Genomic DNA, 72,089 nt, shown 5'->3' on the forward strand with positions numbered 1-72,089 from the left:
CCTTATTGAACAAAACTCAAATAAAAGTTGGGTACGATTTAGGAAGCGAAAAAGCTATATATTTCTGACCACAAAATGCTGATTTTTACTTTTCTAACAGCTTTTGTTGATATAATTATCATATTCATCTGATTTTTAGATTACTCACAACAATTTTATAAGCGAAGCATCTCTATATTCAAATGTATGTTCTTCAACAGTATTTACGTAATTTCGCAACTTTATGTACAATTTTGTTTAATAACTACAAATTAATTGCCTGCTTATAAAGTTCTCACATTCTACTTTTGCACGCATCTGGGCCCTATTTTTTCATTTGCAAATTGAATACATGTTTGCGGGAGATAATTTAAATTTCGTCTTGGTTACCGCAAAATAATGCGGCACTGCTTTGACTGTAATAAAAAAACTCCAATGCTAATTGCCTAATAACACGTTTTTTATAGTATTATTTCTTATAAAATCAAATACGAACGCTAATGCATTAAAAATCTGTTATAAATTACAACAAATTAATATTATTATTTTTTTATCACTGGGAGTTATTTATATGAACATTTATGTTATGTTGTGAACATTTTAGCAGACAATTATTTATTTTAAATTTATAAAGGTAAAATTTTCAGGGATATAAAAAAAAGTTTAGAATTTTTTCATTTTAAAAGATAATTTAATTAATTGTCAATAATCGTATTTCAATATAATATATTTTTGATAGGCAATATATTAGTCCTAAAAATTGAAAGTCGTCGTACTGATTTTAATGATAAGGTTTTTAATTTTAAAAAAAGACTTAAATATCTCTGAAGAAGGGGAAAGAAGGATTTAACTGTAAATGAAAACATGAAATATAGGCCTTAATTTTATCGCCACACTTTGCGGATTCTTGCGGAGAGGTGTGGATAGTATAATTCGCCTCTGACTCGATGTGCTAATTTAACCTAAATTAAGCATAAAAAACTCGTTTATGGTCCAAATGCATTGTAAGTGAAACCGCATTGTTCTTTATTATTATAATGTTTATTAATTAATTGATATTATGATATGTCGCAAATTTGTCAGCCATCACCACTTTTATCTAAAACAATGTATTCGACAAAAAAAAATTTACCATGAGTATCCATTTAACCATTAAACGCCAATTAGAGTGAAGGATGGGTTAGAGGGTAGAGCAGATTTTAATTGACTATGTAATCATATAAAAACTTAATTTTACGCCCGTTTGCTCCTACAGATTTTCATTTTATTTTGGTACATTTAAATTAATTAGCCCGGAAAAATGTGATTTTATCAGGTACCATTTGAGATAACCGCTGGATTTTTACCAAGATGGTAGGGTATCTAATAGCCTGAAGACACCAAAAGCTATTTATAAAGATTACCAGAAAAATACAACATGCATTTTACAAGGTCTTTAGATACAGACACAAAAAAAAACCTTATTACTTTAGTAAAATTAGAAGAATAGTTTAAAATTAAACTTTTAAACTCTAAATAAAACAGAGCTGGATCTTTAAATGTGTAACTGTAGTCGTAGCCGTGACCGTAACCGTGGCTGCAGCCGTTGCCGTAGTTGTAGTCGTAGTCGTAGCCGTAGCTGTATCTGTAGCCGTAGTCGTCGCCACAGTGCTGCTAATAAAACATGGATTTTTAAATGATTTTACAGAAGTGCAATGCCAGCTATCCTAGAATTATGGATATCTAAAATCTTTTATGGCCCACCTAAAAATAAATTATTTTCATCAAAGAAATGAAATTATAACGTCTAATTTTTGAAGTTTTTTTATACAAAATTACTATTTTAATAATAAACTTTAAATGTTTTGAGGTGTTTACGTTTTTATTATTTGTGGCTTTAGCAACGCTTTAGCCACACTAACGGACTGTGGTCACTTTTAGCATGGCCAACCACGCTACGCCTACGACTACGCGTTGCCAATATGATTTAAAGATCGCATTGTTTTTTTGTGGCAACGGCAACGCGTGGTTAAATGATTTAAAGATCGCTATTAGGTTGTTGGCTGTAACTCTGGCCACGACTACGACAACGGCTACGCATTTAAAGATCGAGCTCAGGTATCTATTAAACCCAGAAGCACTTAATTACAGGTTTTAAAATACCCCTTTCTCAAAAAGTGCATTTTAAGGTCAAAAAAGATAAAACTGTAAAGCAATATATCCCAAAACACTTATGACATATTCAGTAAATGTAAAGCAGATGTAAAGTTAAAAACATATTACTCTAATCAATTTTCAGTGTTATGTGTATGTTATATAGGCAGTTCTTCATTTAAGGGAAGCTTTATATAGGTACTTTGATAGTTTTAGTATATATCTTTATATTTATATCTTGGTAAGGTTTTAGGCTATTTGCCTCCACGGTTATATCTAAATAAATGAAGAAGGAAGTTCTGAATCTTGAAATTTCAAAAACTACTGAACAGTTTGAGTTCTTCATTTTAGGGAAACTTCACATAGGTCCAGTAGTTATTTTAGGCTGATTTCTTTTTTGATCTTTGGATGGTTTTCGGCTATTTTCTGCTCCCTCCATACCCCTTAAATAGAGAGCCCCTAGATGCTAGGGGCGAAGACCCAATTTTGATATATTCATGTTAAATTGTTGTCTTTGGATTGTTTTTATCCTTGCTCATTATAAAATATGTACAGTAGTTATGATTAATAGAAGAAGTTCAAATCATGATTACATAACTGAAAAAAAAACACTTTAAAAGGATAATTTTATACAAAAGCATCGAAGCCTAAAAAACTATAATCTAATTTTAAAATAATTTTAAACCATTGACAAAAACGTTGTTTGTTTGTATATCCGTCTGATACTAAATATATCTAAAACGGTTAGAACGCATAACTGGATAACTAGAGCTATAGAGCATTTACGCTCATAACAAAATTGCAAACAAATTAAAGCGATGAAAGTTTTGCAAATTTGTTGTTGTTTTAAAATTTATTTCAATGAAACAAATTAAACACATTTAATATTTGGTATAATTATCATGTTATGATAATACAATATTGTAAATTATAATATCTAACTAATGCGAAATAAGTGGACATTATTTTTACTGAGCATCAAATAATCAATAAATTTATCAATTAAGTTACTATTAATTCCAGTGTTATTGAGAATTTTAGAAGCAAATTGAGCAATAAACATTGTCTGAGCAAAACAATTAAAATCGCTGAATTTCAATATTTGTTCATCCTTGCTTATTTTTAATGATCTGTCTTTTGCTATAAGTGTTAAAATACTAATTTGAATATATTCATCATTTTGATATACAGGAAAATGTATATTGAACAGATAAAAGTTTTCTTTCAAAAAAATAAAATCTGGTTTACCATCATTGTAGTAATTATCAAGAAATAATGCGAGACAATGCGTAAAATAACTAGGGAAGTAGCATTCCATAATTGAATGATCAGTGTCTGCTTTTACGTTACATTTCAAGCAAAGATTATTATCCAATAATTTCATTTCATACAATTTGCTTCTACTTATAAGAGTACGGTTAAATTGTTCAAACAGAAAACTTTTATAGTATAAAACAATAGGAAGCGACAGAATTTTATTAAAGCTATTTTTGAAAACCTCAAATTCTGGATTGTATTTTTTATCCATTTTTCTAGTTTTAAATGAAGGGGGGACAAATTGATCTTGCAATAATTCTTTGTTTGTTTTTTTAAAATAAAAGGTATATATTCTGGGAGAGTTTTCAAAAAGCTTTATGATAGGCTTCAAAACAAACTTTTGTTTTGATTCAGTTAAACAGATTAAGTTATTAAATTCAAAACCACTACACATATTTTCCACCACTTTTTGTAGTTTTAATAAAACTGGTTTCTCAGTAAGATTTTCTTTAATGGCAGAATTTAACAATGGCCGATATAAAACTTTGTGCTGTATTTTGATGAAATCAAGAATTGATGCAATGGTGTTTAGTCCATGCTCGTTTAGTTCCATTATATCAACATTGTTAAATTTGACATTTTTTGCCCAAACAGATGAAGTAATATTTGAATGAAGAAAGGTTTCTCTATGCTTTTCTAAAAGTACTAAAAATCCTTTGGCTTTTCTAAACATTAGTCCACTTTCTAATGGATAAAAGGTTCTAAAATTTTTAATATAATTATGAAAGATTTCAGATCCAAGGTTATCAAAAATACTACTTATTGGTACATGTTTGTGAGACAAAAGTCTTGCAATATTTGAGTTTGGAAAAAGATGGGCGTGCTTGATTAAATTTAAAAAAGCATTAAACCAAATAATAAATGATTGTTGAGATGGTAGCAACATATTTAGCCCACCGTGAGAAAAATCCATCTCTATTCTATTTTTTGCAACCTTGTATCTATAAGAATTGTTGCCTTCATTGCTTTTTGAAGACCAAAGAAATTTTGCTGTTATTTTCCAAAGTTTTTTTATTTGCTTTTGATTAGGAGCATAAATTCTAAAAATATGAAAAGCCATGGTGTTCATTAAGGAGAAAGTAATATTTCTACGTTTGAAAACATTATCACTGCAAAAAAATGCAAATTTTTTAGATTTTGTGTTAAGTTTTTCAAATAACTGTTCATATGTATAATCTGCTGCTTGAGTCAAATTAAAAGATAAATATACCCCTAAATGTTTTACTATATCACATTTAGTCCCTAGAATTGATATGTTAAGAGGACACTCCCCATTTGTAAGAATTTTAGTTTTTTGAAAGTTGATTTTGATGTTTACTGTTGACTCTAATTTTTGAAGTGAGTTGGAAACCAATTGTATGTCTTCATTTGATTTTAATTGAAAGGCATTAAAGCCATCGTCAGCAAAAAAAATTGGATCAAATGGTTTTCCATCCAACTTCAAAGTTAGGTTTTTAATTTTAGGACTTGTTAAACAACAATAAAATATGTGGTTGTAAATATCAAATAAACTTCCACTTGAAGGTGCCCCTTGAGAGAAACCAATTTTATTTTTATATTTCTTAGATGAGTTTCCTTTTACAACAATTTTAAAGCTTCCGCCATTTGTAAGAGAGATCCAAGATTTTGCAAAATTGCCTTCTGGAAAAATATGTTTAATTATAGTATTTGATACACAATGTAATGCCTTATCATATGCACGTTGTAGATCAAAAAATATAAGTTGGCTATTGTAGTTGTGCGCTTTTATATGATTTATTATGCTTACAATAGAAATAGTGGCATTGGCCATATGACGCTTAGGTATAAATCCATATTGGTCAGAATGACAAATTTTAGAAAGTAAAGGAGTAACTTTTTTATTAATTGCTTTATCAAGAATTTTCAAAACATTTTCCATTTGTGCAATAGGGCGGCGGTTTCCAGGTATTGTTGGATCAAGTCCTGGTTTGGGAATATATGTAATATTTCTTTCCTTAACAAATGATAAACTAGAATTATCCAAATCAATATCATACATGTTGTTAAAAGCTTTAGTGGTGAATTTAGGTAAATTATCAAGCAAGAAAGCAAATAATTGTGTTGGTTGTGAAGTTGGACCAGGCATGCTATTTGACTTCATGCTCTTGATTACTTTTCTAAATTCACCTGTTGTTGAATATGGATTCGTTAAATGCTTAATTTTAGGATACATATTATCAAGCTTTAAATCAAAAAAATTAAGTAATTCATCTAAATTCGAATTAGGCATAACATTTGGGCACACTAGTTGTGCATGCAAATCACCAAAAATGTTGGCTATTTTCTTTGGACAATCAATCAATTCATTATCAACCAGCAAGTTTGAACATTGTTTTTTTGAGTTTCTAAAGTTTTTATAAGTAAAGTTGTTTGGTAAACCATCTAGTAAGAGGGCTCTCATTTGAAAAGTTTCAGAATTGGTTTGAACAAGCATTTTAAAATATTCTTGCTGTTGTTGTATAAGCCGATTGATTTCCTTACTAGCCTGGCCACAATTTATATTTGAATCAATCATATCATAAAGCAAATTAATTTGTTTGTCAAATTCTTTAGTCTTGTTATAAGATTTGAACTTTAATTTAGAAAAAAATCTATCATGCGCTTTTTTGAGATGATTTATTAAATCAAATAAAACTGTGCTATTTTGATGTTCTGAGCTTACATATGTAAAATCATTATCTATTAACCCAAAATTATTACTATAATTGTGACTGCTAATTTTAAAAGAAATAGGATCTGCATTTTCAATTAGAAATTTAGATGTTTCTTCTTTCATTAAATTAATAAAATCCTTATTATTAAATAGATACCCTTGCCATTTTGGTGCTGAATATTTAAATTTTTTCTTGTTTCCAATTCTCATTGATTTATGATCAGAGAAAGAATTGTAAGAAAATTCAATAAAGTTAAAAAAATCCATATTTGTATAAAAATGATCAATATATGAATAAGAATTAATTCTTTGCTTCGTACCCCTCCAGGTATAGCCTGGTTCAATATTTAGTTTATTTGCTAAATCATGCATATTATATTTTTCAAGAAAGGATTGAATAAGGATGTTCCTGTTATTATGTCGTTTTTGATTAAAATCACAATTGGTATCACCAAACATACTAAAATTTGTTATGTTGTTTCTGTCTAAAAATGAGCTAACTTTTTTTAATATTTTGTTGCACTCCTCCCTATTTGAGGGCAAGTAGACAGGGACTAGATTCAAATATTCATTCCCAATTTTTACCCTTACAAACATAGCATGTTTAGAGACAATAACTTTTACATCTCTTTTTCTGTCCTCAATTGAATAACAATTATCCATGAATCCAAAAATGCCTCCTTGCCCCGAATCACATGAAGTCTCCCCAATATATTTCATCCCCTTGGGTAATCGAATCCTTCTGTGAAAAGATTTAAGTTTAGTTTCAAGGCAAAAATAAATAGTTGGAATATGTCTGCAAGAAGAAACCATTTCCTTAATTTTATACGGGACACCATTTAATCTATATCTATTTTTCTTAAACTGTCCCAAACCTCTGACGTTTGTACATAGTATATTTACAGGGCTTTTAGGTAAACTATTCATTCCCTAAAAGTATTACACTATTGCTGTTGGTTAGCAAACCAATACAATCTAAGGTCTATTTATCAAATAAACCCCTTAAACCAATGTTCAAAATTGATGGGTTGGTTTTTTCCCTTGTAGAGTAATTATCAAAAGAAGCAGAAGAACTATTAATATCTTAAAATATAGAGGACTTTCCTAAATAAATTTTTTGAAACAGAATTATAATCTAGAAGTATTTTACCAGTCTAGTGTGTATGTGTGAAAATTTTTATTTTTGTATCTAAACTTTCCTCCCCCCCCCCCATCCCCCTCCATCTATACATTAAATTTCTTCCCCCCATCTCCTTATAGTAGACCCCCGCAGCTAGGAATAACATAAGTATTTTTCCCACGTATAAGTAAAGGGTTAACTTACCCCCTCCTCCCCCCCTCCTACAAAACTCCTTATATATTCATGTGAACTGTAAGAAATATATACTTATTATTGTAACGCAGCTACTCTATAATTATTTGTTATTGCATGCAATTTAGATAAAATAATACAGTTCAATTATAAAGGTTAATATAGGTACACTAATACTATTTAAATTATTCTATTGGCTATTATGAAATCCAATTAGCATATTAGCAAATGCATCAATGCTAGAATTTTGTTCTTGTTGATCCTGAAGTGAACTATTTTGGCTTACTGTTTGTGGTGGCATTGAATATATTTGAGTAGCTGGTGGGCTTGTATAAATTGGACAATTGTTAAATATACTTGGGCCAATTGCTTGATATGCAACGCTATAATGTTTTTGCTGCAAATATGGACCTTGCTTAAAAGTGGTTGTATATATGTTTTGATATTTTGGCTGTTGCGATAGCCTTAGGTCTGCCATAATTGCACTCATTGGTAGGTTGGGTTGTTGCATTGTTGCATGATTGGTTGATTGCTGAATAGGAGATAGCATTATATTCCTTGGGGAAATGCTATTCTTTTTTTCACTGTTAAGTGGCGTGCTATTGCATACTATTTCCCCAAAATATGAGGACTTAACATTTTCACTCATTTTAACTTTTTTACGCCCTTGATTATTAGACAATGGACTACTTTTAGCCCCACGCTTTCCTTGGCTATTTGGCCTGTCACTATTGCTGGCGGATGGTTGTTGCTTTGTTTTTCTAGCTGGTGTTTTAACCATGTCAACATATGATGGTTTGGTTGCTGCAGTCTTACCCTCCACATTCTGAGGTGTGGTGTTGCTCTGAGAGCGTGTGTTTCCAGGGGCTACAGGGATAGTGCCATCAATTTGTGTGCTCAATGATTTTTTCCCCTCCACATGTTTTCTAATAGCGTGCATGAGCATGTTGAACTCGTCAGATTCAAAGCTTTTGTCATCTAATGGAATAAAAACTTCATTGTGAAACATCTCATTTGTAGCACAGTCGCTGTAGCTTGTAGGTTCCTTCATCCCTGGTGTTCTGAAAACATACATTGGGGCCACTTTCTCCATTCCATTAATCGCCATAAGGTTGTTGGTAGCAAACCAAGTGATCTCCCCTTCTTTTTGTAGCTGTTTTAGAACAGAAGTGACAGCTCTCATATTGTGTTTTAACAGAGGAAATTTATTAACACAATAGTGCACAGGAAATATTTCCCCTTTCTCCTTACCCAACTTAGTCAAGGACTCTACTGCCATGTCCCTGGCAATCCTGCTGCTAAACTCAATGTTGATGGGATACCGTTTAACAGAGCCTACAGCAGGAAGTTGTCTAAACTCTTTCACATGGTCAATCCCTGCAGGCCCAACGCCTAACAAATCAGCAAATGCATGAAAATGTGAATACTGCTTACCCCATAAATGATAATTGACCTTCATGATACGCCTAGCATCAGGGATATGAAGAGATTGCTGTAGATAGCTTAACTCAGGAGGTAAAATATCACTATGCAAAGTGACTAAATTGTCAGGGCTGCCATAATCAAGCCCAAGCCTAGTTTTTAGAGATGAAAGTTCTCCTCTTATGTCATTTACTAGATCATACAGAGCAAGCATATGATTCGCATGCTCCTTATCTGTTTTGGATAAAGCTCCCAGCTCGCTCTCTATCTTTGATATTCTGCCATTAAAGTTTGACAGAGCTTTTCGTTTGTCAACATTCACTTTACTTTTTGCACCCGTCATGTTTATTGCAATATGTTATAAAATCAGCACAGTGTGCTCACGATGATAAAAAGTTGGATGCTATGGTTTAGATATTAACTGGTTTAAAATGTTAGTATTTCAATGATATTTTAACTTTAAGTTTATTTAAATAGATAAGTCACTCTTAAAATATTAAGACACCATTAGTATAACATAAACAAACATTGTGCTATATATAGACAAGCACACATGTTAATGTTATCACACTAGCGGTCAGATAACTACTGAGTTTTGCAAATTTAACAATTAAAATTTATCATCATTTTTTTGTACAATGCTCTTTGTACAATTTCATTAGCAAAGCTTTTCCATAATTAGGGTCGGTCAGTCCGTACGTCCGTCCGTCCGTCCGTAACGGATAGCTTTTTTCATTAATTTAGGCATGTTAGAATTGTCCTATCGATTTAAAATTTTGCATGGTGATTCCTTTAGTAGTTAGGTACGATTTAGAAAACGTAGCAACTCTATAATCATTACCAAAATGTCCGTACGTCCATTTTAAACATGTTGATTTTTTTTACTTTTTTAACAACAAATTTTTATGTGAACTAATCATCTGATTGATCTGATTTTTGGTAAATTGATTCCTGGGACAACAAAGTATAATGTAATAAGCGAAGCAACTCTGTAATCAAGTCCTAGAAATGTAAGTATGTCCATAAACATGACCCTTATACATTTATTTAATGATTATTCAGTTCTGACACTATACAAGCGTTAATGTCCGTTTGTCCTACCGTTTCAGTGCTTCGCTTTTATGGATGTTGTCATCCTTGTTCATTGCAACGTTTAATATCGTAGCTTCTCTACATTTTTTATATGTGTCAATGTAGGTTAGTCTCTTTCATTGTCAAATTTCTAGAGCTGTTCATGATATCTTAATTGACATGTATTGAAATAAAAAGGGTTAATTTCAGTGTTAGTTAATGTTCGTCATTTTTAAAAAGTTTTATCTGTTGCCATTAAGATCGCCAAGGTTCGTTTGAATTTTTGTATGCAGCATACAACTTGTACTTTAACTAGAACATTGATTTCTATTTATAGGCAAGGATCTAAAGGGATAAGACAATTGACGATAAATCGATGTACATGCCTAATGATGATAAACATAATTACCCCTTTAATAGATTACAATTAGTAGTTGAAACGTTTATACTCTAAAAAATTGAAATTGAATAAAAGTCACCAAAGTTGTTAAACCAACTAATACGTAAACATTATTGAAAAAAACTTTTGGGGACCAGCGGAATAAACAGCCCAATGTCCCCACCCTCTCTGATTTATATGAATTCTTGAAGACCTGTAGTCAATAATGCCCATTTACTTACTTTAAAAAACCAATTAAACAAATTTTCAAAGTGAACAAAAGTTCGAATAATATCTTGGCGACCGCCACAAAAAGGAAACATTATAAGTGGCCTTAGAAGAGGAGGGAGAGGGGGAGGTTAGTATGGTGTTATGCAAAGGGAAAAAAAAAGGTTGGTTTTAAAAAGGGAGTGGGAGAAGAACAAGAACATAATATTTCATACAGAGCTGCTAATTTTAATAACGAAAGATTAGTAAATCTTTCAAATTTTATAATCAGAAAATTATATATTAAGAAATTAGTTGAATCATACTTAACAATTTATTCTACTTGAGATATTATTGAGTTGCTTGAAGTATGGACACTCTTCGGCACAAACAAACAAATCAAGACAAAATAAAAAGTACACAAAGTTTTGTAGTTGACAAATCAGAAAACATTAAAAAGAACTTTGTATTTTCAGCCTATTGTCCCCCGCCTAATAACAAAATTTTAGATTTAATGCTACATATTTTTTTAGTAATATTGTAAGAAGCACTAATAATAAGAAGAACCCGAGCTAAATTTTAAAATTGTAACCACCTGTTCTTTATTCTCAGGACCAATATAGTGGATGTAATTGTACAATATTCGTGGATATAGGGAAAGAAAAAAAATTGTCGTCAATGGAACTCGTTTATTGGTCAGTTCGTTTATCTAGAAGGAGGGGGGGGGGGGGATAGGGTAAAGCGGGTGGATGGAGGAAATCGTTATTTTAAACCGCTTTCACTTTTAAGAGAAGAAGAAAATCTGGTGTAAGATCCAAGTAATAATATATCCATTGGATTGGACCAATAGTGGCCAACAGGGATACAGGGTTAGGCACATGGAGGATAAATAGTATATTCTACAAAATGTCATTCAATATTTGGGATTTATTCATGGATAAATGCATTAATAGTTATTTCTCGTATCGTAGTATAAACGGCTTTCCGCAGATATAGAATGTACAATTATAAGATTAAAACTAGTTTTTTTTAGCCCCGTGGTGCTGAAGGCACCGGCTAAAAAAACTAGTTTTAATCTTATGATTGTACATTTCTATATTCGTAGAAAACTGGATATAATACGATGCTAGACATAGTTTTTTCGTATGGATGAGAACCGGTTCCTATCCACCGGATTCGAATGAATACGAGAAAAACTATTAAATTGTTTTTATTTTTATACTTTTTAAAAGCGAAGCTTTTCTATAATTAGGGTATTAAAAGCGAAGCTTTTCTATAATTAGGGTAGGTCTGTCAGAGACAGATAGCTTTTTTCGTTAATTTAGGCATGTTAGAATTGTCCTATCGATTTCAAACTTTGAATGGTGATTCCTGTTGTAGTTAGATACGATTTAGTAAGCGTAGCAACTCTATAATCATTACCAGAATGTCCGAACTTCCTTTTTAAACATGTTGATTTTTTCCTTTTTAGCAAAAAAAATTTATGTGATCTAATTATCCGATTGTTCTGATTTTTGGTATACTGATTCCTGGGACAACAAAGTACAATATTATAAGCAAAGCAACTCTATAATCATGTCCTTAAAATGTATGTATGTCCATAATCATTATCCTGTATCAAGAAGTTTTTCAACAAATTTACTCATAATTTTGCTAGGACTCTTAATCATTTCTATTTTATAAGTGTTAATGTCCGTTTGTCCTATCGTTTCAGAGCTTCGCTTTTATGGATGTTGTCATCCTTGTTTACTTAAGATACAACGAAACTATTCTTTTTAATTTGAGAAGAATTATCACACACAAAAGATGGTTAATTCAAGGGATCTTAGAGATAAAATAATGGACGATAAGTTCCTATACATCCCAAGTGATGATAAACAAAATTTCCCCTTCTAAAGATAAAAAATATTTATTGAAAAGTTTTGACTTCTTTGTTTATCCGCTAAGATCTACTGAACTGATTAATTTATCAATTTTAGGGAACCTCAAATTTGTCCTGTGGTGGTTTTATGCTATTTTATTTTTGGATTTAAGTCTTGGGGTAGTTTTAGGCTATTTTAGTACCATCTCTCTTCAGATTAATCCCCCCCCGATTTCTTTAAACCGTCCTCCTTTAAGGTTTTATATGATTAAGTTCTCCTCTAGTGCTCCTACTGTTAATATATGTAATTCTATTCTATAACATAATGTTATTATTATATAACCTTTATAAAACTAACACCTGTAGTTAATTCACATTAAAACTTTATGTGAAAATAAACCATTGAATTATTGGAGATCTAAATGTAGTTTCAAAATATTGATTTTTAAGGTATATCTTATACTTATCATACTGTGTATGTTAACAGGCAGGGAAGGGACATTGGGCTGTTTATTACACTAGTCCCCAAAGTTTTATAACAACGTTTCCTTATTCGTCGGCTTAAAAACTTTGAGGAATTTCAATTGGTTTATTAAGATGAGTGTCCAAACTTTTCAATCACTAATTATAATCTACAGTAGGGGTATCTTTATGTATCACCATTGTGGATGTAGATCAATTTGTCTTATCCCTTAAGATCCCTGAATTGTAAGCTAACCAAATGTTATCATTTAAATTAAACCAATACAAAACATCGGGAAAACAATTTTGAAAAAAAGAATCTAATCTTACAGTTGAAAAATAAATTATAACTCCTACTTGTTTGCAGATAAAGGAACATGTATGATAAAAAAAAATAATTAAATAATTAAATCCGTAAAACAGATTTCTGGTAACACTTATAGAGTTGTTGCACTTTCTAAATCAGACCTAACTGTTCTGAGAATCATTATTCAAATTTTGAAATCGTAAGGACTAACATGTCTAAAATAACAAAAAGAGCTACGGACGAAGGCCGACCTCAATTTAATAAAAGCTGAGCTTTAAAAAGATGAAAAATTTATTCTTTGACTTCATAATCCCTTAAATTGCTATATTATGTTATATGTTGTTAGCTTGTTTTTGCTACTCTACATAATTGTCCTTGTTTTTCAGGTAACTTGTCCGCTATCCTAATTTTAATTCCTACTTGTGCTTGAGTATAAAGGAACCTGGATCGATAAAAGTAACTGATGATTGGACATTCACACAAAAAGGTAAATTACAAAACTAAGATTAAATTTCTATTTTTATTTTAATAATCGTGGAAAATTGTCTGTAAAACGATTCTATACATGATTTTTCAGTATCGGCTGAAAAACGAACACAGTAATAGTGTCTGACTGATTATGACGTAACAAAAAAAATTAGCCAATGAGAGGCCACTATAAATTTTACCATTGGTCAATAACGGCCTCTTATTGGCTAATTTTTTTTTGTTACGTCATAATCAGTCAGGGACTATTACTGTGTTCCTGAAAAACGGTTCTAATACAGCGGATATTAACCGATTATTATTTAATTATTGCTAAACTTAAAAAATTGCAGTATTGCATTCGATTTGATGATTTTATCCCCTCATATGACCTATTCTCTATCGGTACTACAGTAGGGTGGTAATCATAAATTTACCTCTCTTAAACTAAGAATTTCTCTGATGTTATAAAAATTGCTTGCAATAATATTAGGTTGATGTGCTAGGGATCTTAAAGAATAAGACAATAACCTTTAAATTTATGTACATTGTTGCATGATTTACTAGGAGATGTCGACGAACTGCAGAAATTAATTTTCATTAGATTTATGTATAAAAAATAATATAGTTTATTGCATTAAAATAGTTTATGATAAATTTCTATTGGTTTATAATTACAAAATGTATAAAATAGGCCAAAAAGAGGAGACTCGAATATGTACATTTTGGAAATTTATCGTCAGTCGTTGCTTAGATTCTGTGCTGTGTGGTGGCGTAGATTGTGTCAAAATTGGCATAGTACATATAAGAGAAAATGTACAGTCACAGTGAGGTAAATTATATTTTTGATTAATTAAAATGTAAATGTTATTGATATGCAATAAAATGTATCCAATATGAATTAATATAAATGCCTTGGAAAATGTTTTATTAAAGAAAAGTTTAAGCTGCTTTATTAATAAAGTTTATGGTAATCATATATATTGTTTTATCATGTTTTAAGCCAGTGTGGCTCAGTTACTTTGTTGATAAAGTCCATAGTAATTATATATAATGTTTAATCATGTTTTAGGCCGGTGTGGTCCACAGTGCATAGCTTGACTCCCTTGGATTAGTGATCGGGTAAGTCTTTAATTATTAGAATATACTATAAAATGTCCTTTAGCTTAAATTTAATAAACACCATAGAAAGATGAACTATTTGGACATTTATATATTTTAGATGTGTTCCATTGTGCACAATGTTATTAGCCTGGTCAGAATTATATAATTTGAAAGTCTTGGCCATAACAGACTTATTAATTGAAATAATAGACTTATTAGCATAGACTACCTTTATAATTGCACTGAAATAAAATTGTTATTATTTTAGGTGCAGCGCCTTGAATCTAGAGAAACTCCTAGATGCCAGCAGTAGAGGTTAACAAGCCAGGATGGCTGTTTCCAAGATTTGTGCTGCTGCTGACAATTGATTGCTGACCTACTCTAATCCCAGGCTTTATAAATACAAATAGTAAGAAAATACTAACAGTATAGTATAAATATACATAGTTTACATATTAGTAGTTTAGCTAGCTACTTGTTGTTATATTAGCTGATAGATTAGTACCTTTAGATATGTTACTTAGTAGGTACTAATAGCAGCTTGTATTTTACATATAACAGTACATAATACTTAATATATACCTAGTACACCCTAGTACTAAAATAGCTACCAAAAGGAGAAGCCCCCCTAGATGTTGTGGACGAAGCCTATCCCTGCAATTTAAGGTAGTTATATATTTTTTACTTTAATGCATTAAGTGTTTAGTTGTCTTAGCCCTAAACTTTATACTTATTTAGGCTAAATTGAAAGTAAAAGCAACCAGATGATAGCAAAGTCTGTCCTGCTTTGATTTAGTAAAAAGTTCATTAGATTTGTTTGCTCTATTCTACTTATTGAGCTAATCTAAACCTTTAGTTTTTATAGGTTTATATCAATAATTATTTATGAAATAATAATAATTTTATTTATTCTAGTTTCAACAAAGAGTCTCCAGTGCCCCAACTGTTCTGGTGTTGAAGCTATTGAAGAGATGCTCCGGTTCTAGTATGCAGTAAATAATCCTATCAGTCAAGAGTCTACTGATCATCATAGTAAGCTGGTAAAAATAAGACCAGATAGTATATTAGATCAATTCATCCATCATATCACTTGTTTAATGTTCCTAACTGTAAATATATGTTAAATTAATCTATAAATTATTGCATTATTTAGTTTGGTTGAAGCTACTCTGATTATTCTATAAAAATTCGTCCAATTAAACCTAGAATTACTGGATTCATCCAACATTGAAACTTAAAATTGTAAACCACTAGGCATAATATAGAATAAATTAGATATAATTTCATTAGCTCCCATTCGAACCTCATAGGAAGCTGAAACCTTTGACATTAGATAGAACAAAATTTGTTTATTTTGTTAACAAGTTATATGCAATAGTTTATTAATTGTTAGATATGGAACCCTTGAATAAAAATAGTAATATTCTCCTCAGTGAGTTTGAGGATGATGTGAAAACAATTGCATTAAGATTAGCACAGAGAATAGATAGAATAAAATCCTTCATCCTACCATGCCCCTTTAACAATGGTATGCTTGAAGAGCTTATAGAGTTAAGAAGATTGATAGTACCCAAAATAATTTATTTACAGAGAGCTGTCATGATTGATATTGAGTTGTTAGAATTCGAGCAACAATATAAAAAATTGCTATTGATGGCCCAACAAGCTTTATTTAATGCATCAAGATTTATATTATGTATTAATGATATGATTTGTAGAATAGAGTTTGGCCAAAGTGTGAATGATGTTCATAAACTTCATGGAAAGCAGTGTGACATCAAACACAAATTAAATTTCTTTTGTTTAGGTTGTCACAGTGAAATTGATGACACTAAAGAGTATACAAATATAGAAACTCAGGTTGAAGAATGTGATTTTGACTGCCCTGCTACAGCTTCAGGTGCAAATCATTTAATTGAAATACCCTCAAATGTTTCCCCTAGCTTTAGTATTAGCTCAGCTGAATTAGTTGATAATGCTGTTACTAATGAGAACACTGAGAATAGCAGTGATAATACTAAAATTGAAAAGGATCCTTTTGCTTCTAAAACAAAAATCAAAAGGCATAGAAAGAGGAGAAAATCCAAGACTGATAGTAATTGTTCTATAGGAAAACCAACTTTAAACAAGACCCAGTTGCCATTACATAGTTTTAGTGTACCACCACCCCATAGATCCAGTTTTGGTACAACACCAATGTATGGACAGCTACCACCACCCCAGTATAATAATTTGTTGCCAACACAGCAGTATAGTTCGTTGCCAACACAGCAGTATAGTTCGTTGTTAACACCCCAGTATAGTTTGTTGCCAACACCCCAGTATAGTTTGTTGCCAACACCCCAGTATAGTTCGTTGCCAACACCCCAGTATAGTTCATTGCCAACACCCCTGTATAGTTCGTTGCCAACACCCCAGTATAGTTCGTTGCCAACACCCCAGTATAGTTCGTTGCCGACACAGCAGTATAGTTCGTTGCCAACATCTCAGTATGGTTCATTGTTGCCAACATCTCAGTATTGTTCACTGTTGCCAACATCTCAGTATGGACAATTTAGACAAGTGCCTACTCATAGTTATTGCCTATTGCCTAAGCATGACAATCATCATATGTCATGCTTTACATTTAAACAGTTGCCACAATATGCAAATGAACACAATATTCAATTGCCGTTTAGATATCAAGTAAATGATTTATTAAACCTGATACAAAATAGAAATCTTGGTCCATGTCAACAATGTTGCTTAAGACTACAGTATAGTCAAATTATGGATCCAGATTACATGAGTTATGTATATTAGAATAGATTCAGGTGTACATCAACGCACCTAGACACCAGTGTGTGTCCCCACCCTTAGATACTTGGTGTAAGTCACCGCCCCAAAATACACGGTGTGAGTCACCACCCCCAAATACACGGTGTGAGTCACCACCCCCCAAATACACGGTGTGAGGCACCGCCCCCAAATACACGGTGTGAGGCACCGCCCCCAAATACACGGTGCGAGGCATCGCCCCCAAATACACGGTGTGAGGCACCGCCCCCAAATACACGGTGTGAGGCACCGCCCCCAAATACACGGTGTGAGGCACCGCCCCCAAATACACGGTGTGAGGCACCGCCCCCAAATACACGGTGTGAGGCACCGCCCCCAAATACACGGTGTGAGGCACCGCCCCCAAATACACGGTGTGAGGCACCGCCCCCAAATACACGGTGTGAGACACCGCCCCCAAATACACGGTGTGAGGCACCGCCCCCAAATACACGGTGTGAGGCACCGCCCCCAAATACACGGTGTGAGGCACCGCCCCCAAATACACGGTGTGAGGCACCGCCCCCAAATACACGGTGTGAGTCACCGCCCCCAAATATACAGTGTGTCACCACTTTAAATAGTAATTGTTATATATGTTAGATCAAATTGTTCTAAAAATAGTAAATAGCATTAATTTCTGCATCTCAAAGTGGCGCAGTGTTGCATGATTTACTAGGAGATGTCGACGAACTGCAGAAATTAATTTTCATTAGATTTATGTATAAAAAATAATATAGTTTATTGCATTAAAATAGTTTATGATAAATTTCTATTGGTTTATAATTACAAAATGTATAAAATAGGCCAAAAAGAGGAGACTCGAATATGTACATTTTGGAAATTTATCGTCAGTCGTTGCTTAGATTCTGTGCTGTGTGGTGGCGTAGATTGTGTCAAAATTGGCATAGTACATATAAGAGAAAATGTACAGTCACAGTGAGGTAAATTATATTTTTGATTAATTAAAATGTAAATGTTATTGATATGCAATAAAATGTATCCAATATGAATTAATATAAATGCCTTGGAAAATGTTTTATTAAAGAAAAGTTTAAGCTGCTTTATTAATAAAGTTTATGGTAATCATATATATTGTTTTATCATGTTTTAAGCCAGTGTGGCTCAGTTACTTTGTTGATAAAGTCCATAGTAATTATATATAATGTTTAATCATGTTTTAGGCCGGTGTGGTCCACAGTGCATAGCTTGACTCCCTTGGATTAGTGATCGGGTAAGTCTTTAATTATTAGAATATACTATAAAATGTCCTTTAGCTTAAATTTAATAAACACCATAGAAAGATGAACTATTTGGACATTTATATATTTTAGATGTGTTCCATTGTGCACAATGTTATTAGCCTGGTCAGAATTATATAATTTGAAAGTCTTGGCCATAACAGACTTATTAATTGAAATAATAGACTTATTAGCATAGACTACCTTTATAATTGCACTGAAATAAAATTGTTATTATTTTAGGTGCAGCGCCTTGAATCTAGAGAAACTCCTAGATGCCAGCAGTAGAGGTTAACAAGCCAGGATGGCTGTTTCCAAGATTTGTGCTGCTGCTGACAATTGATTGCTGACCTACTCTAATCCCAGGCTTTATAAATACAAATAGTAAGAAAATACTAACAGTATAGTATAAATATACATAGTTTACATATTAGTAGTTTAGCTAGCTACTTGTTGTTATATTAGCTGATAGATTAGTACCTTTAGATATGTTACTTAGTAGGTACTAATAGCAGCTTGTATTTTACATATAACAGTACATAATACTTAATATATACCTAGTACACCCTAGTACTAAAATAGCTACCAAAAGGAGAAGCCCCCCTAGATGTTGTGGACGAAGCCTATCCCTGCAATTTAAGGTAGTTATATATTTTTTACTTTAATGCATTAAGTGTTTAGTTGTCTTAGCCCTAAACTTTATACTTATTTAGGCTAAATTGAAAGTAAAAGCAACCAGATGATAGCAAAGTCTGTCCTGCTTTGATTTAGTAAAAAGTTCATTAGATTTGTTTGCTCTATTCTACTTATTGAGCTAATCTAAACCTTTAGTTTTTATAGGTTTATATCAATAATTATTTATGAAATAATAATAATTTTATTTATTCTAGTTTCAACAAAGAGTCTCCAGTGCCCCAACTGTTCTGGTGTTGAAGCTATTGAAGAGATGCTCCGGTTCTAGTATGCAGTAAATGATCCTATCAGTCAAGAGTCTACTGATCATCATAGTAAGCTGGTAAAAATAAGACCAGATAGTATATTAGATCAATTCATCCATCATATCACTTGTTTAATGTTCCTAACTGTAAATATATGTTAAATTAATCTATAAATTATTGCATTATTTAGTTTGGTTGAAGCTACTCTGATTATTCTATAAAAATTCGTCCAATTAAACCTAGAATTACTGGATTCATCCAACATACATTCCCTATGATGATACACAAAATTACCCTTTTGTAAATTATTTTTAGTGGTTAAACGTTTGGACATTCAACTTAATGAACTAATTAATCAAAATTCAATAAAAGTACCAGAAGATGTTGAGCAAACAAATAAGAAAATGCTTTTATAGAACATTGTGAACTAGTGTAATAAATGACACAATGTCCCCTACCTCCCTGTATATACCAACATTAAGCCTTCAGATTTTATTCTTAAAGATAGTATAAATATTCTCACCCGCCCCACAGTTTATATCTACTTATATGGGTTTTAGTTTGTGCCTATTATTTAACTATTATATAAACATCTAACGGAAACTCTCAGGGTCCTATATGGTTGCACGCACAAAGGGTTAAGCAAAACCAGTGATCTAAACGAATAAGACAATGGCTGATAAATTGATTTGCATCCCCAATGATGATACATAAAATTACCCTTTCTGTAGATTACAATGAGTGGTTGAAACGTCAATCAAAATTCATGAGAAGTCCTCAAAGTTGTTAAGCACAAGCATATGAAAATATTATTACAAACTTTGGGGGCTAGTATAATAACTGTCAATAAAGCTTAACATAGGTGTCGGGATGGTTTAAGGCTATTATCTATCTTAGCCTTGGGATGGTTTTGAGCTATATTTCTGCCCTCTTCGTACCAAACATGATTTCTTATTTTAATCATTGTTGTTTTTACAAAACTTTTGATTAAATCAAATTATTGATTGTTTTTATATGTTCTGGCTGCTGTCATCCTTGTCATGTTAAACAATAACCAGTAGTTTTAATCTTTTTCAAAACAATTATTAAAATAAACATAGTTAAAAGAGAATGTTTTTTAAAAAGCTAGAATTTGTTCATGTTTCTTTACTTACTACTTCAATAAGCTGACAAACAGACGGACGGACGGACGTGAAAAGGTAAGAAGAACAGACTTGCTTTATCTATACAGTAGCTCCACGTGAAAAGTTTGAAATCAAAAGGATGATTCTAACATGACTAAATGAGCAATTAGAGCTATCCGTACAGACGGACCGAAATTACAGAAAAGCTAAAAAACTTTGAAATGAAATATAGTTTGTTAAGACAACAGATATAAAAGATAGGATAGACGCACAGTGAACATACAAACAAATACTTATATATAGTAGCTTTAGAAGGACAGGCGAACTAACACTGTTAACTAAGTAGCTACGCTACTAAAAAAGGTGCGTGACCTTTTGACAGTATCTTGTGATGGACAGGCTAATTGTGAAAACAATAGCAGCATTCATAATTACTTTCTAGGCCCTATTTTAGAGGTGCCTCAAATTTTCAAACTAAACAAGGAAGCAGGGATCTAAAGGGATAAGACAATGGCAAATAAATTGATGTACATATCCAATGATAATACACAAAAAAAAACCTTCTATAGATTACAATTAGTGGTTGAAACGTTAGGACACTCAACTTGATAAAGTACCAAAAGTTGTTGAGCCAACGAATAAAAAAAACATTTTTATAAAACTTTGGAGATTGGTGTAATAAACACTAAACAGCCCATTGTTCCCTCTCCTTCTGAAAAGGATGACAATATCTAAAATAGCGAAGATCTAAAACAAAAATAAAAAACGAACATTAACACTTGTAGAGTGACAGAACTGAATAAGAAGAATATAAATTTGTATAAACAAATTTTAATTAAATTTGCTGTAAAACTGTTACATTTTAGAACATTATTATAGAGATGCTTTACCTAACAATTTGATTAACATTTTAGACAATTATAATAAAACTTTCTAGATTGTTTCTTATTGTAACAGGAATCAAAATTCAAGTTTGAAATCGATAGAAAACTGCTAACATTAATTGACTGATTAGAAATTTTGTAGTACCTGTTCTGCCTAAAAGAAGCTCACAGCCTATAATTATGACACGTGCAACTTTTACGAAAAGTTAGTTCTAAAAACATTTGTAGAATATAAATAACAGAGTGCTTTAGGCTTTTAAAGCTTGAATAGTATTGTGATTTCATGTATATATTGCCTTTGGAATATGACTAAAAAATTATCAATATTAGTGTAATAGAACATAGAGTGTTTAGAGTGGACATGCAAATCGAGTTCCCCCACACTCTTTGTATACATTGCAGAATATTAATTTGACGTTCTATAGCTAAAAAAATACTAAAAGAAAACACATATTTCATGGAATCAAATCGAGTTCTATGGCGCATAGGTACCTCCACACTCTTTGTATATATTGCAGAATATTAATTTGACGTTCTATAGCTAAAAAAAATACTAAAAGAAAAACACATATTTCATGGAATCAAATCTATACTTACTGTATTACAATCCATTCGCAACAAATAAAAATACATTCAATTTTTATCCTATTTCATAAACAAGTATTTTTTTGTCTGTAGCTTAAGATTTTGAAGACTATTGAACTGATTGAGTTCTCTCTTTAAAGGAAGCTTCACATAGGTTGGGGTATTTTTCTGTTTTTCCTATCACTTCGAATACAGAGCTCCTTTATGCTAGAGGCACAGACATTAGTTTAAAGCTTGACTTAAATATAATGAACATATAGTTATTTTTAGTTTTAATTTACTTATTATTGTTATACTATCAATATAAAATAAATGTTCAGTTTGAAATTTAGATTTTAAAAATCCGCATATTCTTTAAAAATTAATCCATGAAACATTGTATTATTATTTATTTTGTAAATATACAAAACAATACTAAGATTTGGAGCTCCTGCTATACAGCACAGAAAAATTTGTAGTATAATATTCTATTGTTTTCTATATTTCTATAATTTGGTTTGAAGGGAAAACATCCCTATGCAATGGATATAGAATACGTGGATATATTTACAAGGTAAATTTGTTGTCAATTTAGGTTGCAAATATGGACCTTATTTATTGGTAAGTTAGTTCATCCAGTGGGAGAGGAGAGGATGGGGTATAGGGGATTGATAGTGTTTATTGTTATGTTAGCCAGCTGTAAGTATTACTTTATCAGAGTACATGAATATCTGGTGCAACATCCAAGTAATTCTATATCCATTAATGAAATACGTAGGTCGTTAACCTTAAACAAATATTATAATGATACGTGATATGGGGATAAGTCACTTGATGCTAAAAAATCATTTCCCCCCGTTTAAGGTGCCCAGTACTAACATCATGACCTATGAATATTTGGTTGAAATATATGGCATATCAATAAAACTATTTTGCATCTTTTAAACTTTTAAACCTAAAGAACAACATTTTTTCATGATTCTTTATGATTTTCATGAACAACAAAATATTTTGTCTTTTTTTGATCAGTAGTATAAAATATTTTAATTATTAGGTGCAGATCAAAATATCTTCAGTTTACATATCACTGTATTCCATAATACATAATGCATTAAGAGAAAAAACATAAAAATATCAATACTTGATAAGAAAAACTATTGTTAATTTGTTATGCTATTGTTTTTTATATCAGAAAATACTTACAATATAAGTTGATAAAAATCATAAAAATTTAATGAAAGAAGGGGCACTTCAGGTGCGGAGTTTGCGTAGAGACCACTCCCCCCGGCCCCTTTTCAATAATTTTTTTTTAAAAGTGGATAAGAAGGGGCTAAAAAAGGAAGTTGGTTTGGAGAATTTTTCATTTAGAATTATTTGTCAGAATCCTGGTCAATTTTCTTTTTAAACCTTTCCAAGACCTATCAGAAGCTTCATTATAAAGGAGAACCACATCGGTTCAGAAGTTAGCAGTACAGAACAAGAAATATGTTCCTGAATAAAAAGCCACGTGTTTTAACAAGGTTGTTCACCCATTCTTGTTGTTTACTAAATTGGTTGCGTGTGAGTCATAGACAAGAATTTACAAAGATGGTGAAAGAACAGGTTGACCGCTGATCAGATTCGAATATTCCAGGGAGGGAGGGGTCATTGGACTGTTTATTACACTAGTCCCCAAAGTTAATAAAATAACGAATTCTTATTGGCTTAACAACTTTGGGGACTTTTATCAAATTTTGATTGGTTGGCTTATTATCTTGAGTGTCCATATGTTACAACCACTAATTGTAATCTACAGAAGGGGTAATGTACATCAACTTATCGGCCATTGTCTTATCCCTTTAGAATCCTGCATATTTCTTATCTAGTTGTAAATACTTAAATAAATAGATGAAGGATTAAAAATATTTTCTGTACATAAAAACAATTTTCAACAGCAAAGCTATTGTATAGCTTACTTCGTTCACACATCTGTCAGTATAATTTAGACTAATCTATGGGTTCTGTTTTTATTTCTCAGTTGTTATATGAGATATGCTTCCCCTTTGTCAATAAATTCGCCTGGCCAATAAGCCCATAGTTTATAACTTAATGTCAGGTAAAAAGTCATTTGAGAAATAATTAGAAAAAATTGTCCTATACAAGAAAAAAGTGACAAGTAAAACCTCGGAAACGGCTAGACCAATAATTTTACAATTTTTTGAAAAAAATGGTGTTCGATTTTTTATAGGAAAATAGGGGGGGGGGGGGAGTTGAGGGTTTTGGAACAAAGCTGCTAGTAACATGTCACTATGTCACTTAAAATAGAACCATATCAAAATAATAATTATCCAGATATCATCTATGCAAGATAATTCTTGTATGACCTGAGAATTGACCTTTCTTCCTTCACCCCCCCCCCCTCTTCCCCTTAATTAGATTAAGTTGACCGCTATGTTGATTAAGGTAAGAGAGAGGTCAACAACCACAGCATGACAAAATCAAGATATGGTGAAATACAAGGATGTCCCAATTATTGAAATTAACCCCCAGAACAAAATTATGACTAGATAATCGTTTATTTACACTTTACCACTCCCCCAATTATACCCCCTTTTAAAAATTGATTTATCCCCCCTTGAAAGAAAACATAATTACCCCCTCCCCATCATACCTCCCCTCTCTGGAAATCATCAACCTAACAAGTCGACAATAAGATAAAAATAGAATTGATGGATTGAAATCAAATTCAACCCCCCCCCATTCCCCACACCTCAACTTATTATAACCATAAAAAGTAATGTTAGGGGTTGTCTACAAAAAAGCTAAAAGATATTGAAAACGAGTAAAATGACTTCTTTAACTTTTGGAGAACTTTTGGAGAACTTTTTAATATTTTGTTAATTTAGTTATTATTACTTGGATGTTGCACCAGATTTTCATGTACATGTCTTTTTAGACACCATGGAAACTGTCCCAATTTTGTATAACTTTTGCGGAACATGTTTCAGTTACGTCATATTTTTCTTTCCCGAAAAAGGGAAGGGGGGAAGAAAATCTCTTCAAAAGAGATGGGGAAAACCCCCTTTTCTCCCATCTCTTTTTTCTTCCCCCCTTCCCTTTTTTTTCTTTCCCCCTTCTCTTTTTCGGGAAAGAAAAATATGACGTAACTGGAACATGTTCCGCAAAAGTTATACAAAATTGGGACAGTTTCCATGGTGTCACATTTTTAAAGTGATGCTCGCAGCTGGGTAAAAAAGCGATACCCCCCATCCCTTCTATTTCAACTGTATGAATGAACCTACCAAATATTGAGGTCCATATTGGAAACCTACATTGACAACAAATTCACCCCTGTCAATTGTCCACGTATTTCATATCCAATGTTATTACTTATACTAAAATTAGGAATGCTTTAAATTAGTGACAAGGTCATAGCACCGGTAGAAATTATTTTAGCCTCCAAATTATTTAGCAGAAGCTATAAATACACTCATAATAAGGCAAAGATCCTAAAAAATAAAGTAAAAGAATAAAGGGGGCATAAGCTATGTGTAACTCTGCCCACAGGGTGGGAACCCAGTCCCGATTCTGTATTGGGTCTTTAAATATCAACCAATAGCGTCGGAAAAAATAAACAAAGACAAGTCCCTAGAAAAGAACAGAAAGTAATTAGCTAACAGGCAAAAAGGGGTCTCCACCTCTTGGGCCAGGTAGTAGTTTGGATTATACATCTATAATGATACATTTTTTTCTAAAAACTAAAAGAGCATCCACTAGTTATTAAAATTGTAGCACCTTCTATAGCGCGGTGGCTATCCTTTAACAGATTATTAAGCTATTGTTGTTTAAAAACCTCTTTATGAATACCCCCCTCCCCATAAACACCAATATCCTTACTAATAATAAATAACCCTATTATAGATGGTTAATTTCTTAACTTAACTCTAATTTAACCCCTTCTATAAAGTATAATTATGCCCTCCTCCCCAGGTAATCCGTTTCTGAATACATAACAAATAAATGAGTAAAATTTGACAAAAAAAGTTGTGTTTGTTAATGGGTGCATGGGGAGTATCTTTATTTTAGCCAGCTGAAATTATCACTTTATTGGAGTACATGAAAAACTGGAAACTGGAAAGTAATAGTAAATCTATTATCTTAAAACAAAACAGAAGGAAAGACAAATTAAATTACCATTATCCTACCAAGTGAATAAAGACCTCCAAAGATGAAAAATGTCAATTGAACCGAACAAGGATGACATAATCCATAAAAGCGAAGCTCTGAAACTGTAGGCCAAACGAACACTTGTATATATAGTTTCAGAACTAAATAAGCGAACTATTAATGAATATTGAAGTATAAATAGAATTGTAAGTAAGTTGTTGTGAAACTTCTTTCATACAGAATACTTTTAAAGGACATACTTACATTTTAAGGACTTGATTATGGAGATGCTTCGCTTTATGTACTTTGCTGATATACAAATACCAGATAATTAGATAATATAAAGAATTGTCTTTAAGATAGTTAAAAATCAACATGTTATAAGCGGAAGTACGGCCATTCTAGTAGCAATTATAAAGTTGCTACGCTTTCTAATTGGTACCTAAATAAAAAAAGAGTTAAAGACAAATTAAATTACCATTGAATTAAGACCTCCAAAGATGAAAACTATCGACTGAAAAACAATAATTAGATTTCTGGTGAGGCTAGTTATCAATTATAAAACAGTTTTGTTAATAATTACAAAACAAAATAATTATTTGGTCAAATCAGGGGCAACTATTTTGACTAAATTAATTTCATAAATTTGTTGTACCACACAAGAAAAACTATTTTGTCTCCAAATTATTCATCAGTCAAAAATAAAAATCATTTTGTCATTACGTTAAATTTTATGTTAGGCCCGCCTTAAAGGATAGTAACTATGGTTAATTTAGACTTGTTAGATGATTCCTGTAAAGTTTTGTAACCAATTTATCTATTATACAAAGTAGAATGATGTCTGTCCGTCTATCCGTCCGTCCGTCCGTCTGTCCGTCTACCCGTCCGTCCGTCCGTCCGTCTGTCCGTCCGTCTGTCCGTCCGTCTGTCCGTCCGTCTGTCCGTCCGTCTGTCCGTCCGTCTGTTCGTCCGTCTGTCCGTCCGTCCGTCTCTCCGTCCGTCTGTCCGTCTGTCCGTCTGTCCGTCTGTCCGTGCGTCTGTCCGTCCGTCACTTAAGATCTTAACCACTGAATCGATTGGATTCTTCTTTTCAGGTTGTTTTAGACTATTTTCTTGGGGGTTGGGACACCCACAACCCCCCCCCAAAAAAAAAAAAAATCCCCCCACCATTTTTTTTGAGGCAGTTATTTTAAAATAATATACTTTAATTTTAATTACTTAAAATAGAAATAACACTGCTTTGATAATTTGATAGATGATGTACATTAGGAACATTTTTAGTTTTAGTATCCCCATTAATAGTTACAAACCTTTCAGGACCTATGGCAAGCTTCATTGTGAAGGAGAACCTTATCGTTCCGGCGAACACAAACATATATTTTATAACTTTTATATATTAAGGATTTTCATGCCAACCTCCTCACCCCTTAACACCTTAAAATTTAACATTTAATTACAATACAGTGATATAAAAGCGATTTCGTACGCATTATTATCATAATATTATACTTATAGATATTTATATAGATAATAATCTTATAAAATCATCAATCAAAATGGTAAGACAGACGGATATTATAAGTAGCGCAGCTACTCTGTAATTTGGGCAAGTTTGTCCGTATTTCAGTAAAGGTAGCAATTTTTCCCTTTGTCAAAGTATGGGTAGCTTTTTTATAAGCAAAGTTTTTCAATAATTTGTCTCAGTCCGTCCGTATCGAGTAGCTCTTATCGTTAATGTAGACATGTTAGAATTGTGCTAATAATATTAAACTTGGCACGGTGATTTCTTTAGTACAATTTAGAAAACGTAGCAACCAGAATGTCAGTAAGTTCAGTGAAAACTTGTTTTTCTTCGTCAGCATTTTTTAACTGTTTAATAGTTTCATCCACTAATTTAATCTACAGAAGGGATAATTTTTACGTAATTCTGTGTATAATTTTAGGAAAGGTACATCAATTAATCGCCCATTGTCTTATTCCTTTTGATCCCTGTGTAAATTGATATAAAACAGACATAAATGCTGGTCAACCTATTAATTAAAATTGAGCCATAAATAATTATTAGGTTTCTAGTTAAACTGATTTTTCACAGGGAAGAAGAGGACATAATGCTGTTTATTACACTAGTCCCTAAAGTTATACAAAAATGTTTTCTTATTCGTTGGCTCAACAAATTTTCGACTTTTATTGAATTTTGATTGCTTGGTTTATTAAGTTGAGTGTCCAAACGTTTCAACCACCAATTGTCATCAATGACGGGGTATTTATGTGTATCATTTAAAGAGATTCATTGGCAATTATCCCTTTAGATTCCTGTCCATTAATTTAAATATAAATTGATATAAAACAGACATGTTGGTCAACCTATTACTTAATATTGCGCCAAAAAATAATTATTAGGTTTTTAGTTTAACTGATTTTTCACAAGAAGGGAGAGGACATTAAGCTGTTTATTACACTAGTCTCCAAAGTTTTATATTTTTTTTTCTTATTCGTTGGCTCTACATCTTTGAGAATTATTGAATTGTGATTGGTTAGTTCATTAAGTTGAGTCTCCAATCGTGTAATCCACTAGTTGTAATCTACAGACGGGGTAATTTTGTATATTATTATTGGGGGTATACATCATTTTATCGGCCATTGACTTATCCCCGTCCCTTAATTCAGAAGTAAATTGATATAAAACAGACATAAATGCTGGTCAACCTTTTACTTAAAATTGCTCCATAAATAATTATTAGGTTTTTAGTTAAACTGATTTTTCTCCAGGGTTACAGGGATTCATATATGTATATTAAGGATAAATAATGTGTTCCTTCATTGTGATAAACAAAATTATCTCTTTTATAGATTAAAGTGGTTAACCTAGACATGATTTGTTTTAAAGCAAATGAGAGAAGATGTTAAAAGTTATTAATCGCATCGTATTATAGAAAGCCTTCCCCGGATATTATAAAAAAGAATTATAAAATTAGAACCAATTTTGTTAGCCCCGAAGTAACGGGCTAACAAAAATGGTATTAATTGCACTTTTTTGTTTTATTTTTCTTTCTAATATAGCGGATATTAATAGGTCTCGATGCCATGCTGGACAAATCATTACATTTACAATATATGTATGTTCCTTTATTCCCTGAACATGACACCCCTTTTTTCGATCCTACGACAAACGCAGGAGTCCCAAACGTCGGAGTGGACGCTTAACCTAACCTAACCTATTTTAGACCATCTTATAGGTTTTTTAAATGCCTAACCCCTGCGGGGGGCTTATTAGTTCATTCATATCTTTATCTAACCTAATCTGTAAAGAAATACTTAATAAAATTAATATTTTAACACTCCTGCGTTTGTCCACTCCGACGTTTGGGACTCCTAGGTTTGTCCTGGAACCCCTTTTTCATCCATGGTGGTTTATTATTATTTGTATTTGATATTTAACAGAACAGCTACTTGTTGATTAGAATTGTTTGCCTTTTATTTAGCAAGGAAGTTATACCAGTAGCATTAACAAAAATATTTTTTTTCACTGCAGACGTTTATTCAATCAAGTAACCTAGAGGCCTCTTGGGGCGTAGCTGATAGTATGTATGGTATTGTACAAAAACACATATAATTTTATCTAAACACGAATCTTGAAAAACATAAGCATACTAATTTTAACGGTATTTTATATAATTTGACCATATCTGATTTGTTTAATTGACCGCTGGGCTAGGAGATAGACAGTTAATAGGAATTTGGAAAGGTTCTCAGGGACACTTAAAAATCGTGTATAGCATCGTATATTAGAGACATATACTGAACTGGTATATATAATTTTATTTAATCATAAATCTTGAAAAAAACACAAGCATACTAATTTTAACGGTACTTGATATAATTTGACCCCATATCTGATTTGTTTGATTGACCGCTGGGCTAGGAGATAGACAGTTAATAGGAATTTGGAAAGGTTCTCAGGCACACTTAAAAATCGTGTATAGCATCGTATATTAGAGACATATACTGTACTGGTATATATAATTTTATTAAATCATAAATCTTGAAAAAAACAAAAGCGTACTAATTTTAACGGTACTTCATATAATTATGACCATATCTGATTTGTTTGATTGACCGATGGGCTAGGAAACAGACAGTTAAGATGCAGGTAGGAAGGTGACACTGGAGAGATTATAACACTAGTCACCAAAGACCTATAATAACGTTTTCTTATTCGTTGGCTTAACAACTTTCGAGACATTTATTAAATTTGATTGGTTGGTTCATTCAGTTTAGTGTCAAAACGTTTCAATGTATATTAGTCTAGAGCATTGTTTGGGCTATATTTTGAAAGTATGATGATAAAACTTCTTCATTTGGAGAAACTTCTCTAAGAATATACTTCTTCCACATATTTATTTCCCATTAAAAGTTTTTTTTCTGATGCCTGTTCCGATCCAACCAATCTCCCATCCCCCATCTCCCCTGTTTTTTTTCTTCCAATTTCGCGCGAAAATTAAAAATAAACCTCAGTTTGACCGTTTGACCTGGTGGCTACGCAAATGCGTATCTGGTTTTCGTCATGCAGTGTCATTCACCCTAATAATCTACCTGTTCAACTATTAATAATGAGTCATCACTATAATTTGATTATAATCATTATTTTAGATTTGTTTTGCCCGCCAATTTTAATTTGTGTTATCTGCAGGGAGGGAGGGAGGGGACATTGGGCTGTTTATTTACTTATTCGTTGTCTTTACAACTTTGGGGATTTTCATTAATTTCTGATTGGTATATACATTAATCTTCTGAAGGGTTTATTTGATTTATCTTCAGTGGAGATGTACATAAATTTATCGGTCATTGTCTTATCCCTTTAGATCCATGGTTATTTGTCTGTAACTAAAAATCTTCCTAACCACTGTGCTGATCAAGTTATTTTTTAAAGGTCGATTTCCCTTAGAGTGCCTTATAGAACACTGTAAACCCAAACTTGTTATTAATATAAACTGAAAAAAGATTTGGGTTAGTTTTTCATTTGTTTGTTTATTACTTAGGTTAGGTTGTATTTGGTACTTGGTCAACCCGCAGGAGAAAAACATAGTCATAGTAGAAAAAATATTTTAATCTAAAAAAAATGAAGGTAAAAGCCTTGAAAAATGTCCTTAAACATACAGATTTGTAAAAGTATAAACAGTCTTTTAAGTAAATGATTTTTTATGACAAATACAAGTATAAGTAAACCGTCTCTTTTAATATTGACGCATAGATTATAATTATAGATAAGATTAAAATCAAATGGTAAATAACATTAAACAAACACCTAGAGCCTGCGGCTATGGCCGTCAATCAAGATGCTAAAATTGCGCGCGAAACCATTTGACATGAGTCATGTCACGCCACGAAGAGAGTTAAGCGGTCAATGACGCGCGCACGAGGAGAACCAAGCGGTCAGTGACGCACGTTATCATGGACAGAGACACATATTCTAAAAAACAAATAGTATAACATATCAGTCTTTTGCATTTACAGTTTTTAGATTTATTCTGAGTCTTCCAGTCAAAATAGGACATTATTGAGACAAAATTATTTTTCTCTGTTTCATATAAAATGAAGTTATAGCTATCAATACTATCACTACTAGAAATACTGTTTTTGATTGGAAAACTTAGAGGCAATTTAGTTTAACTAGATGTCATATCTCTGTCATTATTTTTTTTGTTATTTCAGCAGCAAAGTATGCTATAATACAGTTTCATCAACATTTCTATTTTTGGAAGTTTCTTAAAAATTTTATAAGTTATCCCTTTGTATACTTTAATATTATTTTGAACAAAAGTGTTATCTTTGCTCCTCTACTTATAGATACTTAGACCTGTTGATGCCCCCTAGCTTGTCGGTCAATGACACTTTCAAGAAGATGGTGAAATTTTCAATTTCACCTGTTTAGAACAAATTAATAACGGTATTATTAGTCATTAGATTTAAGAAATGATTAAATTCTTAATAATTTTTATTCTATTTTTAGATAAATAATTATGGTTGTTTTTTGTGTATATGTCAATTTTTGACAATTTAATCGTTGTTAAGATTTTAAGTTTAAATAATCTTAAATTTATTTGTTAAAATATAAGTTTATTCGCATCGTTATTTCTCAAGGAGAGAGGGGACATTGGGCTGTCTATTACACGAGTCCCCAAAGTCTTATAATAATTCGTTGGGTTAATAACATTGAGGGCTTTTAATGGATTTTGATTGGTTGGCTCATTTAGTTCAGTGTCCAAACGTTTATACCACTAAATGTAATCTACAGAAGGGTTAATTTTGTTTATCATCCTTGGGGATGTACATAAATTCATCAGCCTTTGTCTTATCCCTACCTGCTTTTTTATACTGTCCATTAGTCCATCTGTAAGCGATATCTCTGATTGATTGTAAATGTAAGCATGTTAGAATTGTCCTATCGATTTTAAACTTTTCATAATGATTCCTGAAAGAATTAGGCTATACAATTTAGATAACCAAGTAACTTCTTTAATTTTTTTAATTGACGGCAACGACCCAAAATAGTTTAAAACCTTTCCAGGAACTATGAGAAGCTACCCTGTAAAGGAGAAGCATATCGGTTCAGTGGTTCACACACACACAAACAAAAAAGCTTTTTTTTCTTTATCAGAATATTGTCAAAATCTTCTAGAGGCTAGAAGCAAAGCCACTATTTAATAATAGGTTACACAGATATAATAAACATTTAACATGATATAAAATATACATAACACACGTAAGGAAACAATAAGAAACAAGGATGACAACATTCATAATTTTATACTGAGAAATTGAAAATAGATAAAATGAAAGATTAAATTTAGAAAAAGTTTTCAATGGCACAAAGCGTCAAAAAAAGCGTCTTTTATATTGAATACCCGCGACCGCCACTGCTGCTATGTCAGATGCGCCATTTTTTATATGAAGAGAGAGTAGGCGGACTGCCTTAGCCCAAAAAAAATAACTCATTACCATGCACAGTTAGGACTTCCAAACAAAGGTCGTGTAATCAAAGTGTTTGTTTTCTGTTACTTAACCTAATACCCCGGGAGCTTGGACAGAAAAATAGAGAAATTATACTCCCATTTAGTTTTACTTGGTTGTTGGACCTGACGTTAAAGTATCATGGACGGCAATTGAGGTAATTGATAGGTAAAGGGAAGGGCAAGAAAGCGAAGTTTTAAAAAACATGTGTTGCATGTTAAAAAATCTGTTTACAATAGTGCTGCATGGTAATAATTCATGTATAATTACAAAGAAAAATGTTCTGAATTACATTTACATTAGTTGTAAATGTAGGCAATAACATTTTTTATTCTTTTCATATTGAAATGTTTATTGCTAAAAAAACAGAACATCATTTAAATCATTTTATAGAGGGGCGGATGGAAGTTATTTGTAATAATTAAAAAAAAAATCTACAGTAATGAATTTATTATTTCTTGGATCTTACACCAGATTATCCCATACTCTAATAAAGTGAAGCTCTCAGCTGTCTAAAATAACAATCTCCCCCATCCACCCCCTTTACCCCATCCCCTCCCCCCTTCTGGGTGAACGAAATGTCTATGTTAGCAACCCAACTTGACGAAAATTTTCCCTTGTCATAATATCCACGTATTTTCTACAGGGTGTTTTAAATAAAACTGCGTTTTCTGGTTTTGAGAAACAACCAGTAGGAATATGAAAAAAATAATTATATATTCTTATTCTCTATAAAAATATGGATCAATTTTATAAAAGGTGTTTTTTTAATATCTCTTAAAACAATAGCGTTTTTTAGAGCTTAAAGAATTCAAAATGTATGTGTGTTGCTTTATTCTTGTTGAATTTAGGGCTATAACGTTTAACTAAATTCTTCTTTTTAACGCAATATTCTAATAATTACATTTAAAATTTAATTTAAAAATGCTTATTTTTACAGAACAAATGATTAACTTTATTCTTGCTTTAGTTATGATTCAATGTGATAGTTCATGTTCGTTCCTCACCCCTCCACCTTTAATCTCCTAATCCCTTTTGATTGATACATGACATAATAACTTATATAACAAGAAATGAAAGAAAAAGCCTTTTTAATGACAATTTTTAATCAAGATAACTTGCTTATTTTTAAAGATATTGAAATGAAATAAAAAAGTTACTTGTTTTATTCTTTAATGCACACAGTATTATAAGATAATCCTTAAAAATGACTTTGTCATAGAAAAAAAGAAAAAACTAAATTCTTAAGAAACAAAAATATGTAAAAAAATCTTAAATGGGAACATTGATTTAACCTTTTATTACTTTAATATTGTACTTTTCAACCTATATGTTGCAAAATAAATGAGTCATTTGATTATTATTGTTATCACAGTTTTAGCATCAGGCATTTTTACCCTACATGTACCTATCAGTACAGCCACATTTTAAGAGATATCGAAAAACACCTTAAGCAAATGTTATGTACATTTTTACAGAGAATATGGGGCAATTTCCCAGTTGAGGAGTGAGATTCTACCCCATCTGAAAAAATAAACCCCCCCCCCCCCCCGCCATCTATCAAAATAAACCCCCCCCCCCCGGCATCATGAAATTTATACCCCATCGTGTGATTTTGTCCCCATCTTGTAATTTGATCCCCATCTTCATATTTTGTTCCTCTCCAAGAGAAACAAAATAATGTTAGAGAAGGGATAAATTATTGAACAGGGGACAAAAATGAAGGATGGGGTCTAAATTTGAAGATGAGGCCAGAATTGGAAGGTGGGGTCTGATTTGATAGATGGGGGCATGTTTGGCAGAAGGGGAAATAAAATCTGGGTGGGGGGGGGGAGAGTCTAGAGGGGTTTGCGAGGTGAGCCTCACGCGAAAGAATTTATATTAGGGTAGCATAAGCTACCATGCTCCACTGTAGTGAAGCTATGCCTTTCACTCTTCTATATTTTCCTATATTTTGAATAAAATTTAAAAATGCCTCTATTTATTTTTTTTATTTCTCTTTTAAGACTTTTTTTATACTAAATCACCAACATATTCTAATACTTTACTTTACCTAATATTTTAAGATAAAAATTTGGCTCCATTGAAGAAAAAAAAACAATAGTTTGTTTGAAATAGGAACATCTAGTGGCAGATTATTGAACTACATAATATACATTTTTCTGGATGTCATCAAACATAATTAGTGGTTGAGAAACACAAATGGGGTAGCAAACAATGCTATGATATTAACATTGAAGCAAGGGGTTAAAACTCACACATGGAGGTCAAAAAATTAATATGGGGTCATTTTTTCATGATGGGGTAGCTTCAAGTGCTTATATCTGGAGAACCGTAAGAGATAGAGGCCTAGTTGCTTGACTGTGGTAACTCAGATTTACACAAGGAAGCCATTTATGCACATGGGGGACCAAAATTTGATATGGGGTATTTTTTTCATGATGGGGTGTCAAAATTTCATATGGGGTATTTTTTTTCATGATGGGGTAGTTTCAAGTGCTTATATCTTGAGAACCGTAAGAGATAGAGGCCTAGTTGCTTGACTGTGGTAACACAGATTTACAAAAGGAAGCCATTTATGCACATGGGGGACCAAAATTTGATATGGGGTATTTTTTTCATGATAGGGGTAGTTTCAAGTGCTTATATCTTGAGAACCGTAAGAGATAGAGGCCTAGTTGCTTGAATGTGGTAACTCAGATTTACACAAGGAAGCCATTTATGCACATGGGGTGTCAAAATTTGATATGGGGTATTTTTTTCATGATGGGGTGTCAAAATTTCATATGGGGTATTTTTTTTCATGATGGGGTAGTTTCAAGTGCTTATATCTTGAGAACCGTAAGAGATAGAGGCCTAGTTGCTTGACTGTGGTAACACAGATTTACAAAAGGAAGCCATTTATGCACATGGGGGACCAAAATTTGATATGGGGTATTTTTTTCATGATGGGGGTAGTTTCAAGTGCTTATATCTTGAGAACCGTAAGAGATAGAGGCCTAGTTGCTTGAATGTGGTAACTCAGATTTACACAAGGAAGCCATTTATGCACATGGGGGACCAAAATTTGATATGGGGTATTTTTTTCATGATGGGGGTAGTTTCAAGTGCTTATATCTGGAGAACCGTAAGAGATAGAGGCCTAGTTGCTTGACTGTGGTAACTCAGATTTACATAAGGAGGCCATTTATGCACATGGGGGACCAAAATTTGATATGAGGTATTTTTTTCATGATGGGGGTAGTTTCAAGTGCTTATATCTGGAGAACCGTAAGAGATAAAGGCCTAGTTGCTTGACTGTGGTAACTCAGATTTACATAAGGAAGCCATTTATGCACATGGGGGACCAAAATTTGATATGGGGTATTTTTTTCATGATGGGGGTAGTTTCAAGTGCTTATATCTTGAGAACCATAAGAGATAGAGGCCTAGTTGCTTGACTGTGGTAACTCAGATTTACACAAAGAAGCCATTTATGCACATGGGGGACCAAAATTCGATATGGGGTATTTTTTTCATGATGGGGGTAGTTTCAAGTGCTTATATCTTGAGAACCGTAAGAGATAGAGGCCTAGTTGCTTGACAGTGGTAACTCAGATTTACATATGGAAGCCATTTATGCACATGGGGGACCAAAATTTGATATGGGGTATTTTTTTCATGATGGGGGTAATTTCAAGTGCTTATATCTTGAGAACCGTAAGAAATAGAGGCCTAGTTGCTTGACTGTGGTAACACAGATTTACACAAGGAGGCCATTTATGCACATGGGGGACCAAAATTTGATATGGGGTATTTTTTTCATGGTGGGGGTAGTTTCAAGTGCTTATATCTGGAGAACCGTGAGAGATAGAGGCCTAGTTGCTTGACTGTGGTAACTCAGATTTACATAAGGAAGCCATTTATGCACATGGGGTATTGAAATTTAATAGGGCTACTCAATCTTAAACTAACCTAACTTGATCTAACCTAACCTAACCGAACCAAACCCAACCTAGGTAATTAGGTTAGGTTAGGTAATATTGAGTAGCCCTGCAGGGCTACTCAATCTTAAACTAACCTAACTTAACCTAACCTAACCTAACCAAACCTAACCTAACCAATTTTAAACTAACCTAAACCAACAAAACCTAACCTAACCCATTTTAACCTAACCTAACCTAACTTAACCTAACCTAACCCATCTTAACCTAACCTAACCCATCTTAACCTAACCTAACCCATCTTAACCTAACCTAACCCATTTTAACCTAACCTAACCTAACTTAACCTAACCTGACCCATTTCAACCTAACCCAATATTAATATTACTTTACCTAACATGACCTGATCTGACCTAACCTAACCTGATTTCACCCCCCAACTGCATCATAAAAAATTGGCCCCTATATTCAATTTTTACCCACCATCAGAGAAAAATGACCCCATATTAATTTATGTATCCCCATGTGCATAAATGGCTTCCTTAATTTAATCTGAGTTACCACAGCCAAGCAACTAGGCCTCTATCTCTTACGGTTCTCCAGATAAAAGCACTTGAAACTACCCCCATCATGAAAAAAATACCCCATATCAAATTTTGGTCCCCCATGTGCATAAATGGCCTCCTTGTGTAAATCTGTGTTACCACAGTCAAGCAACTAGGCCTCTATCTCTTACGGTTCTCAAGATATAAGCACTTGAAACTACCCCCATCATGAAAAAAATACCCCATATCAAATTTTGGTCCCCCATGTGCATAAATGGCTTCCATATGTAAATCTGAGTTACCACAGTCAAGCAACTAGGCCTCTATCTCTTACGGTTCTCCAGATATAAGCACTTGAAACTACCCCCATCATGAAAAAAATACCCCATATCGAATTTTGGTCCCCCATGTGCATAAATGGCTTCCTTGTGTAAATCTGAGTTACCACAGTAAAGCAACTTGGCCTCTATCTTTTACGGTTCTCAAGATAAAAGCACTTGAAACTACCCCCATCATGATAAAAATACCCCATATCAAATTTTGGTCCCCCATGTGCATAAATGGCTTCCATATGTAAATCTGAGTTACCACAGTCAAGCAACTAGGCCTCTATCTCTTACGGTTCTCCAGATATAAGCACTTGAAACTACCCCCATCATGAAAAAAATACCCCATATCGAATTTTGGTCCCCCATGTGCATAAATGGCTTCCTTGTGTAAATCTGAGTTACCACAGTCAAGCAACTTGGCCTCTATCTCTTACGGTTCTCAAGATATAAGCACTTGAAACTACCCCCATCATGATAAAAATACCCCATATCAAATTTTGGTCCCCCATGTGCATAAATGGCTTCCATATGTAAATCTGAGTTACCACAGTCAAGCAACTAGGCCTCTATCTCTTACGGTTCTCCAGATATAAGCACTTGAAACTACCCCCATCATGAAAAAAATACCCCATATCGAATTTTGGTCCCCCATGTGCATAAATGGCTTCCTTGTGTAAATCTGAGTTACCACAGTCAAGCAACTAAGCCTCTATCTCTTACGGTTCTCAAGATATAAGCACTTGAAACTACCCCCATCATGAAAAAAATACCCCATAGCAAATTTTGGTCCCCCATGTGCATAAATGGCTTCCTTATGTAAATCTGAGTTACCACAGTCAAGCAACTAGGCCTCTATCTCTTACGGTTCTCCAGATATAAGCACTTAAAACTACCCCCATCATGAAAAAAATACCCCATATCAAATTTTGGTCCCCCATGTGCATAAATGGCTTCCTTATGTAAATCTGAGTTACCACAGTCAAGCAACTAGGCCTCTATCTCTTACGGTTCTCCAGATATAAGCACTTGAAACTACCCCATCATGAAAAAAAATACCCCATATGAAATTTTGACACCCCATCATGAAAAAAATACCCCATATCAAATTTTGACACCCCATGTGCATAAATGGCTTCCTTGTGTAAATCTGAGTTACCACAGTCAAGCAACTAGGCCTCTATCTCTTACGGTTCTCCAGATATAAGCACTTGAAGCTACCCCATCATGAAAAAATGACCCCATATTAATTTTTGGACCTCCATGTGTGATTTTTGTTCCCCATATTTTATATACTTACCCCATATGTAATATTTTATCCCTATAACTCATAGTTTATTACCACCAAGCTTTGTTTTATACATTGAAAATTACAGGGACCAAAATTTAAGATGGGGTACAAATCACATGATGCCGGGGGGGGGGGGGGGGTTTATTTTGACAGATGGCGGGGGGGGGGGGGTTTATTTTTTCACATGGGGTAGAATCTCACTCCTCAACTGGGATGGTGCTGAATATGGACCTAAAATTATTTTTTTTCATGCTCCATCTGATTGATTCCCAAAACTGGAAAACGCAGTTTTTATTGAAACACATTGTATATACAATGTTTGATGTCCACTTAATTAGGCTGCTTTAAAAAAATAGCAACTTATTATGCTAAAACGGAAACAAAATTTCATTAAATTCTTATACGGGCTAATTTTTTTAGAGTTGGAGACTACTTTTGCTGTTGTTGTTGTTTTAAAGAGAGGAAAAATGTTATCACCCGCCTAACTGTTTTACTATCCGCAAAACATATTTCATTTGCTGTAAATGTATTGCTTTAGTTAGATAAGTAGCAATAAGATTTTTTATTTGGATTTACTTTAATTTAAATGGAACAATTATAAATTATATTTTAAAACCTTATAAAGAATATAAACCTCAAATACTTGTTTTTAGGTCTTCTAACAGTAAAAGTTTTTTTTTTGAATAATTAGGGATGGTCTGTTCCAGGAATAAGGTATAACCAACAAGCAAAATAAATCTAAAATAATATTTGGGGGGCAAATGGAGAGGTCGTCAATTTTACGATGTGTTGCCCCCCAACGACAGCTAAAAAACACGTATAGGTTTCGTGATTTTCTTCCGAATTAATTTCGTTATTGGTTTGAGCTGGGTCTGTTCGTCTGCCCGTAACTGATAACTTTAATGGTTAATTTATCTTAGTTAAAATTGTCCTATCGATTTAAAATTAGCTTGGTGATTATATCTTACAAAAAGTTGGAATTTAAGTCTTTCTGGTAACGATTATAGAGTTAAACGCTTTCTTTCTAAATCGTTCATACTGTCATGGGATTCATCATGCATAGTTTGAAATTGATAAGACAATTCTAACTTGTCTAAATAAATGAAAGAGTTAACCGTTACGGACGGATGAAAGGACTGACCCTATTTATAAATATGTAACAAAAAATTGAAGGACCCTAAATATTTTTTAAAAAACATTGAATTTTCTTGGAATTAACAAGAATTAACTTGACATAAATACTTAATTTGTTCTAATTCAATCAGGGAGAAAATGATTATTTTAATTGTTATAAAATATTTCCAATTTTTAAATTGTTGGGAAGGAATATAAGCTCTGGAGAAAAACCAACTGTTCCAATAGTAAAAATAACATTTCTGCTTATTAATCTTTTTAGCACATAAAAATTTTGATTTAAAACTTCAACCCATAAGTTAAGACGTCAATAAAGAGTTTAACAACAAATTTAGCATATAATGCTAAATGGAAATAATCTATGAAATTTTCAGAATTTTTTAGAAAATCTACCAACGAATATTTATATTATCGATAATTTACTTTTCTTTTTACCTCAAATTATACAAAAAATATGTGTGACCCTAAAATCTTCGTAGGAGAGATTATTAAAACAAATTATTACGTTTATGATATTTAACCCTTTTGAAGATAATTAGATTTGCTTGCCCCTGCGCCCCTAGACTCTAAAAGGTTTACTTTTTTTTTCATTTTCCATATCTTAGACTAATATTTAAAAAGCTTCTGAATTTAGCTTCTTTGAACTTTACAGCAGTAATTATTTCATGCATTGGCCTAAAGAAAAGTCGTTTTGAAGATCTTAAATGAAAAATACAAACATACATTCAATAAATTTAAACAAGGGTTCTTAGGGGATAAAACAATGGACGATAAATTGATGTACATAACCAACGATGTTACACAAAATTATCCCTTCTGTAGATTACAATTAGTTGTTGAAACATTGTGGAAATGCAACTAAATGAACCGACCTATCAAAATTCAATAAAAGTCCCCAAAGTTGATGAGCCAACGAAGAAGAAGACTTTGGGGACTAGTGTAATAAACTCAGCCAAATGTCCGCTCCCTCCTAGATAAATTATACATTCTACATCTTATTGATTATTTATTAAATCAATTAACCTAAATATCACACAGTTCATTAAAAGTAATTAATATAATAACATGTAAATAGATATATTACAAGGATAAATAGATTTTAAAAAGGAAAGCATTTTGATAGAATTATATAGAAATCGATATATTATTACTTGGATGTTGCACCAGATTTTCATGTACTCTGACAAAGTGATGCTCTCAGCTGGCTAAAATAAAGATACCCCTCATTTACACCTTTTACCCCATCTTCTCCCCTCTTACTGAATTAACGAACTGACCAAAAAATGAGTTCCATATTAACAACCTAATTTGAAGACAAATTTTCTTCTGTGTATATATCCCCCTATTCTTTATCCATTTGTATAATGATGCCTTAAAACAATAATACAAAGTATTATATTAACAGGGCGATATTCATGTATAAAAAACAAAGAATGCTAACTGTCCCTGACATACTGACATACATATGATCTAATTATAGGTAAGCTTTGCTTTGAATAATGTAGGTATGACCAAGGAGGGGGGGGGAGAGTTGTGCTGTTTACTACGTCTAAACTAGTCTCCAAAGTAACATTGTTACGTTTTCTTATTCGTTGGCTCAACAAATTTTACGACTTAAAATTTTGATCGGTTGGTTCATTAAGTCGAGTGTCCAAACGAGTCAACCAGTGATTATAAGCTACAGAAGGGGTAATTTTGGGTATTGTCATTGGGAATGTACTACATCTTATCGGCCAATGTCTTATCCCTTTAGATCCCTGAGGTATGACCCCCTTGATACTTCTTACATAGTTTTTACATTCCTTTGTGAGAATTTAAATATAGGGTTAAAATATCATTCAAGGGACAGTCATTATTATGTTTCGAATTGTTGTAACAATTTCTGTACTGAAGAAAGGTTTTGTTGATAAAGAATTAGAAACGGCGGCGTCAAGTAGAGGGGTGTTGACATCCCCCTTAATATTGAAATTAGAAAGTCGTGCCTTCCCCTATTGTCTTCACTCCTCCCTCTCCCTAGTGAATCGCTGGGCACGCCACTGGCTTTATCAATTATCTAACAAAATTTTGTCTAAAGTGAGAACAAAAATCTGTTGGGGGGGGGGGGGATGGTGGGTTGTGTTTGGATAGAATATTTTTTAGTAAAGAACCCTCCTCCCTCCCCTTATTGTGAAAAAAATTGAAAATGAAGAGGGAGCGGTGGTAGTTTTAATTTTATTTTATTTAAGGGAGTTTCTGTGCTCGCTGGACACTTGAAAGGAAAGAACCAATATTTCTCAACCTCTGTTTAATGTAAGGCTATTTTTTAAAACTGTAAGTAAATGCTTGACTGTACTTTTAATTCTTTGTTTTCAGATCATAAACATAATTTGCGTACAATAAAAGTCAACCCCATGTAGAGCTAACTAAAGAAGAAAAGAAGATAGATAGATAGATAATAATTTTGTGCGTATTTCTGAGAAAATTTAAACAACACGCATAATTCTAATTAAAAATCTACATATTCTTGAATAAGTTGCGATGTAGTATATTTCTCGGCTTTTATTAAAGATAGACTGCTCATCGATTTTGTTGTTGTTATTACAGTTGTGTTTTCAAGAAGATTCGTGTAAGAATTAGATATAATATCAAAAGCATCACACCTTTATACTGCTTGTATTTATTACGACGGAATGACCTTAATTATAGAAAAGCCTTACTTTAAAAAGCATAGATTTACTACCCAACTAAAAATGTAAAGTAGAAATTATCATTTTTACACTTAACCCACATATCTTAAAAATTAGCACAGCTATATTATTATTACATGATATACTACATCATAGCAGGGATCTAAAGGGATAAGACAATGATTAATCATCCCCAATGATGATACACATAATTATCACTTCTGTAGATTATAATAAATCGTTGAAAAGTTAAGACACTCAAATTAAAGAACCAACCAATGCAAATTCAATAAAAGACTCCAAAGTTGATAAGCCAATAAATTAGAAATCATTATTATAACACTTTGGACACTAATAAACAGGCCAATGTCCTTTCCTCCCTGACTTATTCCACATAACTTAAAAATTAGCACAGCTATATTATTATTCTATAAAATATCTGCAACAACTTTTATTTAATGAAATCTTCCAATTTTTAACATTTACAAAACGGCCTGCTTTATTGCTTCAAGATCCATGTCAGATCTATATAGGAAATAAATGTCTATAAATGAGCTCAAGTTTTCCGAGGAATAAATGTTTAAAACTCATAGTGCTCCAATAATCCTCATTAAACTCTCATTGACCAAAGCGATAAGACCTTTATTCTATTTGTTTATGGAATGAATAAAGTTTTTCAATCCATGTTGATATTTGAATTACATTAAAGTATTTAATCTTGATTTAATAAACAAAAAATATACGTTCATAATATAGAAAAGCTAAGAAAACTCTGTTTTAAAAGAATTCGATTGTGGCGACACTTTCGTAGTGTTCAAATATTAAAACTAAAATTTTAATCATATTAACCCTTTGGGACCCGCGACCGTGGCTCAACACGTAGCGCATCCGCTCGTCGTCGGGAAGGTGTTAGGTTCCAATCTCGGTCCGACACCGCGTCATAACTAAAGACGTTAAAAATGGTTCCCACTGCTACTATGTCAGATGCGCGACGTAAATAGTTAGAGTGGGGGGAATGCCTTGGTCCAAAACAGGCGCAACTCGATACCATGCACAGTTAGGACTTCTCAGACAAAGGTCGAGCATACCAGAGAGTTGGTTGTCTGTAATGTACAGTACCACGGGTATGAGGTGAAGGACCAAGAGTCTGGCCTTGAGTTGACAAGTTGACTGTTCAGTCCAGGTGCAACTCACCCATACGACATTAGCACATTAGCAACCCTTTGGTGATGGTAATGTAAATAAAAAATAAATTGAAGAAATCTTTTAAAAATCATTTAAAATATTAAATATTTACTTCTTTCTTTTAGATAGTAATGGCAAGGGAGGAAAATTATATAGATAAATAGATATGCACATATAGAAAACTAGCCAATAGTGAGATAGTTATATCGAGCCAACTCTAGTTACATAATATACTACATTCACGAGTTTTAATTTAAAAACACGAAACTTTTCTATAGTTAAAGTAAAATTATTTTGATAGATAAAAGTTTTGAAAAAGAGTAGATAACTTAGAATCAAACAGTTTTAACTGCTCATAAAGAAAGGTTTTTCAAAAGAAAGAGGACACGTAACATTTTTTACTAATTCTTAAAAAATTGATATTTCTATGATTCAAAGGTATTACAATTTATTCAGAAAGATTTGGTGGGCCACATATAAAACTTAAAAGTCCTCTAAACTGAAAAAGTACTAAAATATAATTTTAGGGCTGGGGGGAAGGTTACTTTGGACGACTTCTCTGGACAGGGTGGGAGTATCCTATCCCGATAAAAAACTTTCTTAAGACCCAAAAGAAGCTTTACAGTAAAGAAGAATCATATCGGTTCAGTGCCACAGACATCCTGTGACTTTTATATAATGATTTATGCCGTCAATTATAAGTTTAGCAAACCTATATTAGTTTTAATGAAATTTGCCCTCCTAAATTTTATTATAGCCTAAAAAATGCCTTAAATTTTTAGCAAATTTAATTTGGTATTTTATAATGCTATAAAATTAGGCGAAACTAAAGCATATATTTTTGATTATCTTCAATTTTAATTTTTATGGCTAGAATAATAAATTATAAAAGTATCCCTAATTTGGTGAGTTGACCCCCCTTAAATAATTTTTATTTTCTGTTTAAAGAGTTAAAACTGGTAATATATTGATGACATGGAATTGTAATGGAATTAGTCGCAGTGATCTAAAGGGATAAGACGATGGCCGATAAAATTTGTACATACACTTCTGTAGATTACCATTAGTGGTTTGTTTCGGAACGCTTGCCTAGCCGTTCTCGAAATCTTATCTCCAAGCCCTCCGAATGACCAACATAGCGAAGTTTACAAATGTGTATTTATTACCATGAAAACAGTGAATCTAAAACAAAAATATAAAAATTAATTACATAATATTAATGGTTTATTATTTTTGTAAGATCGAGGTTGCGTGATTTCAATTTAATTAAAAATATAAAATTTCTAAAAAACTTTAAATTGGCACGAAACATATTAAATAGCATCAGAAATTGATAATTTTAGATTCAAATGATCAATAAAATTAAGGAAAATATTCGTATGTCAAAAGTTAGCAGTTAAATGGTCTATTTGTTGAAAAATTAATGTTTTAAATTTCTTCGTAAAAATATACCATACTACACTTATTATTAAGAATTAAAGATAAATTCTTACCACATATGATGTCAAACTAAGCAGGAAGGCTTATTTGAGATCTTCCACGGATTAGAGCGCATGTATATTCAACCAATACATTATTTTTATTCACGTAGCTCTTCACATGGGAATCATCAAAGGAAAAATGCGCGGCTTCTTGTTTGTTTACAAGCGACGCGCGGAGATAGTTAGGAATGCCGCGTAACACACTCATTCTCTGGTGTAAGGAAAAGGGAATTAATGGGTTCGAACTTGCCAGGGAATACAAGAAAATCATTCCAACACATGGTTTAAGCTTTTGGATATTCAATTAAATTTACCAATTAATTAAAATTTAATAAAAGTTTCCAAGGTTGTTGAGCCAACGAATAAGAAAACCTTATTTTAATACTTTGGGGACTAGTGTAATAGTGCAGGGCCCTCTCTGCATTATTCAGATATCCATATTCAATACATTTACGTCTCCTTGAAAAACAAGTCATGGCTGTTTTTATATGGACAGACGCCTAAACGACTAAAATATAATTAAAGGATCAGTATGACTGCTTTTTGTGTAAGCCATTTTTTTTATAAAAATATACAAAAAAATACGGACATAGATGCATCTTGGTAGATGTGCAAATATTTTTTTAAGGAGGGTGGTTAAAAATATCCCACTAGCAAATAAAAGGATATTGCAATAAATTTTAAGTAGCTGTAAACGTTCTTGTATATATAAATTTATTAAACACGAATCTTTTCAACAATTAAGCCATGCATATTGTTCATACTTTAATACATCAGACGTTTGATATGTGTTATGTAAATTATACCACATTGTTTTAAGGAAAACGAATTCCAGTGCTTTTCTCCAAAGTGTCTAACCCTATTGTGCTACCAAGTATCTATTGAAATCCAACAAAATCAACCTTTAAGTAATAAACAAGCAAATGACCCCTCCCCCCCCCACCAACATACCTTTATTTCAATCAAAAAATTTATTGTGCATTTTGGGGGTTTTTGAGTGCCCAATACGACATAAATTTATACCATCCTTCAGGGGCGTCCAAGCTTTTCATTTTGGAGGGGGCAAAATGGCGCGCGAAGCGCGCCGCAAATTTTTTTTACCCCCCCAAAATTTTTACCCCGGGGTTAAAATTTGCTTTGGGGGGGGGGGGGGTAATTACCCCCCCTGAAATCTGTTGGCAGGGGTAAATTTAGTTTCCCCCCCCAAAAATTTACCCCTGGGGTAAAATTTTGGGGGGGGGGATGGTAATTAAAATTTTATTAAATATATAGTATTAAAAATGCGCGCGAAGCGCGAAAAATTTTTTTTTATTAGAGATTTTTTATTTTGGGGGATGGTATTTATCCCCCCAAAATTGTTTGGGGGGGTAAATACCCCCTCCTAAATGGTTGGGAGTGCCTACGGCACCCCCAGGGTAGGGGTAAATTTTAAATGGGGGGGGGGGGGGTAATCGCCCCATTACCCCCCCCCCCCCCCCTTGGACGTCTATGCCATCCTTTTCCATTAAACGAAAAGAGTTCAATTTAAAACTAAAATATTTACTTAATAATAACTTGGTACAAATTATGCAGTAACAATTAATCTGTCTTTCTGTTTTGGTATTTTACTGCAGATTATAGCTGGATCTTTAAATCATTTTAGTGGCGAGCCAGATCGGGGTGAGCCAACTTTCCAACAATGAGAGCACAACATTTTATGAAATGCCGCACTGTGATTGGCTGAAATTCGGCTCACCCCGATCTGGCTTACCCCGATCTGGCTCACCACTAAAATGATTTAAAGATCCAGTTCAGATTAGCATTTCAGACGTCTAATAATCTGGAACGTTTAATTTATCTTCCATTGACATATCCTTCTATAACAACACACTTATAACGTTGAAAGCAAAACAAATCTGTATAGAACACAAATTGCATGATAAAATTTGTAGGATATTCTTTGAATTTGCAAAATTACTTTGGCGAATATAATTTTTGGATAATATTCATCTGTTGTAGCAAACATTGTCCCAAACCTCTTTTATTTCAAAGTAACATTATGTTTGTTTGTCTATTTGCCTGTTTGTCTGTAGCTTAAGATCTGGCTAACCGCAGGACCGAAATGTATATGTTTATATTCTATCGAACGTGGATTTTTTTTGTCTTTTGTCAGGTTTGGGTAAAAATAACTAATTATTTTTTTTTTGAAAATAAGGGATAGGAGGACTTTAAATATTTTTACATTACAATGATACAATGGGGGTGGGTTGACTTCGAGGTAATGAGAATTCCACAACCAAATTAAAGGATTTTACTATAATGCATAATTCTAAAGAGTGAGTAAGTATCATGGAAGCTAGTCTGTAATTTGGGCTTAAGAGACAATATAGACTGATCCCCACAGGGGTAAAGTAAGCATTTTGCATAAAAACTTTTGGCTAAATACTAATACAAAAAAGGGTATTAAAAAGAATTTGACCATAGCCCATTAAAAAGATTACCGACTAGAAAACTTGGTCTAGCTGACAACTACCTGGTACAAGAAGTTGGGACCTTTTTCGTATGCTAGCAAAATGCTTTGTGCTCTTTTGTAGCGACTTGGCTGTCTTTTTATTTCCGACGATATTGTCTGATATGCAAAGAACTAATTTCAAGTCGGCACAGAGTCCCCACTCCTTGAGTAGAGCTGAAATTAGCTTGTGCACCCTCTATTATTTTATTTTAATGTTAGAGGGAAAGATCCTGAAATTCAAAAGTTGGTTGCTGTTACGCGTTTTTTATAAGACTCATAGAGTTTGCTTTAATTATAATTTGTCTAATTTACATATATTCAATGTACCTTAACCTATAAAAAAATATATGTATGCACCCGGTATTAACTTCAGAAAATGATTAAAGATTTCAGGAATAGATGGTATACTGAAAAAACGTACTATGAGACAAACCCTCTAGGGGACCAACATACTAGGGACAAACCCTCTATGGGGACATCTCTTAAGTAAATGACTCTAATATTTTTTTGAATAGTTAATTTTTCAAAATCTTTAGAAATCTTCCAAAATTTGAAAACAAAATCCGCTAACAGTAAAACAATTTATCAATGAAATCCAATATATAGCGATAAAACACATGGACAAAATTCAAAATAAAATATTATTTCTTGAATAACTTTGTCCACTTTCCGTATTTAAAAATGTGTCCCTGATTCTCTGATATGGTAAAAGTGGTGGTTATATTATGATTATAGGAGATAGATAAGATCTGTATAGAGACGGAGGGGTCAAAAAGGCCAGGGCTGCTTTTGCAGACCTGCCCTCAAATATCAACTTAGAATATAGAAGGTTGTGGGTTCAAAACAGCTACATTATAATAGCAACTACTTTTTTAGACCTGCCCTCAAATATAGTCAGAATATAAAAGGTATGGCGTCAAAACAGCTACAGTAAAGTAGCAACTACTTTTACAGATCTGCCCTCAAAAATAAAGTTAGAATATAAAAAAATATGGGGTCAAAATAGCTACAGTAGCAACTACGTTTACAAAGCTTCCCTCAAATATGAAGTTAGAATATATAAGGTTGTGTGGGGTCAAAACAGCTATATTATATTAGCAACAACTTTTACAGACCTTTTCTCAAATATGAAGTCAGAATATAAAAGGAGGTGGGGTCAAAACAACTAAATTAAGGTAGCAACTACTTTTATAGATCAACCCTTAAATGTGAAGTTAGAATAAAAAGGAGTGTGGCTATAAAATAGCAACATTATTGTAGCAAGACTACTTTTATAGACTTACCTTTAATTATAAAAATACATAAATGAGGAAGTGGGTAAAATCAGCTGTTTTCTAGTTGCAATATCACACACCTGACATAGCTAATGTAGGTATAAAAAAAATGCATTTTTGCTACTTTATACCCACAACCCTGCTTAAAGTAGTGTGCTGAAGTTTAAAACGTAATATCTCTCTAGAAAATCTTTCATCTAAAGTTTCCCAGAAAATCTTATAGATCAGGGAGTGAAGGATAGTTAAAAAAATATAGATAGGAAATTTATCATTCCTCCAAAATGTATATGTATAAATGTATAATCCAGAAAACTATATACCTTGCCCAAGTGACGGAGACCTTATTTGTCTACTAGCAAATTGCTTTCTGTCCTTTTGTAGTAACTCTGATGTATTTATACATCCAACGCTATTAGCTGATTTCAAATACCCAATACAAAATCTGGACCTGTGGACAGATCTACAAATAGTTCATGTCCCCTTTATTCTACTTTAGTCTCTAAACATTGTCGTCAATTTAGGTTGCTTAACATGGACCTAATTCATTGGTCAAATCATTAAACCAGTAGGAAGGCAGGGGATTGGGTAAAAGGGGTGGATGGTTTTTTTATATTTTAGCCAGCTGCGAGTTTCACTTTATTGATTACCTGATAATCTGGTGTAAGATCCAAGTAGTAATAAATCAATTCCTATTAAAATTCTAGTATTTGAGATAAAAGATGTTTTTTACATATCCCTATATCTGTATATAAATTATTATGTGTGCTATTTTTGCGAGTATAAGATTAAGCAGCCTAGCTTAAATAGGCTAGTAATAATCTTCTCCTAATTTTGCAGTATAGATGATTTACTTAAAGTTAAAAAATAACCAATAAAAGTAATAAAAGTTTTATAAAAATATTTTCTTATTCGTTTTCTTAACAACTTTAGGGACTTTGTTGAATTTTGATTGGTTAGTTTATAATGTTGATTGCCCTGACGTTTTAACAACTAATTGAAATCTAGAGAAGGGATAATTATCATCATCATTGTCTTATCCCTATAGATCCCTGATTTTTCATATGTTTCAAAAATAATGTAGGCAAAATTAATATTAACATTAAAATTAACATTTTCTAAATATGCAATAAATCTTTATAATTTTGATTTAGTATGTTATTGTATCATAAGATGCATACAAACTTGTAATACAATTTTTAATAAATTGTAATTATTTTTACAGTAAAAAATGCATCTTAAAAACCTTTTTGTACTTTAATCTTGAAATAATATGGCTCGTAATAAAATAGCCATTTTTTGCTCCCTCCCTTTTATTATCATTTGTGTATATATATGCAAAAGGAACACAACAACGTAGCGAAGCACAAAAAATCATTAATAGACAAACGGACAAAGTGACTTATAGAGTAGATGTTTAGTAGTCATAAAAAAAACAAATATTTTGGTATCTTGTAAAAAAATTAGCAGTCTGTCTTGAATAGCAGTCGAGAAAAAACACATTCCACCCACAGAGTTATGGACTGACTGACGGACGGACAAATGATTTTAATTATAGAGTAGTTTCGCTACTTTAACAAGTGAAACTTTATTGAATTTCTTGAAAATACAAATTAAGTCAACTTATCAAAATTTAAAATAAACCCACGGTATTAATTTACAATTGATTATCAAAAATTGTCAATCATTTTATGAGAAAATAAATTACTATCAAACTTTAATTGTGAAAAAATAATAAGAAATTGAAATTGATACTTAGTCCCTCTCGTGTAAGAAAATTCACATAAGTCTCATAATATTTATTTTTCGCATCATATTATAGACAGCTTTCCGAGGATATTAAAATGAAGAATTAAAAGATTAACCCCCGGAACTGACAAATCTGATTTTAATACTACCATTGCAAATTTTTATATTCGTAGAAAACTTAATATAATACGATACGACACATGATTTTTCAGCGTGGCGGAGAACCGGTTCTTATCATATATCAATCGGTTTCGTAGCCATACTGGAAAATAATTACTATCAAACTCTAATTGTGAAAAAATAATAAGAAATTGTAATTAATACTTAGTCCCTGTTATATTAGAAAGTTCACTAAGTGCTAAGAAAATATATTTTCTGTGATTTTTTATCTTTTTGCGAATTTAAAAAAAAAATTATTCCTAGGTCAACAATGTACAGTATCAAAAGCGAGGCATCTCTATAAAGAAATCAATGTACAATTGAATTTAGACTTACAAATTAATGTTCTGATTATTAAGTTCTAACACTCTACAAAAGTTATTGTTCGTTTGTCCTTATTTCCGATTTTATAACTTCGCTCTTATGAATGTTGCCATCCTTGTTTTTAATAATATCTAAGATGGTTTAGAGCCCCTAGATGTAAGGAGACTTGCCGTTGGTGTGGTAAATATGATTTAATTTCTATTGTCCAATCCATTTAATCTTGCCATAACAAAGCATTTAAAGTACATTTTATCATAAAACAAATAAAAAATGTCTCATTTTTAAAGATGAGTAACGAATATAATATACGTGGATATATTGTCGTCCATTTAGGTTGCTGACATGGAACTGGTTTATTGGTCAGTTCGTTAATCCAGTATGAGGGGAGGGGATGGGGTATAGGAGGTGGATAGGGAACTTCGTTATGCTAGCTTGCTGCAAGATTCACTTTATCAGAGTACATAAAAATCTGGTGCAACATCCAAGCATTAATCAATCCATTGTTCTGTTTCTTTGTCTTTTTTAGGAAAACAAATATTTATTGAGTGACTAATTTTCAGTTTTCATGATTTCCCACATTTTTTATCATTATTTTTCAAGGGTATCTCTCCAAGAAACAGAGATATGACACTATCAGAAAAAAATAATCCGCGACCGTGGCTTAACGCGTATTGGATCCGCTCGTCGTCGGGGAGGTGATTCATTCATTCATTTAGCCCATTATCCTTCTTGTATAGGGTCACCGTCATCTGTTGCCAGATTTAAGAATCTGGCTGCGTCAGTTGGATTTGTCCAGAGGCTTTGGACAGTGAGGTTGGTTGGGTTTCCAGGACAATTAAACAGGTGTGCAGATGTATGACTGTTATCACAGTTGGGGCATTTGTCATTAAAATTTCGGTCAATTCTGGATTTATAACTATTAAGATATTGGCTATAACCAGATCTTAGTTGGGCCAATGTAGATCTAGTTACTCTGGGGAGGTTCTTCTCGGACTCGTCAATGGCAGGTGGACGAGTATTTAGCACTTTATTATTTGAAAAGGTCAAAAGTGAGTACTTCACAGAATTGGTGTGTATGACTTTGAGCTTTTTCTTGTAGTTTTCCTCTGTCAGATTTCGAGCAATGGGTTTCACTGCTGAAGCAAACTTGGATGTCAGTGTTTGTTTCATCTGACGTGGAGGTGGTGGTCTCTACAGGTCAGTGTGATTAGGGTGGCCAGGTTTTTGTGTTGCAAGAAGAAATTGTTTAGAGATCATTTCACAATGATCCTTAACTTTCATGATCTTGGTCTCATCATGTAGGTGGTCAATATTTGTCATTTTATGGCAGCCTGTAGCAATGCGTAGTAAGAGATATAAGTTTTCCGGAATTTTAATGTAGGGAGTAGATTTGAAATCTGCATCAAATTTTAAGGATTTTTTATAAAATTCGTTTTTTGTATAATTCTTTATCTAAAAGCGGAAATACATTTTAAGTTAATTAATTTTGACCAATAGGATAGTTGGATTTTAAACTACCTGCGCTCTAATTGGTTGAATGATGTACGACATCCAATCAGAGCGCAGATTTTTTAAATCCACCAATCACGGATGCCAAAATTAATTAACTTAATTTGCATTTCCGCTTTTAGATAAAGAATTATACAAAAAATGAATTTTATAAAAAATCCTTAAAATTTGATGCAGATTTCAAATCTACTCCCTACATTAAAATTCCGGAAAACTTATATCTCTTAATGCGTAGGGCATGGTTTTGGGCTACCTGGAGCTCGTCCCATGACGTTTTGCTGATGGAGGGTGTCCATAAAGGACAGCGATAGTTAAGATGAGACTGACCTGTGGCCTTGTAGGTGTTGATGATCACCTCCTTCTCCTTGCCCCAGGTGGAGCCAGACAGGGCCTTCAGGATGTTGTTTTGGGCAAGGATTTTGGTCTTGGTGTTACTGACGTGTTGTCTAAAGGAGAGAAGACCATCAAAGGTGACACCTAGGAACTTTGGTTTCTTCTCAGTGGGCACATCTTCTCCATTTATTTTCACTTCCAACTCCTGTCCAACTTCATTGGAGAAGGTGGTGAATATAGTAGCCGAGGATTTGGAAGGTGAAATAAAGAGATTTCTGGCCTTGAACCATTCATCAAGAACATCAAGGTATGCATTAATTTCCTTGACTATTGGTTCAATCTGTGGACCAGAGTTGAGAATGTTTCCATCATCAGCGTAAGATACAAGTCTAATGTTGCCAGGTGGAGATGGCATTTTAGACATATAAAGGTTAAACAGCAGAGGAGAGAGAACTCCTCCCTGAGGGACACCTTGTTTAACCTTTCTAAGTTTAGATTTAGAGTTTCTAAACATGACGTATGTCTGTCTTCCACGTAGGTATGCACATAAGAATCTCTTAATGTAGTCATTCATGTTGAGGTTGTTGATATCATCGAGGAGTATTTGATGGTCTACTGTGTCAAAGGCACGTGACAGGTCGATGGCTACAGAGATAGTGCGGTGGACAGGTTTCTTACGGTTGAGACCGGTGTTGATGTGGTCAAGGATGGTCTGGAGGGCAGTGTTGGTTGATCTTCCTTTTCAAAAACCATGCTGGTGATCAGCAAGTAGGACAGCATCGTTGATAAGAGGTAGTAGAAGTGCCTCTAGTAGCTTGATGGATGGTGACAAGAGGGATACAGGTCGGTAGCTAGGGCCGAGGTCAGATGCTTTGCCAGGTTTCAAGAGAGGAATTATCTTCGCCGTTTTCCAAATGCTAGGGATGATGGATGTTGCCATGTATTTGTTGAAGATCTTGGTGAGGAAGTTGATGGCATGGGTACCAAGATTCTTTAACATGATTGGTGACAGACCATCTGGTCCAAGTGCTTTTGAGTTTTTGGCCTTTTTAATTGCTGCAAGGGTTTGGGCTGGTGTAAAAACCACTGGTTGGTGTCTGGATTTTCTTTTCAGGGAGCGAAGGGTTTTCCTCAGTTGTTTAAGAGGTTTTTTATTTGATGGTGGTGTGTATTGGTGATTGAATCTGTTAGCAATCTTCTTCGCGTCCGTGAAGCCTTTATTATCAAAGTAGATACCTTGATTATCAGGCTGGTGTGGTTTATTGTTAAGGCTCTTGGTGGTTGAGCAGAGTTTCTTTGATCCTTGTTTGCAGTTGGCGAGATGTTCGTGCCATTTATTCTTGCGGTGTTGGTTAATTTTCTGGTTAATCTCCTTGTTTAAGTCAGGGAGTCTAACATCAGAAGGGTTTGCAGTTCGAATCTCGTCTCTTTTCTCTATTAGCTTGGCAGCTTCAGTTGGGAGCGCATTGAAGGTCTAAGGTATGCGGCCAGCTGGAATGAACTTTTTGGAAGCCTTTAGAATTGTCTGTCCGCTTTGTGGACATTATTTACTGGTCGGGCATTTACAAAGATGTTCTCAGTGTATTCTTGAAATTTTGGCCAGTTTGCTTTCGAGAAATTTATATAGGTGGAAGGTCTCGAATTTGACTTCTTAAGTTCTGCTGTTAGGCTAATAGTGATGGGCAGATGGTCAGAGCTTAGTTTCCTTTCAACAGACCAGTTAGTGACAGGTATAAGGTTGGAGGAGGCTATACTGATGTCTGGTGATGTTGAAGCATCATTTGTCACTCTGGTGGGCAGGTCTTCATTTATAATTCCACAATCATGGGCTGCAACAGAATCTGCGAGGGCGTTTTCTCTGATGTTGTGTGTGGATTCACTTAGCCAAAGATCATGGTGGGCGTTGAGGTCGCCAAGGATGTAGTAATTATCACCAAGATCCAGGTAAAGGTCATCAAGGTTAGGGGTGTAACCTTGTGTACAGCTTGCTTGTGGAGGTATATACACGTTTCTGATCTTGAGGGGGGAGTCCTTTCCTTGGATACTGATGGTCATGGTCTCCATGTGTGGGTCGCGTTCTAAGCTAGGTGGTGTTTTATCCAGAGTGAAGGTAATATCCTTGTGAATAAGGAAGGCAAGACCTCCACCTTTATTAACACCCCTGTCTTGTCTGATCAGGGTGTAGTTGGGTGTTTTGAGAGGCTTAGATTTGTTGGTCATCTTAGTCTCTTGTATTGCAGCTACTAGGAATTTCTTGTGTTCCATGTAATGGAGAAGTTCGTCAATTTTTCCTAGGATTCCATTGATGTTCCATTGCAATATTCTTGTGTTGAAGCCTGTGTTGGGAAGGATGTTGGGTTGGGGGGGGTTACGAGGGGGAGGGGGGTTACGGGGGAGAGGGGGGTTACGGGGGGGAAGGGGGTTACGAGGGGGAAGGGGGTTACGTGCGGGAGGGGTTTTCTGAGGGGAAGGGGATTTAAGTGGGGAAGGGGTTTTAAGGGGGGGAGGGGGTTTGTGGGGGGAGAATGTGGTGGTGCAGCATGGTCCTGTCCAGTTGGTGTATTTCCTGCATTCTTTGGATGTTTTCAGTTTCGAACATTTGACGTGGAGCCAAGCCAAGCATTTGGAGCATTGTACTGATGTGGTGCCGATGGATTTGGTGCACACTGGGCAGAACCAAGGTCCTGGATTCTGCTTGATACCAGCTCTGATAAGAAGGAGCCGAATAAGACAGGCTGGATTTATCTTATTCTTTGTCAGGCAAGTTAAAAACACATTTCAGCTGAGGGATTAATCTCATTGTCGTAGATGTTAAAAAACCTCTGGAGTTGACGGTGATGATGACGGTTCCCATATTGAAGGATGGGAGATTGTAAGCGTTGGCTCTTGGCTCCACGTCTGCTGCTGTTGTTGTTGCTGCTGATGTTGGAGGTAGATGTGCTGCGTAGAAGCGGCCAACATAACATCCCGGCTTACTCTAATCTCGGCTTACTGCTTCTTAAGTCAGATGCGTGACATTAATAGTTTGAGTAGGGGGAATTCCTTTTCAGAAACAGTTGCAACTCATTACCATGCACAGGTAGGACTCCCAGACAATGGTCGTGCAATCAAACAGTTGTTTGTCTGTTGGGTGTTACCTTACTAAATACCTTGGGCGATTGAGCGCATCAAACTGCAATTTCCACGCAGAGTATGTTCAAGGTGACATTCCCACCAATGAATATTGCATCAATATTCTATTTTATAACTTACTAGCAGCTTCGCCCCTAGCCTCTAGGGGCTTTCCCCCAAAAGATATAATTACATTTTCTATTACCTACCCAGCGAAAAAAAATATGAATGGATCGCAAATTTTTGTGAATAAATAGTGAATTCGCAAAATTATCAAAATTCGCAAAATTCGTAAAAAAAATAGTGAGTGGATTTTTTTGTTTTTAATTGCCTAAAACCACCACAGGACCAGTAGGTGTATTCCTTGAAGAGTAGAATCTGATCGGTTCAGTGGTTACAGAGATCTTAAGGGACAGACGGACAGATAGTCGGAGGGACGGATGGACGGACGGACAGATATCATTCTACTTTGTATTATAGATAAAAGATTCCCTAAACAATCAGAATTTATTTGGAGATCATACGAAACAGATAGACATACTATCTTTTATATCAAACTAATTGATTACAAGATTTTTAAGATTTACCAAAGTTGATTTATTAACTAAAGCAATGGAAGTATTATTACTTGGATCTTACACTAGATTTTCATGTACTCTAATAAAGTAAAACTTACAGCTGACTTGAAGAACGATGCCCCAATTCATCACCTTTATCCCTTCCCCTCCGACTGCAGTAACGAACCGACTATTAAATGAGGACCATTGTAGCAACCTAAGATGAAGTTAATTTTTCCCTGTCAATATATTCACGTATTCTATATTCATTATTACAAGATTTTGAAGATTTGCCAAAGTTGATTTGTAAACTAAAGCTTATCATTAAAAACAAATAACAGTTATAATGTTTAATTAATTATCATTTGTTATTATTTATTATTGTTTTACTAAATCTTATCATAGTACCCAATAATTTTCCATTTTACGCAAAGTACGCAATTTATGCGTTAATCGATATATTATTACTTGGATGTTGCACCAGATTTTTATGTTCCCTAACAAAGTAATACTCGCAGTTGGCTAAAAAACGTATCCCCCCATTTTCACCTATCCCCTCCCCTCTTACTGGATGAACAAACTGACCAATAAATGAGGTCCGTATAAGCAAGCTTAATTGCATAAAAAATATATCCACGTATATCCTTTATCCATTGTAAGGAATGAAACTTTGGTTTTTACTTTGATTTGTAGATTATATTAATGTTTGTACATTATGATCTCACTAACTAATGAACTAAATTAGTATTCTTTAAGGCAAGCTTCACACAGGTCCTGTATTCCAGTATGACTTTGAAACAAATTAATATCCAATGGATCAGAGCTGGTTCTGAAGTCATAAAGAAAAATCATGTAAAGCATAGTATTACAGACAATTTTTCACGAATATTAAAACAAAATCATAAAAGTTTTGTTTTTTTGGAGCCTTAGATTTTTTTTTTTTTTTTGGGGGGGGGGACGCATTGGTGAAGGAAATTTTGCCTGTCCAAGGTTGACCCAACCTAACATGTTTTTCTCGTTATGATTATGTGCGTAATCTTTAACACCTGTGATTTATCGATCTGCGTATTATACGCAACATCAATCTTTACACAATACCACCAAAATTTTATAATAGCGAAAAAAACACAAGAATGGCAACATCCATAAAAGCGAAGCTCTGAAACGGTAGGACAAACAAATATTAACACTTAAAGTGCTTAAATGCAGGATACTGTTTAAGGACATATTTACATTTTTAGGACTTGATTATATAAATGCTTCGCTTATAATATTGTACCTTGTTGTCCTATGTAACATCATCCAAAAATCAGATGAAAAAGTTGGTGTCAAACTTAGTTATCAGAATGTTTTAAATTGATGTACGGAGTTTCTGGTAAAGATTATAGAGTTGCTACGCTTCCCAAATCGTACCTAACTGTTATAGGAATCACCATGATAAGTTTGAAATAGTTAGAACAATTCTAACATGTATAATTTAACGAAAAGAGATGGACGGACACACCAACCATAATTAAAGAAAAGCTTTGCTTTTAAAAATAAATGTACCATAAAAATGGGTTTAATGTTTTTCTCGTGCTATTTATTTTATTTGTATTTCTATAAAAACATATATGTATAAGTAATTTATCGATGAACTGAATTTTAGTTTCCGAAAATGTGCGTAGCTTCTGCGTCCTATCTCAATATTTGCTACTAGCTAAAAAAGCTTCAAACTTTTTAAAAAATCAAAATTTTAAAAATTTAAATTTTTGAATGTATAATGTATAAATCGTTTATACATTAAATCGCTTTTCCATTTGATCTGAGTCGCTAAAAATAGGGTCTGCAATAATTGGGTTATCTGCTGTACACTTTAGGAAACTAGGGCTCGAATAGGAAATCCATTTTCAGCTGATCAATTTATCTCGCGTAATCTGTATATTGGAACCATTATCAATCAGGAAGGAAGGGGACAATAGCATTAATTAAAAAAAAATCCTTTCAAAGTCATAATTTTACAAATACATAATAATATTGGTAATATACGTGGATATTATGTCAGATTTTGTCGTCAATTTAAGTTGCTATTTCCCCTGCCATTTTTTGGTCAGTCAGTTCATTCAATGAAGTGGGAGGAGGGGGGATGGGGTAAATGGGAGAATGGAGGGAGTGCTGTTATAGCCCGCTACAAGTTTAACTTTATTAGAGTACATGATAATATGGGTAAGATCCAAGTAATAATAACTCAATTTAAGATTAATTGTCCTATCCCTTTATGTCCCTGATAATCAAAACATTGCCACAGGCGTATTGCGTAATTATTAAGTGGGGTGGGGGGAGGGGGGGGGGGGCAAACGGATGATAGAAATGGTAATAGTAAACATGGATATATTGACAGAGGAAAATTTTTGATAAATTTTGCTTGTCAATATGAACCTTTTTTATTGGCCAGTCCGTTCATCCAGTAAGAGGGGAAAATATGGTTTAAATAGGTTGGATGAGGATTATTTTAGCCAGCTGTGAGTATCACTTTATTAAACTACATGAAAATCTGGTGCAACATCCAAGTAATGATATATCGATTGTGATAGAAAATGGGGTATAATGGTTATAATTTTCAAATTATTATTCTTAATCGTTATTAAAACAATATTAGTTTATTATACTTAAATAGATTCTCAATTTATATTTATTAAATTGTTTCAAGAACTGTGTTATACATATAATTTTATTTACGCTTCTGTGGACAATTTCTATTAACTGTTGGAAGATTTTTTGTTTGAGATTTCGCGCCTTTTTTATTTTTTAAAGAAATTACCTAAGGGGTTTATATATTATTTTGTCATCCTTATTGTTTTAGTAAATATCAGAGATCTTGAGGGATAAGATAATGGACGATAGATTGATGTACATCACCAATTATATTAACAATAGATTAAGATTATTTGTTGAAAAGTTTAAACGTATACAGATTTAATATATTTTTTAAAAGCGAAGCTTTTCTATAATTAGGGTCGGTCCGTACGTCCGTCCGTACGTCCGTCCGTCCGTACGTCCGTCCGAGATAGATAGCTTTTATTCGTTAATTTAGGCATGTTAGAATTGTCCTATCGATTTCAAACTTTGCATGATGATTCCTGTAGTAGTTGGGTACGATTTAGAAAGCGTAGCAACTCTATAATCATTACCAGAATGTCCGTACGTCCATTTTAAACATGTTGATTTTTCTACTTTTTTAACAACAAATTTTCAAGTGTTCTAATTATCCGTTTGATCTGATTTTTGGTATATTGATTCCTGGGACAACAAAGAACAATATTATAAGCGAAGCAACTCTATAATCAAGTCCAAAAATGTAAGTATGTCCATAAATATTATCCTGCTTCAAGCAGTTTTTCAACATATTTACTTACAATTTTGCTTCGACTCTTATACTTTTAAATTCTGAATATTCAGTTCAGATACTATACAAGTGTTAATGTCCGTTTGTCCTACCGTTTCAGTGCTTCGCTTTTATGGATGTTGTCATCCTTGTTAAGCTAACGAATGAGAAAACATAATTATAAAACTTATAAAACATCTTAATTTCAAAATGAATTTAAAATTATGACATTATAGACGAAAGTGGTAATGGCTGACATGTGGTCTCATGTCCGTCCGTACGTCAGAGTTAGCTCTTTTCGTTAATTTAGGCATGTTAATATTGTCTTATCGATTTAAAACTCTGGAAAATGATTCCAATAACAACATACATGAAGTAAACGTACCAATCCTAAATTGACGACAAATTTTCCCATGTCATAATTATCCTATTATATAACGTTTTTGTCTGTCTCGAAGGATCTCGCTCACCGCTGAACCGATATTGTTCTCCTTTACAGTGAAGCATCTTATAAATCCTGGGAAGGTTTTAAACTATTTTCGTGGAGGGTGTCCTAACCCCCCTTTCACCAAAAAATATTTGTTTACTCTATTGAAACTCAAATTTAAAATTTAAGTGCCCCTAGAACTTCTAGGGGGTGTAGCCGCTAGTATTACATAATCCGCGTATATTATATCCATTTAATAACCACATTTATTTATCATTTCCTATTGATCCATCCATGGGATGATTTTATCTAGATGTTGATATGGCCTAATCTTGTGAAATAAACAAATAGGTGATAACACAGGGAGGGAGGGGACAGTGCACTGTTTATTATACTAGTCCCCAAAGTTTTATAATATTCGTTGGCTCAACAACTTTGGTGAGTTTCTTTGAATTTTGATTGGTTTGTTCATTAAGTTTAGTGTCCAAATGTTTCAACCACAACTTCAGTAATCTATAGAAGGGATAATTATGTGTATCATCATTGGGGATGTACATCAATTTATCGGCCATTGTCTTATCCCTTTAGATCCCTGTGATACCAGGAGGTTATCAACAAGAAAAAAACAAAACAATACCATCCATAATAGCGAAGATAAGATTTAATTAGATCTTTGTAACCATATTAAAGCTGTGTTTTTTAGAACAAAGTTTACAATATCACTATTTCAGTTATACTTTTGCCAACAATTTAACTCTAGAATTAATAACGAATCCAATTCAATCATATATTTTTAACATATAAAAGAGGCGTGCAAAAGGGGGGTGTATATACCCCCACTGGCAAGAAAAGGATGAAAGGTGGATACACTCTTCAGTTATCCATCCCTTTACAACCCTAGTTTGCTTATAGAAATGATTTACATCTATTGTATTGATAAAAAAACAGTGGATTACCAAAATTCTATCTTAATTGGGTTATTCTAACATTAGAAGCTTAAAAACTACCTGTTTTAAAACATATTGACATATAATCATCATTTAGACAAAGTGTTTGGATGAAATATCATAAATTCAAATAATAATTGATATTGATAAAGAAAAAAAAGTTAATGTTACAGCTTTTAAAGTTGTTGACAAAATTTTTTGATTAAATCTTTTATTTCAAACCCATCATTCATAAACTTTATTTAGTATTTTATTCAAAACTAGAGGGGATATGCCAAATAATTATATTACTTGATAAAGCTATTCTGCTTACCAGCCAAGGACTACAAATTTATCAAGAAACAAGGATGACAACATCCATAAAAGCGAAGCTCTGAAACAGTAGGACAAACGGACATTAACACTTGTATAGTGTCATAACAGAATAATCATAATATAAATGTATAAGAGTCAAAGCAAAATTGTAAGTAAATTTGTTGAAAAACTGCTTGATTCAGGATAATGTTTATGGACATACTTACATTTTTAGGACTTGATTATAGAGTTGCTTCGCTTATTAAATTATACTTTGTTGTCCAAGGAATTAATATACCAAAAATCAGATCAATCGGATGATTAGATCACATAAAAATTTGTTGTTAAAAAAGTAAAAAAATCAACATGTTTAAAATGGACGTACGGACATTTTGGTGATGTAATAGAGTTGCTACGCTTTCTAAATCGTACCTAACTACTAAAGGAATCACTAGGCAAAATTTGAAATCGATAGGACAATTCTAACATGCCAAAATTAACGAAAAAAGCTATCCGTTACGGACCTACGGACGTACGGACGGACGGACGGACCGACCCTAATTATAGAAAAGCTTCGCTTTTAAAAACATCTTAAATTTAAGTACAGCTGTATTTTATTCTAAATAATTCTGTACAAAATATTTCTTAAAGCAATTATCTTTAAGTTTTACTCTTCTGAACAGTGATATGTGAACTTAAGCTTGACCAGAAGACTTGCGGACATATAAATAAATAGTAGAAATGTTTCTACATGTTTGACACAATAGCATAAAACCAAACTTAGATATATTAATTAATAACCAAAAATCACTCAGGGACCTATAAGAAGCTTCCATAAAATGGATAACTCAATCGGTTCAGTAGTTTTTAAATCTTAAGGTACAGACAAAAAAACCTCACTACTTTATATAATAGGATTATACAAATTTGCTCTTCTTAATGAAGCAATATTTGATAATATTGGATTAAACCATCCCCTTTCATCAATAAGTAGTTTTACCCAAAGGGTAATAGAATAAGTCACCTTAGGGACGTTTATTAAGTATGAAATTATTTCTATTCTCGAGTCCTCAAATTACAGGGATCTAAAGGGATAAGATAATGGTTGATAAATTGATGTACATCCCCTATGATGATGCACCCCTTCTTTAGATTACAATTAGTGGTTGAAACGTATTGATACTCAACTTAATGAACCAACAAATCAAAATTCAATAAAAGTCCCCAAAGTTGTTAAGCCAGCGTTATTATAAAACTTTGGGGACTAGATTAATAAACAGCCCAATGTCTCCTCCCTCCCTGTGTATAAGTCACCTTAGGGACATATATTAGGTATGAAATTCTTTCTATTCTTGAGTCCCCTCAAATTATGTTACAATACCCAGCAATTTTACTAAATTAAACGCCAATCTTAGCAAGAATGAACTATATGAAACTAGGCAAGAGATAAGTATTGTTAAAAACAAATTCTAGATTAAAAAAAAACAAAATACAAAATAGAAAGGCCAAACTTTAATTCCTCGACCTTTGTATGAAAGTCAAAAATGTATCTCTAGTATAGCTTCGAAAACGGTTAATATCTGATGGATTAGAACCAGTTCTCAGTCATACTGAAAATGATGTACAAAAGACAATTTTCCACGAATATTAAAATATAAATAAAAAATTAACACCAGTTTTCTTAGCATGGGCCTTCGGCCCCTCGAGAGGCTAACAAAACTTGTTTTGATCTTTATTTTTCATTTTAATATCTGCTATAGGCTGTCTATAATACGATGATAAAACAACTATGATCAAAAAAATTTTAGAATACCAATATGCTATTACTCATAATAAATATATAAATATGAAACTTCTTCAAAATCATCAAATTTAAAACTATTAGAATAGAAGGGTGTTTAATAGACTATAAAAGTTTTAAAGATTTTTAATCAATATAATAGATTTGAAATCTGCATAAAATTTTAAGGATTTTTTATTAAATTCGTTTTTTATATAATTCTTTATTTAAAGGCGCAAATACGATTTAAGTTAATAAATTTTGACCAATAGTATAGCTGGATTGGAAACTACCTACGCTCTAATTGGTTGAATGATGTACGTCACTTAAGCTTCTCCAATCAGAGCGCAGATAGTTTTCAATCCACCAATCACAGATCTCAAAATTATTTAACTTAATTTTTATTTGCGCCTTTAAATAAAGAATTATATAAAAAACTAATTTTATAAAAAATCCTTAAAATTTTATGCAGATTTCAAATCTATTATATTGATTAAAAATCTTTAAAACTTTTATAGTCTAGTGTTTAATAATATTTTTGTTTACTTTATTTAGTGTCAAGAATAGTTATTTTTCGCAGCGTATTATAGACAGCTTAATTCGGATATTAAAATAAAAATACAAAACTAGTATTAACTGAATGATTTTCATTTTAATATTCGAGGAAAATTGTTTGTAAAAGGATGCTATACATGATTTTTTTTCTGTATGGATGAGAATCGGCTCTAATCCGATATTAATCGATTTCGAAACCATACTGGAAAAAAGCATTACTAGATTCTTTTTATAAGAAGAGGACTAATTTCAACCTCCCGCCTGTATTAGGTGAATTTAAATTGTAATTAGACTTGAATATTGTGCTTATATTATGACCAGAGGGAATTGAACTAAATTATGGCTACAGGCCTAGAAGAAACATAGTTACATGGGTAAAGGAGTAAGTACTTATTGTTTACTCATGCTAGGTCAACCTCGTGACATTCTTTAGTGTCCTAGATATAGGCAAACATGAATAATTATTGGAGAGAGGGGACATTGGGCTGTTTATTACACTAGTCCCCAAAGTCCTATAATAATGTTTCCTCATTTGTTGGTTCTACAACTTTTGGGACTTTGAATTTTGATTGGTTGGTTCATAAAGTTGAACTTCTAAACGGTTCAACCACTAATTATAATCTACAGAAGGATAAATTTTGTGTATCAATATTTGTACCAATTTATCGGCCATTGTCTTATCCCTTACTTATCCTTTATCCCTGGTATATTCCAACACCTTTTGGTTAAATTGTATTTAATTATGTTGTATAATTTGGTGTAAAGATTATTTCCTAGGGGTTGGGACACAAAATCAACAATTCTTTAGCTTTGAAATTTAAGTGGTAAACCATTATAGTAAAAGAATAGAGGGGGCGTGGGTTAAATAACTGTTAAAAGGGTTGGGACCTTGTCCCGATTTTGTATCTGGTCTTTGAAATCCGCTAATAGCGTCAGAAATATAAAGTCCCTACAAATTAACAGAAAGCTGAAAAGAGTCTCCATTACTAGGGTCAGGTAGTTGTCTGGATTATACATCTATACTTAAACACTTATCGGTAAATCTATGGACTTAAATTATTTCAGTTTGTTTCTGATTACAGACTTTTTTGTTTAATATATTTTTTTAATAATTCATGTTAATTAAGCTTTATGGAAAAAACATCTATCGCCTTCAAGAAGCCAATGGAAATCCAATAAAAGTACTCAAAGTTTTTAAGCCAACGAATAAAATAAAGAGGTTATAAGATATTGGAATACAATCCAATGTTCCCTCCCTCCCTGCATATAATCAATATAACGTTATTCTAATCTCGACTGCATTTTTTAAAAAGTAGTTACCAAAAATATTGTATTATCTTAACCCCACCGCAGAAGAAATAATATTTTGTTTATGATTACTGCTCCCGGCTAGATATTAAATTGATTGTTGTAGATTTTCTTATTGCTGTTCTGCGGTTTTATTTTTGCGCCTTTTTTTGCTATTGTTTACTTTTTTTTGGAGCACAGCTACTCTTCAAGAATGTTTGTATGTTGTATGTTTAGGGAGTAACTTTTGTGCGGATAAAAAATGTTATATCACAATTTCTTTAACTCTTCTTCGTTTGTCTGAATGCGATAAACGGAAGACTAGGAAATAAAGAAAGTCCCTCAAAAACAAGAGATTATCCATCTCTTTTTTAGGGATTTTCTTTCCCACTCCTCCTCTCCTCATTGATGTTCATCCCCTATGATCAGACACAAAATTACCCCAACTGTAGATTACAATTAGTAGCTTAAACGTTTGAACAATCAACTTTATTAAATAACCAACTAAAAATCAATAAAAGTCCTCAAAGTTGTTAAGTCAACAAATATGAAAACTTTATTTTAAGACTTTGGGCTAGTGTTATGAAATAGAATGAAAATTTGTAACAGCTTTTCTATAAAATTTCAAAACTCTATGAATCAGAATTCAAAGAATTGTAAATGGCAAGGGTTGTGGCCATTTTGTGAAAAATGTTGTCCTACAGTTTTTACAGAATTTGGTTCAATTGAATTTCTGTATTCTCTGAATCTATCCACTGCTTTACGTCCTGTTTGTCCAATATATTGTGGATGAGATTTACATGTTCCATTATCTTTAGTACAAGTTATACAATATATAATATTTTCTGAATTACAAGTCAAATTAGACAGTAGTTATCTGACCGCTAGTGTGATAACATTAACATGTGTGCTTGTCTATATATAGCACAATGTTTGTTTATGTTATACTAATGGTGTCTTAATATTTTAAGAGTGACTTATCTATTTAAATAAACTTAAAGTTAAAATATCATTGAAATACTAACATTTTAAACCAGTTAATATCTAAACCATAGCATCCAACTTTTTATCATCGTGAGCACACTGTGCTGATTTTCTAACATATTGCAATAAACATGACGGGTGCAAAAAGTAAAGTGAATGTTGACAAACGAAAAGCTCTGTCAAACTTTAATGGCAGAATATCAAAGATAGAGAGCGAGCTGGGAGCTTTATCCAAAACAGATAAGGAGCATGCGAATCATATGCTTGCTCTGTATGATCTAGTAAATGACATAAGAGGAGAACTTTCATCTCTAAAAACTAGGCTTGGGCTTGATTATGGCAGCCCTGACAATTTAGTCACTTTGCATAGTGATATTTTACCTCCTGAGTTAAGCTATCTACAGCAATCTCTTCATATCCCTGATGCTAGGCGTATCATGAAGGTCAATTATCATTTATGGGGTAAGCAGTATTCACATTTTCATGCATTTGCTGATTTGTTAGGCGTTGGGCCTGCAGGGATTGACCATGTGAAAGAGTTTAGACAACTTCCTGCTGTAGGCTCTGTTAAACGGTATACCATCAACATTGAGTTTAGCAGCAGGATTGCCAGGGACATGGCAGTAGAGTCCTTGACTAAGTTGGGTAAGGAGAAAGGGGAAATATTTCCTGTGCACTATTGTGTTAATAAATTTCCTCTGTTAAAACACAATATGAGAGCTGTCACTTCTGTTCTAAAACAGCTACAAAAAGAAGGGGAGATCACTTGGTTTGCTACCAACAACCTTATGGCGATTAATGGAATGGAGAAAGTGGCCCCAATGTATGTTTTCAGAACACCAGGGATGAAGGAACCTACAAGCTACAGCGACTGTGCTACAAATGAGATGTTTCACAATGGAGTTTTTATTCCATTAGATGACAAAAGCTTTGAATCTGACGAGTTCAACATGCTCATGCACGCTATTAGAAAACATGTGGAGGGGAAAAAATCATTGAGCACACAAATTGATGGCACTATCCCTGTAGCCCCTGGAAACACACGCTCTCAGAGCAACACCACACCTCAGAATGTGGAGGGTAAGACTGCAGCAACCAAACCATCATATGTTGACATGGTTAAAACACCAGCTAGAAAAACAAAGCAACAACCATCCGCCAGCAATAGTGACAGGCTAAATAGCCAAGGAAAGCGTGGGGCTAAAAGTAGTCCATTGTCTAATAATCAAGGGCGTAAAAAAGTTAAAATGAGTGAGAATGTTAAGTCCTCATATTTTGGGGAAATAGTATGCAATAGCACGCCACTTAACAGTGAAAAAAAGAATAGCATTTCCCCAAGGAATATAATGCTATCTCCTATTCAGCAATCAACCAATCATGCAACAATGCAACAACCCAACCTACCAATGAGTGCAATTATGGCAGACCTAAGGCTATCGCAACAGCCAAAATATCAAAACATATATACAACCACTTTTAAGCAAGGTCCATATTTGCAGCAAAAACACTATAGCGTTGCATATCAAGCAATTGGCCCAAGTATATTTAACAATTGTCCAATTTATACAAGCCCACCAGCTACTCAAATATATTCAATGCCACCACAAACAGTAAGCCAAAATAGTTCACTTCAGGATCAACAAGAACAAAATTCTAGCATTGATGCATTTGCTAATATGCTAATTGGATTTCATAATAGCCAATAGAATAATTTAAATAGTATTAGTGTACCTATATTAACCTTTATAATTGAACTGTATTATTTTATCTAAATTGCATGCAATAACAAATAATTATAGAGTAGCTGCGTTACAATAATAAGTATATATTTCTTACAGTTCACATGAATATATAAGGAGTTTTGTAGGAGGGGGGGAGGGGGGGGTAAGTTAACCCTTTACTTATACGTGGGAAAAATACTTATGTTATTCCTAGCTGCGGGGGTCTACTATAAGGAGATGGGGGGAAGAAATTTAATGGATAGATGGAGGGGGATGGGGGGGGGGGGGGGGAGGAAAGTTTAGATACAAAAATAAAAATTTTCACACATACACACTAGACTGGTAAAATACTTCTAGATTATAATTCTGTTTCAAAAAATTTATTTAGGAAAGTCCTCTATATTTTAAGATATTAATAGTTCTTCTGCTTCTTTTGATAATTACTCTACAAGGGAAAAAACCAACCCATCAATTTTGAACATTGGTTTAAGGGGTTTATTTGATAAATAGACCTTAGATTGTATTGGTTTGCTAACCAACAGCAATAGTGTAATACTTTTAGGGAATGAATAGTTTACCTAAAAGCCCTGTAAATATACTATGTACAAACGTCAGAGGTTTGGGACAGTTTAAGAAAAATAGATATAGATTAAATGGTGTCCCGTATAAAATTAAGGAAATGGTTTCTTCTTGCAGACATATTCCAACTATTTATTTTTGCCTTGAAACTAAACTTAAATCTTTTCACAGAAGGATTCGATTACCCAAGGGGATGAAATATATTGGGGAGACTTCATGTGATTCGGGGCAAGGAGGCATTTTTGGATTCATGGATAATTGTTATTCAATTGAGGACAGAAAAAGAGATGTAAAAGTTATTGTCTCTAAACATGCTATGTTTGTAAGGGTAAAAATTGGGAATGAATATTTGAATCTAGTCCCTGTCTACTTGCCCTCAAATAGGGAGGAGTGCAACAAAATATTAAAAAAAGTTAGCTCATTTTTAGACAGAAACAACATAACAAATTTTAGTATGTTTGGTGATACCAATTGTGATTTTAATCAAAAACGACATAATAACAGGAACATCCTTATTCAATCCTTTCTTGAAAAATATAATATGCATGATTTAGCAAATAAACTAAATATTGAACCAGGCTATACCTGGAGGGGTACGAAGCAAAGAATTAATTCTTATTCATATATTGATCATTTTTATACAAATATGGATTTTTTTAACTTTATTGAATTTTCTTACAATTCTTTCTCTGATCATAAATCAATGAGAATTGGAAACAAGAAAAAATTTAAATATTCAGCACCAAAATGGCAAGGGTATCTATTTAATAATAAGGATTTTATTAATTTAATGAAAGAAGAAACATCTAAATTTCTAATTGAAAATGCAGATCCTATTTCTTTTAAAATTAGCAGTCACAATTATAGTAATAATTTTGGGTTTATAGATAATGATTTTACATATGTAAGCTCAGAACATCAAAATAGCACAGTTTTATTTGATTTAATAAATCATCTCAAAAAAGCGCATGATAGATTTTTTTCTAAATTAAAGTTCAAATCTTATAACAAGACTAAAGAATTTGACAAACAAATTAATTTGCTTTATGATATGATTGATTCAAATATAAATTGTGGCCAGGCTAGTAAGGAAATCAATCGGCTTATACAACAACAGCAAGAATATTTTAAAATGCTTGTTCAAACCAATTCTGAAACTTTTCAAATGAGAGCCCTCTTACTAGATGGTTTACCAAACAACTTTACTTATAAAAACTTTAGAAACTCAAAAAAACAATGTTCAAACTTGCTGGTTGATAATGAATTGATTGATTGTCCAAAGAAAATAGCCAACATTTTTGGTGATTTGCATGCACAACTAGTGTGCCCAAATGTTATGCCTAATTCGAATTTAGATGAATTACTTAATTTTTTTGATTTAAAGCTTGATAATATGTATCCTAAAATTAAGCATTTAACGAATCCATATTCAACAACAGGTGAATTTAGAAAAGTAATCAAGAGCATGAAGTCAAATAGCATGCCTGGTCCAACTTCACAACCAACACAATTATTTGCTTTCTTGCTTGATAATTTACCTAAATTCACCACTAAAGCTTTTAACAACATGTATGATATTGATTTGGATAATTCTAGTTTATCATTTGTTAAGGAAAGAAATATTACATATATTCCCAAACCAGGACTTGATCCAACAATACCTGGAAACCGCCGCCCTATTGCACAAATGGAAAATGTTTTGAAAATTCTTGATAAAGCAATTAATAAAAAAGTTACTCCTTTACTTTCTAAAATTTGTCATTCTGACCAATATGGATTTATACCTAAGCGTCATATGGCCAATGCCACTATTTCTATTGTAAGCATAATAAATCATATAAAAGCGCACAACTACAATAGCCAACTTATATTTTTTGATCTACAACGTGCATATGATAAGGCATTACATTGTGTATCAAATACTATAATTAAACATATTTTTCCAGAAGGCAATTTTGCAAAATCTTGGATCTCTCTTACAAATGGCGGAAGCTTTAAAATTGTTGTAAAAGGAAACTCATCTAAGAAATATAAAAATAAAATTGGTTTCTCTCAAGGGGCACCTTCAAGTGGAAGTTTATTTGATATTTACAACCACATATTTTATTGTTGTTTAACAAGTCCTAAAATTAAAAACCTAACTTTGAAGTTGGATGGAAAACCATTTGATCCAATTTTTTTTGCTGACGATGGCTTTAATGCCTTTCAATTAAAATCAAATGAAGACATACAATTGGTTTCCAACTCACTTCAAAAATTAGAGTCAACAGTAAACATCAAAATCAACTTTCAAAAAACTAAAATTCTTACAAATGGGGAGTGTCCTCTTAACATATCAATTCTAGGGACTAAATGTGATATAGTAAAACATTTAGGGGTATATTTATCTTTTAATTTGACTCAAGCAGCAGATTATACATATGAACAGTTATTTGAAAAACTTAACACAAAATCTAAAAAATTTGCATTTTTTTGCAGTGATAATGTTTTCAAACGTAGAAATATTACTTTCTCCTTAATGAACACCATGGCTTTTCATATTTTTAGAATTTATGCTCCTAATCAAAAGCAAATAAAAAAACTTTGGAAAATAACAGCAAAATTTCTTTGGTCTTCAAAAAGCAATGAAGGCAACAATTCTTATAGATACAAGGTTGCAAAAAATAGAATAGAGATGG

At 32.9% G+C, this 72,089-nt stretch overlaps 1 protein-coding gene and 1 long non-coding RNA gene across 4 annotated transcripts; both read left to right on the top strand.

Annotated features, from left to right (window-relative positions):
- The first annotated feature begins 14,267 nt into the window (after positions 1-14,267).
- Positions 14,268-16,962, top strand: LOC145328119 (uncharacterized). Of its 3 annotated transcripts, none has more exons than XR_013882340.1 (5): positions 14,268-14,421; positions 14,662-14,711; positions 14,962-15,359; positions 15,609-15,733; positions 16,501-16,915. It is a non-coding gene; the product is annotated as an uncharacterized LOC145328119 (long non-coding RNA). The 3 variants fall into 3 exon arrangements; XR_013882341.1 differs by having other exon boundaries at positions 14,282-14,421; positions 14,962-15,102; positions 16,501-16,913; XR_013882342.1 differs by lacking the exon at positions 15,609-15,733 and having other exon boundaries at positions 14,282-14,421; positions 14,962-15,102; positions 16,501-16,962.
- A 469-nt stretch (positions 16,963-17,431) lies between these two features.
- Positions 17,432-19,863, top strand: LOC145328494 (uncharacterized). The gene is made up of 5 exons (XM_080172203.1): positions 17,432-17,449; positions 17,553-18,454; positions 18,695-18,744; positions 18,995-19,392; positions 19,642-19,863. The coding sequence occupies exons 1-2, from the start codon at positions 17,432-17,434 to the stop codon at positions 18,111-18,113; spliced, it is 579 nt and encodes a 192-aa protein (XP_080028329.1). The 3' UTR covers positions 18,114-18,454; positions 18,695-18,744; positions 18,995-19,392; positions 19,642-19,863.
- Positions 19,864-72,089: the final 52,226 nt, after the last annotated feature.

Source organism: Acartia tonsa, chromosome 9 (assembly GCF_053477335.1).
Source record: "Acartia tonsa isolate MP-2025a chromosome 9, ASM5347733v1, whole genome shotgun sequence".
In the NCBI taxonomy this organism is placed as follows: Eukaryota; Metazoa; Arthropoda; class Copepoda; order Calanoida; family Acartiidae; genus Acartia; species Acartia tonsa.